The sequence below is a fragment of the Manacus vitellinus genome, unplaced genomic scaffold, assembly GCF_001715985.3.
Source record: "Manacus vitellinus isolate BGI_N305 unplaced genomic scaffold, ASM171598v3 scaffold_5_pilon, whole genome shotgun sequence".
NCBI lineage: Eukaryota > Metazoa > Chordata > Aves > Passeriformes > Pipridae > Manacus > Manacus vitellinus.
In genome coordinates, this window is record NW_021940682.1 from 8312907 (window position 1) to 8384995 (window position 72089).

The window sequence follows — 72089 nt, forward strand, 5'->3', positions numbered from 1 at the left end:
GTGACACTGCATGTGGCTGATGCAGCTCCAGAGAGCCAGGCTATGGCTGCAGGCAGCCCACAACGCAGCTCATCTAGGGGTGCTTGCTGGAGACTGGCCCTGAGAAAGCTTGACTCATTTTCTTAAAAAGTATAAACACCGAGCTAAACAGTGTTTAGCTAAACAGGTGAAATTTCAGAGTCTTCAGTGAGTTTTGGAATGTTACTAGACTTATTTATTCAGAAAGCTGTTTTTGAGGGTCCTTCATGACAAGCTGGGTGCCAGCCTGGTGTCTCAGGTTCATCACAGTTACCTGTCTCCAGCAACAAGCAGTGGTAGGTGCTGAAGAGTTTTCTCTCACAAGAACTGGCTGCAGCAGTGTGCTGCAGTGATGTGTGGCACAGCTGGTACAACTTAGTATTCAGGCACGAAGACAGGATGACCACTGTCAGACATGCTCGCTGTCTGATACTGAGTTTCCCAGTTTTGGATTACTGTGAGATCCCAATTTGCTTGCGGGTGCTTAGGGAGAAACTCTGTGAAGACATTTGGCATTGGCTCTTAGCCGGAAGGGTGTAGGTCTTGTATTCAAATAAGAAAGGAATTTGAGAGATTATCAGAATTTCAGCATTATTAGGAAGATAGTAATTTATGAAGAATTCAGCAAGCCAGCGTTTTACACCCAGTGTTGTTTCCAGAAGGAATAAATCACTACTGTTGATCTATAAAGCCTCCAGCTCTCAAAAAGCAGGCTTCATGCTGGTGCCATAAATCTGCAGTCTGCAGTTGGGACTGATAGAACCACGGTTAGCTAATTCAGAAGGAAAGAGCAGACCATGTCAGGCTGTCTGCTGTCATAACTTTAAGGTATTTCCAGGCTCTATTTCTTCCAGGATTCTATTGGTGTGATTGAAGAATTTTGGCATGGGGAGGGAGTTAGGAATGAAGGGAGTGGCAGGTGCTAGGGTATGATGGATTCTGAGCTCTGCTTGCATGAGTCCTTTCCCTGGACAGAATATAGCTATCCCCAGACATATTTTACCCTTCAGGTTGTGCAATTAAAAAATATGAGTTATGCTGGATTAAACTGGGTTGGCAATGAAAAAAGAAAACAACTTTGCTAAAGTTGAACACACAAGCACTATACAACTTCCTGTCTCTCTAGTGTTCAGCAACTGTTTATTTGAAATCATTTTGTGCCCAAGGTTAAGTTTCCATTTAATGACAACAAAATGTAGAAAATGTGATTCTGGCCACAGGAGATTTGATGACAAACTTCTCTGCAAGATTTAGATTTTTTTCCCCACTTCAGACTAGCTAACCAGCACTGTTTACTTTTCTTTCAATTCTTTATAAAATGATGGATCACATCAAATCTATTTAAGTAGGAACACAGCAAAAAAGTGATGCAATAATTATTAAAATTGCATGGACTACTATCCTATGACTGCTACTGGGTATATCTTAGCCAAGAGCACATAAAAGTATGAATATTATGGTTCATAAATATTTATCTGCAGGAAAAATCCTGACAATAGAAGTCTTTTTAATCTAGCAAACATGCATATCATATTCCTGCAAAAAATTAAAATTCTGTGGGTTTTTTTAATAGAAAGGGTAATTAATCATCAGAATAATTTGTCCAGGGGTTATTTTGGCTTCTTTGTCACTTGGAGTTTTAAAGTCAAGATTAAAATATCAACTTGAAAGATTTACTCTAATCCAGAGGTTATTGGACTTGATGCCACAATTAATAGACAAACATCTCTCACTGTAATGAACAGGGAGTTTGACTAAAAGACCTTATCTCTTTCTTTTGACCTGGCCACATCTGGCTTTATGGTATAACTCAGGGTGAGCTTCTGAGGACTCAAGAGATGCTTGAAAAGAGTAAAAGCTATGGACTAGAGTTCCTCTGAAATCAGGGCTGGACAGCATGCTGGACAACATACTTTAGCTGACACTCCTCTGAGTGGTGGGGTTGGACTAGACAATTTCTGGAGGTTCCTCAGTTGTTAAGTGATTCTGTAGTACATCACATTTTTTTCCAAGCTCAAGTAATCTTTAACCTTTGAGACCAGCAGACTTCTGTCCATCCTCAAAACAAGCAGAACTGGGGATGCTGTAAAGGTCTTTCTTTAAGAAAGACCCTCAGATCCTTCATATATGCTCACTGCTTCCAAACTGCAGTTTGACAGCCATGAGAATAGCCTATGATATCATTAGATCAGCAGGTAAAATACATCTTCAGTCTATCTAAGCATTGCCATCACTTATTCATTATTTAGCCTTTATTAGTTACTAAAGAATGTAATATCACTCCCTCAACAAGTGGACTGACACAGGAATAAACCTACTAATAAAATGGTGGAACAACTGAGACGATGAGGAAGAAGTAACAGAGGTCCCATCTGGCCCTTACAGAGGCACAATAAAGGTCTTATCTGTTCAACTAATACTGCTTCTACCAGTCTGTGGGTTTGGGTGCTGTCATCTTGGCACAGAGAGCTGTATGGGTCATGGGAGCAATGGGAGTTGGGGACAAACTGTCACCAAACATTCAGGCTGCTGTGGGATGCTGTGCTTCCCCTTGAGAGATGAGACTGGTATAGTACCTGGTGAGTGTTACAGCTGCAGACGGCAACTTATGGCCTAGCTGGTTAATGTTTAAATACATTGGAAGTCCCCCTGAGGGCAATATGTGGAGGACCTTACCCCTAAACTGCTCTCCATAGCAGGTGGCAACCTTGCTGGGGTTGGACTCTCAGCAAGCAGCTAGAAGCAGGTTATTTTCCCATGGCAGCTATCTAGAGAGTCACAGTGGAAGTTAATTTAATTCTGCAGTGGTTTACTGAAGGCAGTCTCCAATGATATATTGGTTTCAAAGCATTCCCTTTTCAGCTTCATCTCTCAGGTAGTAATTCTTCTAGATCTTCTAGGCTCCTTAAATAAAATATATCTTCTCTGTAATTCTTCTCTGCCCCCTAAAAAGAGGTAGGAACAGGCATATGCCTGATGCAATACCTTTTATGCCACAAGTATCGTTACCAAGCAACCATCCCATGTGGCTTTGGCAGAACATAAACTTCTTCAGTCACTAAGCCCTCAAACACCTGAACCAAGATGTGCCAGCAGAAAATATCAGAGATCTAGGTGAAGCAATGCTTTTTCCAAATCAACAAATGATTTTTCCAAATCAACAAATGATTAAGGATGATTACCATACATCAGCACTATGGCTATCATGCACATTTTCTAAAATGTTGCCACAAATGAATGTTTACTTGCATGTGAAGATTAATTATATCTGTTGGTGTGAGGAGGCAAACTCTCGTGTTGTCAGTATTCTAAATACTTTTATTATGCATTCTGAATGAAATTGGAAAAACATTCCCAGCTTCCACCCCCGATTAGAATAAAGGGAGAGATGAGAGACTTGCCAGTACCAACCAGATGCTCTCCCATCAAGTACTACAGGTAGCAATTTGTGTCATCACAAAGCTAGTGTAAAATTATCTTACCTTACAGTGACATTACTGACTGGTCTTCCATTTCACAGTCATTAGAATAAAATTTGTGTACTTTGCTCAGCTTCCAGATTTGTGGTTGTGAGGCTTTTTTGAGTTTGTGCAAGTGCATAGTCAAAGGTGAAGGATCAACAAAGGTGAAGATTTAACTCATTGCAACTCAGTTGGCTACAGTCAGTTGTCATCTTCTAGGGACTAGTTGTAGAGTATATTTTTATATGCCCAGTGGATTAAAGTAGCAGAAAACAAAGTAGTTGGAGACACATCTCAAAATCCGTGGGCATAGATACAGTGACATTCCAACTGGAGGACATGAGCTTCAGCCAAAATAGGCCAGTCAGGTAAGAATTTTCGAAATGTATTACCACTACCTGAAAAGAGGCAATTTTCAGTTAATCAGCCTTCCGTTTGCTTCTCTGCTCATTGAAGGAGTTGACATTCTACAGGAGCACAGCTTGGTTCCTCACACGGAAAGGTCTTATAGTCCATTAAATCCTCTTAGTCCATAAATAGAAACAGGAGTTAGAGACCTTTGGAAATGAGAACATAACTATATACAGTTACATTCATCTGTCTGAAAAAAAAAGAAGTGGTGGAAACCAGCAGGAAGATGATGAAATTACCGGTACTTAAGGTCATGTATTTGCTCTATACTGGTATCTGGTTTAAAAATGTGTTATGATGTACATATATAAATTATAGCACGCAGAATCTTGCAAATACAGAGGCCAAGTTTGTCCTTTCACATACAAATAAATATCCAAGAGCTAAGAACAACAGGACCATTCGACAGCTGTGTGATTGAATAGGTTTGACAGTTCCAGTCCCTCACATGCTATAGATGCAGCATTCAAAAGTGTTCTAAGACTTCATAGCACATAGAAAAACCCACAAAATTGATCCTGACCAAGTGACTGACTCAAAGGCACAAATTTCTCTTTCTCTTTTATTTCTTGAAGCTGATTTCTGGTAGAAAGTTCCTAAGACATAATCCCAGTTTCCAAAATGTACCACTTCTCAAAGAGGAAGACTTTTGAGATATAGCTATAAATGTTGCCCTTTGTGTTTAGTGAGGAAAAGGAATCATGAGGTATCTCATCCTATTTTGATCTTTCATGTAAAATTTCTTTGAATGGCCTTTCACTGAATGCAAAAGGGCAGGGAGAAAACTCTGTATGTTATTTCCTTCAGCATTTTATGGTTCTAGGGCTGTCTCCTGTCATCATGTATCATCTCTTAACGTGTGATTTGCCTTGGCTTGTGGACCCTGGCTTTTTGAGACTTCAGTGTACCACTTTTTATTTTTTGTTAATAAAAAAATCTACAATTAAATCAATGGAATTATACAAATAACCATGACTCAAATAAGTGTTCTGCTAATGCCTGCTAGTCTGGACACTGTGCTATTCCTTCTCATTATTGCAAAAAGGGACATAAAACTCAGCTAATAAAATGTTCTACTGCACAGATGAAATGTTGCCAAAGTCCGATCTTCATTTTCTTTTTTTTGGTGTGTCTGTCAGTCCTAGAACTAGACAGCATGCTTATCATTGCTGTTAATTTTTTCTTCTCGGGAATCATTTGTTTTCAGAGCAAATAACTAGTTTTTACTAATTTCTATTGATTTGATATTAAAATATTTTAATATGCAATTATTAGTTGCATTTTGTTGGTGTATGCAGAAATAAAATTTTGAGGCCCAGTAAAAATCCTTCTGAAAATACAGGGAACTGACTAGAATATCCTGCCCCTGTGTCCTGAACAAAATGCCCAGTGGTAAATTTTAATTTTTGAGTTTACTTGGTACCTCTGCAACTTTATCTTTGCACGTCGCAGGGTGAATATGCATGGAGATTAGATTTACTCTGCAATATCTGAATCACACTCTTTCCTGCCAATTAACATCAAAGCCAAAAAAAAAAGGCTTAATCTGCCCAGTAGGTGAAGAAATTTCACAGGTAGCTAAAAGTAATTTTTCCTGAGTTTAGTATACAGTGTTAATATATTTGTAATATTCAGAGATCCTGATCAAATCATGTCTTTTTTTGTACTGTTGCATAAACACATGCATATTGCTAATTAGAAGTTCTTTTAAAATTGAAATCATATTTCCATATTTTGGGAAAGGGATTTCAATTTTTTTTGCACTCAAAATTGTGTGCAGCTACATTGTATAGACGTGGATAAAGGCTTTTTTCAGATTAATAAGGATTCGCTTATTTTTGTTGAGTTCCTCTCCAGTTCAAGTTGGGTAAGCAAGTCCAACAACAGTGTGACAGCTTTTCCCACTTACGAGGACACCACTTACATCAGTCTCCAAGTTTTCCTGTGGAACTGTGTATTTAATATTCTTTCTCCTGGGAAGTAAATGGAAAAAACAAAAATTAGTCACCATGGAATGTCAGTGTCCACTCAGCACTGTTTTGCCATACAGCTCTTTTTGTGGATAATGGAAAGATAATTTGATATATCACTTTCTGTTTCATTTTAGGACACATACCTTACAGCTTTTCAAGTGTAATAAAGATATGACATGTGCAATAACCTTTTCTTTCATTGTGAATAAAAATGTGTTATAATAAAATAGGCTGGCAGAATTCCATCAACCAGAACACTTCGACAAGTAACTTGCTTCAATTAAAAAGTAAGTGGAGGAGGAAAAGAATGTCAGTTTGTCTTTGAAACCAGGAACATGCAGGGTCTCACAACACAATTTTTTTTTAATGTTTTGAGGCAACAATACAACAGCTAATAAATTCATTATTTATCTAATTTGCATTTTAGATGATTTCCTAATTAATTTTTGAGCTTTCTTTGACATGTATGACTCTATAAATTGCATTAAAATATGATTAATTCTGCTGGTATCAATCAGCTGTCAAGAAAAGAGAAATGAACTTCCTAGAGATTTCCATCTCCAGAGTCCATGTTCTGCAGAACTTTCAATTTCCAGCAAAGCTCGGATTTAGATAAAATGCATGCCTATCACTTTCAACAATGATATAAATATATTTTTCAAGCATGCATTTCCATACCGTCTTGTTTCACCGGAGGAGATTTTATAAACATCCAATGAATGTATTACCTGTTTTTGCCCAATTCTGGTTAAATTATAATGACAATATTACTAATGTTAATAATACCAATGTTTTAGGGGCTTCTTAACCTGTATATATGGTGGGGAAACAAACTACTCTGTCTTCCCACAAGTTAACCTGGAGATGGGAACTCTTGTAATGAAGATTATCCTCTCCAGAAGAACCAACCTGCAGGAATGCTCTGAGATTTGACTTTCTACATTATATCAAATCACTAATCATGGCAATTCTGTAGCTTGGGTCTTCTCCTTATTAATTCAACAGCTTCTTTCCCCCTCTGTCTCTTCCATTACTAGTCTTGGTCTCTTTCTTTTCTTCATGTTACTACTCTTAGTCTTTAGGTACTTGCACAAGAAAAATACCAAAGAGTAATAATAAACAGAGACAGAAGTGCCCTGCTTTTCTGCAAGTAATCTTTATCTTTGTAAAAGATTTCATTTTCCATCCTTACATAATTCATGACCGTTTTTAGGCTTGAAACTGGCAATTGTAAGTGCTTGTTAGCTTCTCAAAATATACCTTTAGAAATAATTATTGTTGGTGAGAACGGAAAATTACTTTGATACATAAGTATTAAAATGTGAAAAAAACCCTCAAGCTGTGTTGTATTCTCTAAAGAAAAACATATAACTTTATGGTTGCTTAAAATACCCATAATATTACATGAAGTTTCAATGTCACAAAGTTGCAAGAAACATCCAAATGGATTTCGCAACAGGCTCATCATCCTTTGTATAATTATCAAACAAAACATTTCATATGAAACCATGACTGTATAATTAAAGGAGCACCTTGAGCACTCTGATTCACCAGATGTCTCAAAGAAGCAGTGTGGTTCAATGGGTATGACATTAAATTGGTTATTATGAGAACCAGATAATTTTCTCATCTTTGATTGCAGTGAATTTTAGATACTTCATGTTTGAGGTTATTAATTTGTAAAATTGGTTTGGTAATGTCTGTCTCCACTTACATGTCTATGACAGAGCACTTTTAACCATGATACCTTCAAATATGCAGGAGGAAAAAGAAAGACTTTTAAGAAGGAGGACAATACTGAAAAAGATTGATCTTTTTAGTCTTCTGGCTCAACAACTGTGCAATACTTAACACAGAATTATTCTTCCAACTGTAAGTACTCCTAACTGTCATGGCCTCAGCTTTTTCGGCATTTTCTACTCCTTAAGATAAGGTGAATGTGGCAATTCTCCTATGTCTGTCCCATATTCTCCTTTATAGGGACATGACTAGACTCTAACAGTATCTGCAAGAATGGCCAACCATACACAACACACTAAAAAGTACAATGGCAAAGTGGTTTCAGGAAGGATATAAGCAAGCAAAACAAATTAAAGATGAGAAAGTGGGGAGTACTACCAGGAATATTCAGCAAGAGAGTGCAGGCATGGATGGTTTAAAGTACATGGAGGTCATGATGCCTTAATGTTTTATTACCTGGTTTGAAGGAGGAGGATGGTTTGATTGATGAAACTATAATTTTCTCTGGCCTGTTAAAGAATTAAATGTTGTTTTGCTGGAATTCATTTATATAACATACTCTAAATCAGAGGGCCATCAGTTACAATGAGCTACTCAAACAAATGGTAGTTGATTGTCAGCTGTACTACTAATAACATATTTACTTCTGCAGAATTGTATCTATAGGCCACACTTTAAGCCATTAAAATGCTTAGATCAATCTTCTGTTTGCTACCCTGTTTAGGAATGAATTGCATCATTTGTTTTTGTTCTGAGCCAGTGGACACAACTTGCCTATTGGGACTTCAACATGGGAGAAAACTGTCCTAAACACACAGAAAACTGTACACATTGACTAGGCAAGAAATTTTCCCCTAAAGTAATCTCAAGCTCACCAGGGCATGAAGAGAAGTCACTTGGTTAGCAAAAGTCTGTGCATTATTCCTTGAGATTCAAAATAACTTTATTTGGAAATCACAGTCAAAAATAAAACGTGTTCTACAGTCCCTCCTATGAAATGTATCATTGTCTTTTTAGAAACCAAAATTCAATTCCTTTAGAGGTAGAAACAACACACAGTCTCGCGTAGCCTTGGTTTAAGTGTTGTCTTTGACCTAAGGAGAAGGGATTCAAGGACAGCAGAAGGTTTTTTCCTGGCAATCCTGGTGAAGGTCTAAGGTGAAGGGAGCAACTCTTAAGGATATAGCAGCAGATACCCACACAACTACCGCGGTCATGACACCTCCGCAGAGGTGACTGATCAATACCAGTTACACGACATGCATCTCACACCCAAAGAATGAAAAACATCGGCTCATTTTCAGCAGGTCATCAAACATTCAAGAGCAAATATTAAACCTCACTCGTCTCTGAGGTAGAACAGATCCAGAATTAGAAAATCTGCTGGCAGAGGGTGCCTTTGCCGCCTTGTGAAAAGAAACACGTCAGCACTTCTGGGTGCGGGGGCCCTGGGGCACCACTGCCACCTGCCCTGAGCACGGTGGCACAGCCACGAGCAGCCACGAGGGAGCACAGCCTGCTCCCTGCTCCTGAGCCCTTCCTTTGCACACCACGGGTGGGGGACTGATACACTTATATTATGCTTCTCAGCTCCCCAAAAATAAATCTTCCCTGGGGTTCTGGGAAGGAAAAGGAGGCAGCTAAAGCAAACAGAATGATCACATGATAATGAAACATGCGGTGCCAGAGGTACCTTGGAAAGATATGAAATGCTTTGATTTTTTTTTTCCCCAAAGATGAAAGAAACAAAAGTTCAATATAACCAATAATTAATTTAGTGTAAATTATTTTCCAATTGTTTTACTTTCACTCAGTTCAACATGTTAGTTATTTTCCTCCCCTTCTTGTTGGATGTTTCAGCTATTTTCAGGAGATAAAAGATGTTTCACTCCAAAGAAATAGAAGAAGCCTTTTTACTGTTATTATTTGGAACTGCAGATAAGAGAAGTCTGTAAAAATAATTCCGGGGACAGACTACCTTGAAATTTGTTTGACAGAATTCATGAAACAACTTTATCAAAGTCTTAATAAATCACAGTCTCTATCCACTCCTAGACTGAGAATAAACAAAGATAGCAATTAATATTTTAAGAAGTTGCCTGTTTCTTCCTTACGATTTTAGGAGTTCTGGGGAACCAGACCATGAGACACAGGATTTTAGCTTAGTTTATAGTCTGGATTTTTGAAGTGCTTCATTTCAGTTAGAGATGGTGGAATTTGTTGCTTAGAACTCTGTACAAATACAAATTTGTTCTGTCAATCCTCCTTTAAGGATTGTTGCTATTTTTTTTGCTGTGTCTGATAAAACTTCAAAAAGATAAAACTTATCACAAGGAAGACACTTTAAAAGAAAAAAAGTCCTAAGTTAAATAGGCATAATTTTAAAAAGTGACCAATTTAACGAAAATCAGGATGATTTTCAGTTTATATTTAGACTGTAACAATACTTGTGCACATATTTTATGGGAGATATGGACACATAAAGAATGAATTTATGACTTTATAGTTTAAAATGTGCCATTTTCAATGACCTAAAGACTTCCCACATGAAGTAAAGCAGAAAGATATAATTAGCCACTAAGAAAAAAATTGTACCTATGAGTTTTGCTTTTCTCTTAAACAAATAGATTTCTACTAATATTTCATGCAAATAAAATGAAATCTATCAGAATGCAACCAGGAAATACTTCTGTCTGATGTTTTCATAGCCTTCAAAATATTCTGTTAGTTGTTTTTCTGAAAACTTTTCTGATGTTCAAGGTCACTATTTGAAGGTGTGATACAGCTGGGGAAAAGCTGTTAGACATTGCCTATGAGAAGGAATTGTTACTTTGCTAAGTCAAAGTGCCAGCCATGTCATTTGATTTCACAAAGAAAACGTGACAAGGCTTGGGAAGAAACTGGCCAGGTGTGGGAATAAGGTCCCAGGTGGAAAGGACAGTGACTGGGGCCTGAACAACACACAGATTCCAGTCAAGTGATCTGAGATGTCTTCAGGAGTCCAGCTATGTGAAGGTGGAGTGCACTGCAGTGGTAAGGGATGGAGCACCTGGAGAGGTGTCTGTGAGGGTCCAGTGGGAAGGATTTGCAAGGCTAAACAGGATTGTGTGTGACGGAAAAGGAAGGTATGGCATTATGCTGTTTGTAGGTTAATGTGAGGATATAGGGAAGTGTAGCCTGAAGAAAGAACCTCTAGAAGTAGAGAAAGGAAGGACTATGCAGACCCACTAAAGTTCAGACATTGGCCGAAGCAGTGACTGAAATGTCTCTCTGGAGATAACAAAACCATGTCTTATTCAGAAGACTTCCTAGGAAACATTCAAGGTAGATAGTTGGATGTGTTTTGTATAATAGACTGTTATGCTACCATTTTCTATACACACAAAGGGAAGGCAAGGAATATATATACTTTTAAGGGTTATAAAATGAGGAGCACGATGAAGAAGCTGAGAGGAGCAAATTTGAGCCCATGGACTCTACTCACACTTTTTTTTTTTATATAGCTGTAATAAACTCTTATATGGTAAATTCTGGTTGTGGGCATCTTCTGTAAGGATATCAAACACCAAATACTGAAAATGGAAATAAGCATGAGACCACCTACGTGTAGTTTTGAGGATGCAAGCAAAAAATAATATTTTATATTAAGACTAAAAGATGGCTTTTTTTTTCCCAAACATCAAACAAGATAGCATGCAGAGCAGTTTCCTTAACAACTACAACATGCAAACACCTCTTAGATGATAGTGGAAAACCAATTATCTCACCCCTCCACACTGTGGTGGCCATGAGCTGAGTCTATCACTTTAAACTGAAGATTGACCATGCCGAGTATTTCAGGGAGAAAACAAAGAACTGGACTTGGCACAGAAATGGTGAACATAAAGCTAAGTCCCTGTTATGTGTGCAGCAGAGCAGCAAGCAGCCAAGCCCCTGAATTGCAGCTGAATGAACTGCAAAATCAGGGAATGATTCAATGAAGTTCAATCCATTTGGGTGTATTCCCTAGAGCAACTGGAAGTGTTAGGACTCGAGAATAGCATTAAATCATTATAAAGTTCTAGTCAGAAGTGTACCCATATCTAGTTCTCAAATGAAAAATTACATCAGAAAAGAGGCAAGGACTGATCTTGTCCTACACCTGCCAGCAGGAAGCATGAAAGCTCCTGCCAACAGGAGCCAGAAAGGCTCCTGAAGAGAACATGCCTAACCTGCCTAACCAGCTCTGAACAGCAGAGAAACCATGGAACCTTTCTGAGTTTCAGAGGACAATGGAGGAAGAAAAAGGGGGAAAATGATGGTTGCTATTTGCAAAGACAGCAGTGGAATCTTTCCAGCATTTGTTTTTGTAAGACTGTGAAAAGCTGGGTGAAACAGAAGCTTTAAGCACTTCTTGGGAAGCCTGAAGGAAGAGGGTATAACTACATTTCATAAATATGCTTTCATTAATACTGGCAAGTACGGGTCATATATCCCAGTTAAAATGTTGGAACCACAAATGAAGATTTTGGCAGCAGACAAGTGTCACACTTTAACCCCAACTGGCAACTCAGCCCCACACAGGCACTCACTCACTCCCCTCCAGTGGGAAGGGGAAGAGCATAGGAGGACTAAAAGTAAGAAAACTAGTGGGTTGAGGTAAAGACATTTTAATAAATAAACAAAAGCAATACATACAAGTAAAGCATGGAATTAATTCAAGGAATTAATTCACAACTTCCCATTGGTGGCAGGTGTTCAACCATCCCCAGGAAAGCAGGGCTCCAGCTCAGGCAATGATGACTTGGGAAAACAAACACGGTCACTCCAAACATCCCCCACTTCTTCCCACTGGTTTAGATGCTGAGCCTGATGCCATGTGGTATGGAATATCTCCTTGGTCAGTGAGGGTCAGCTGTCTTGCCTGGGTCCCCTTCCAATTTCTTGTGCACCTCCAGCCTCCTCACTGGTTGGGTGGTGTGAGAGGCAGAAAAGAACTCGATTTTATTCAAACTCTGCTCAGCAGTAACCAAAACATCCCTGTGTTATCAACACCGTTTTCAGCACTATTCCTAAATGGAGTACATACTAACTACTGTGAGGAAAATTAACTCCATTTCAGCCCAAGTCTGCACACCAGATTTGAGACTATGGTCTTGATTTTAGCATTGGCAGTAGAATATTTGCTGTCAGTCATCAGAAGGAAAAACAACAGCCCAGTGAATTTGTACTGCTCTGCTTGTAGCTGCATAAAGAACTGCAAGGACAGTGCAATTCTGGACCTGCAGGATCTTTTCCTGATGGTGTTCCTATGACAGCTATTGAAGACTTAAGAAACAAGGAAAAGCTTTGTTATAGGTAAGATACTTTATACTCTTTGCAGGGAAAAAAACCCCAAAGACTAAATTGTGCTTTACTAGCACAGAAAACTCAAGTTAACTCTGAGAATGAGTTTTCTGCAGGAATTTAAGTAATAATAATAAAACATTTGTTAGGAAGGCAGCTAACAGGATTTTATGTGTAGCATCAAGGTGTAGTAATGAAAGCATAGAAAACTAAAAGTTATTTCCTTGTGCCAGCTGACCACAAAATGGAAGTGTTGGACATGACTTATGAAGGAATTATGCCAAAAGTAGCACCTGACATCCATACCAATGTGCTACAGAGCCCTGGAAGCAGCAGTAATTTGGCTATGCAGGGAAGAAGTTAAAAATAATAAAGAAAAACATCAAATATACTTAGTTGTGACTGAGACCTATCCCCCATGGTCAGAAGAGATGCATTTAATAACAACCTTTGTTATGAAAACATCTAAGGCCTGGTGAACCTTGCTTGCTATTTACATGCTGCACAACTAAGTATAACACTAGAGATCTGCTGTTTATCAACCAGTTTCATGAGAAAACAGTTTCCCAGTGTTTTGGGAAAACGTAGGAGCTCTGGTCAAAACTGAATCAAGACACTGTAATGAAAATATCCCATTTCTGTATAAATTTGCCCTGCAAACCACCAGTGCCAGTGGTATTGCTGTTAAAATGCCAGCTGTAGAGTAGATTTAATTACTAAGACCTGAGTTACCAAGAGTTCTGGACCACAAATAAGCAAGAAATAAAATCTCTAAATATTGAAAAAATCTTGATATGCATTTAATACAAGTCCTGCATAAGGCAGGCAGTGCTAATATGCCTTACAGAGGAAGAACAGAGTAGAGGAAACAACTGTTAAAACACAAAACCTTACTTGTAATCTAACCTATTTAGCAGAGATCAAAGGCAAAATGTTGAAGAGTTGTTGGTCAAATCGCAATCCGAGATTTGCAGAGGTTACGAGATGAGGTTCCTCTGACTGATAAGAGTGTTTACAACTTTTATTCACTTCAGGAGGAGGAACAAAAGATGGTATCAGAAAATGATCAACAAGAGCAAAAAGCCAAACCACTTCTTCTGGGGATTGTTTTCATAGTCACGTTAAAGAATCAGAAAAAAAACCCTAATCCTACAAATTTATCATGAGTAACATCAACCAAAGAGAGGTTTCCAGCTTATATTAAAGCTACACTTTTATTATAGTTTTTTATTTGTTCTTTTTCAATCTCATTTCCTATTCTTGGTGTCTGCAGACACACGTATCTGTTGTTTGCAATAAATTTGGAATTCTTTTGCCAGTTTAAATCAGATTTGCCAAGGGAATACAAGTTTCATATGTGCTGCATTCCTACGACAGAGTGAAAACAAACAACCACCTATGAATATATTAGTATGTCCTGTGGAAAGGACTGCAGTCTGTGTTCACTGTTTTTTAGTTAGCCCTGAATCTACATTAGTGTTTGTGCAAGAGTCGCAAAGTCAATTAAACTGGACTGCCTTGGTTGTTGCCCCCTGAACTACCTGAGGGAAGGTATTATATGAACTGGGGAATATGAATCAAAGGAACAAGCCTTGTTGCTATTTTTAAGGTGTATATATTTGATTACTCTTGATTGCAAGCTTGAGGGCTCTAGGGAAGTATGAGACTGAGGCTGAGATTTTCCTGTGTTTAGCTTTAGATTTAAGCTTCTTGTCCAAAGTAGGTTACATTCTGTTAGTCTATAAAGTTCTTATGATATAGTTTCTGCAGAGTTTAATAGGATCATTTACTGTTTAATGTTCTAGCCATATTTCATAATATATGGGATATTTCCTTTTTGTTATCAGTTTTCCATTTTGTAGAGTGACATATGCCACTGAAAGTAAGTAATATAAACCTTGTCTGTGGAGTCCCCTTCCAATATGCCATGCAGAGTATTCAGGCACATAAAACACCCTTTTTATTCCTTGTTCTTCACTTGTGGGTTCAAATGCAAATATTTAACCTTTTAAAATGTTATTGTAAGCTTGCACTGTATAAACACTGCGCTACGAGACATCCTTTCTTTCCAAATACTAAGACCTCATATCAGAAGTGTTTTACTTCTGGAATCTATGCAGAAAAGCAAATGCTGACATTATGTTCATCTCGTGTATTTAATGGCAGGATCTGGGTACTGTTATTTCGTTGACTGAGGTATCTTAGTTCTCAGTTAGACCATATCATTCCTACTTCCCCAGGGAAACAGAAGTACAAAAGTTCTCTCCACTTGTCTCAGATCTCACAAGGATTTCTTTACTTCTAAGTTTGATGTAAAGCCCTTTCCAAGTTTGTCCAGATTTCAGACAAATCTGTTGCTTTCTAGCTCGTGACATCATAACTTCCTCAAATTACTTTTTTTTCAGCTTTCTTGTTGTTTCCCAAACCTTTTGGACTTTTCCAGACATTTTGTTGAAAAGAAAACAATTGTAAGCCTTCTACCTACCAATTACAAATGGCAAATATCTTAGCTTTTTTTTAATAGGTCAGATATGTGAACATTATAGCGAAGAAATTATCCTACTTCTAATAATTTGGCCAAGGGATAACTCAATTCTTTACTGAGAAAGAAAATGCTTTTCATGGAGACATTCTTAAAAATGTTTTAATTTTCCACTTGCATTTACTTCCAGTAGCTTGCATCTCTCCAGGGCTCTCACTGCCCCTTTTCCTATCATGCACTGCTGGTCCCAATATTATTTCCAAGACTTATGTTTGTATTATAAAACCAGTGAAGGACACTAGCTTCCTCTGAAAGGGTCAATTTTTCATCTAATAAAGCCCTATCTATTACAAATGGCACTATACATTTTCTGTGATAAAATTGTAGCCATACAGGAAAAACTATAAATTCTTGACAGCATGAATTTATTGATATCCCTCAAAACATGTTGTTTTGGCTTTTTATTTTTAAACCCATATGATGTAAACTGCTTTGAGGAACCCATAAAATCTTTGGAGGTTTTGTTCAGATTAAATTGTCCAAAACAGTCTGTTCAACACTTCAGTTTTCAGCATTATCATCAGACTACAGTACATGAGAGTTTTCATGTGATGTGCAGTTCACCTTGGCTGCATCCAAATTAGAAACACCACAGCAAGAGATTCCTTGATCATTTACTACATTTTTCCCCATTGTACTTCAAAGATCATTCAGAGATACAAGGACATTTAAAAATTAAGTTAAATAAAAAACCTACTTAGCTAATGCTTCTACATCCCTCTAAGAGTCCAATCTTGTTTATGCAAGGGGGAAGATTTCTATTTTTGACTGAAAAGACACCTTCTTTCTTACCCATAAATGAATCAAGACAGAGTTGGTAGACAGACTTTCTATAGCCATGCAGTCGAGACCTAATTAAAGTATATTTTGATGGGTATAAGCACCAAGGATACTGAATTTAAAAATGAGAATATAAAAAGGGTTATATTTTGAGAGATCATGTTTCGATTAAATCCATCAAACTTATCATATCAAATACTTTTGTCCTCCCTGAAAAAGGGTTTCCCAAAGACATTTGTCACTGAGCACCCATTTGAGATTATCAAAATTTTAATTTTGTATCATCTTTCTGTTTAAAAAGATGGCATTTATTATTTTCCCATCAGGATTTCAAAGTTAAAATAAATTAGTAAAATCATATTCCAGTTACTAAGCATCCATTTCACCAGTAAAAGTAGCAATGCATAACCTTAACATTTCATGAGAAGCAATGTAAAATTATTGAGACACCATAAAGTTTTGGATTTAACACATTTCAATATTTTACAAAGGTATCTGTTAGAGGAGTCCTTTTCATTTAAAAGTTCTTCAAGGAAATCTCCTTTGAGATATATTTGACAGCCTGAAAAAATGGTTAAATAGAAAACTGTTTCATGATGAAAACTGCCATCTTCAGATTAGAGCACATATTAACACAATGTCAGCTAAGAGGAAGTTAAAAGCTGACCCCTGTTCATGACTGGTAATACTGACATGTGAAAAAAAAGGTAATCCACAAGCTGTATTAAAAAATTAACTGATTACCCCTGTATTCCCCCAAAATGTCCACTCCATGCTCTGCTTCTGGCCAGAGCCAGCAGGGAAGAGGCTGCTCTGCCTGAGGTATTGAGGTTGTATTAAGGGAACACAGCAGACAGAACATACTTTTCACTATCAACATTGCAGCTTCCTGTTGTGGGTTTGTTTTTTTTTTCACTAGTATTAAACAGACAAACAAAACCCAAGTAGAACAACAAAAATCAACCAAATGTTCTCAGAGGAGCAGCAGAAACAGAACTCTTTGAGCCATGTTTGAGCAATTTATCTACATTCTCAAGTAGCATCTTATAGGAGAAAAGGGACAACAACCCACAAATATTACACTAAAAGTATCTGCTGAATTATGAACTCATAAGAAAGTTTATGATACTTTGGTACTATCCACTGTTATTCCAATTTGAAAGAAAGGTTGAGAAGACATTATGAGTTGGGGGGTTTTTTTGTTGTTGTTTTTTGGGGGGGGTGTGTTAAGATTTTCTTTTTATTATTATTTTTTTCCTTCTCTTTTCTTCTTGTTGTTTTTGGTTGTGGGTTGTTTTTTTTTTTTTAGAGGGGTGGGAAGTATTGTTTCTTCGTTTTTTTGTACTTGAGAGCATTGCCTTTAATGCATCACTCACAGAAAACTCTTAATCTTTTGATTAACAAATAACATGCCTGCTTTTCCCTTATATCTGAGCAAATTTTATCTGCTCAGTGTAAAGTCTTAGAATAAATCATCCACGTCTGCTTTTTAAGGTTTGTATTCATAGATGAACTTCAAATTTTAGGGAGCAGACTGGCAATGACAACATAGATAAATAGTTATTGATGAAGGGTTATTACAATAAAATGTTATTATTTTAACATTATGCTAACTCCTTGATGAAAATTGCATTGTAGAAATTATTTTCTGTAAAAGAATGTAGAAGAAATATGGTCAGAGATCGTAAGTGTAACAAAAATAACTAAATGAGTCTGTTATTCACAAAAAGCAGTTGCTCAAGCTTATGTTAACTTCCATAATTAATTTTAAAAACCTTTATAAATGCAAATATTCACAAACTTTAGTTAGTTGTTGCAATTAATAATGCTTTGGCATTGTGGCAAACAGAATAAAACTCTGAATATCTCCTTTTTCTATCTGCAGTTTTCAGAGCATTTTTCCTCATGATTACTAAGTGCAAAATTTGCATACTTCTGGCAACAGGCTCTGATCTTTCATCAGCTACATATACATAGATTTAGATTTGTTGATTTTTACAGATAGCAGCTAACTGTGGTAGCAGAGAGCTTGGTATGGATTATACAGAAGCTCCACTTAGTTTTTCTTGACTACACTGAACTCCATTCTGCTATGAAAACACCACAGACAATACCCATGTCAGTGCAATGCTTGCTCATTTAAATCTATGCAGACATCAGTCAGAGCAGTGGCTGTTGTGTGGTCTTATCCTGAAAGGGTGGCTGTGTCAACCCTTATTTTCTCCTGAGGGATAATTGTTTTGCTCCTTTGTTTTACACTATGAGGAGAAAACTTTCTCCAGTATTTGAAACCTTACAATGCATTTTGAGGACAGGACATTATTTTGTTTGAAGATATATTTGTCACAAAAATGCTATATTAATCCACTGCAAATGTTAGGATTGTGGATGTATACCAGTATTCCCATTTTTCAGTGATTATGTGGTAACCATAGGGAATAAACAATTTTTCTGCTATAGTAAGGCAGTGAGTGTGAGATTTTTGGTGCCATGTTCCCTACTTCTATCCTACATCTCTACTTTTTATATAAAATCCATTTGTATTACACCCGACATTAAAAGAAATATTGCATTCATCTTTCACAATCCTAAAACATCTGTAAGAATTCAGGCTAATAGGAACAGCACTTTAAACCCATATCCACTCTTTATCTTTTATTTCTCTCTCCTTTATTGTTACTAGGTAGCTCAATAGGAAAGGAGACAGCCTGAGAGTCTGGAATGAGATTTCTGGTTTGGAGTTCACTTTTTAGAATAAATGGGGTACTGCACCTTTCAATCTTGTGCCTTGGCTGCAGGCAGGGCTGATGTTTTTCCTCTGTTGTGACTCTGTTACAGTGAGAACTGTTTCCTTTGAATAAAGTTCTTACTTCAAAAGAACAACAAACTTGTCACATGTCTATATCAACCCTAATCTTACATGACAAGTTATCATTAATCCTGTGTATAATATGCATTATCAATCTCAAATATTCAACGTTACTCAAATATACTGAAAATAGGACAATTGAAACACACTGATTTATTTTCCAAGGAAAAAAAAATTGAAACCTGAAGCAGTTCAATGTGTAATTTTTCCCAAATGACTGTTATTCTTAGATGAGAATAAGTTATTTCAAAGCAGGAATTCTGAGCTTAGTCTCTTAGACTCAATTTGAGTTTTGCAGATCTCAAAATATCTTGTAAATTTTAATCCCAGATGCAGAAGAGAAAGTGAAGATCAACTAACAAAACCATGAATGATGACACTGGTACAATAAAAAGAGGAAATAAAAAGAAATGCATTGTGCACCCTACTTCCAGCAGATGAAAAAAGAAAACTGATTTTTTAGAGAAAGAAGTAGAGAAAAGTATTTTTCAAGATTCTGAGAAGACAACCAATGATAAGTAAATATATAAAATAAATCAAATCTGCAACATCCTTCAGAGTGACTGAGATGGAAATGGAAACATTTAAGATAAAATGAACTGCTATAACAAAATCTATTACAAGTGGTTATCACAGTGTCCTCCTTTGTACTATAAGCCAGTCTGTAACTGGTCAGCACATGAATTACAATAACTTCAATATAAAGGTTACATTCACAAAAGAGGTTATATCCACATTATAAATTACCATGACTCAAAAGGAGCAGATCTTAGAGATGAAACCATCGGTGCTGAGGGTGCAGTGAACACACCACACATGATTTTGGTGAAGTGCCAAAAGGAGGGCTCCAGCCTGGTCCTGAGGCCTTGACTTATGGCACTCTCAACCTGTGGCCCACCAACATTTGGTGGCCGTCTTCCAGTTCAGTTTCATCTGAAAAGAATGAGATCATCTCATGAGATTGTGGCTTCACCTGAAAAGAAGCCAGGTCATGCACTCCAAAACTCTGTGATGGCAACTAAAGTTCAGAAAACAGGGATGACCGGGAGAAGAAATTCAAAAGCAGTCACAGTTGATCTGAACTAAAATTCTAGTGTAGACTCCCTCTGGCTTGACCTTACACCTGCCACATTCCAAAGAAAGATGAAACAGAATCCCAGTTTATAATGTTAAGGCTTACTCAGTAAATGTGCTTCATTTATGCCATAATCTATGAAAAAAGTCTGTGGGAGAACATTGAAGAGATTGAATGCCAAATAAAATATCATATAATATAATTTATAAAGGACAATTTATAGTGATGCAGAGTTTAAAATGCAGTTATTTCTGAAAAAGAAGCACTTTAGTGTAATGAAATTTCGTATATTTTGGGATCAAATGTCCAGGTTACAGAAGAACTCTGCCTGGCCAGAGATCTATCTGGGTATCAAATCTGAAAATGCACCTGCGGCTTGTCTTCCTCAGATATCATAATGACTAATAAAACCATTATAGTCTAAACTAGTCAGTCAATAGCATTCTGCACTTAGGTTTCCTTTGAACTGTATTCCCAGTGACAACCAGTGCAACCCATCAGAAGCAGAGAGATTGTCTAGAAGTTACAGATGAGAATTTAACAAGCAATTATTTGATGCTATGCATGAAGGATTCAAGGCTGCTCTTGAGGCTACCTTTCATTTTGTCACTGGAGCCAGTAAATCCACACCAAAACCCAGGTCTGAAATTACTTCCTGACCAGAACTACTTTATCTCTCATTTTTTGTCTTCTACTTTGCATTTTTATTCTGTCCTTACTAGCCATGTGTTTTACCTATTAGTATATAATTTTTCAGTCTCAACAGTTTCATGGAGGGAGAACAAATATACATGTTTTCTGAGTCTGAATTTTGATCTTAGTTGGTCCACAAAGTTTATTAACAAAATATTACCAAATGCATGTATACAATTTTAATCTGCCAAGACAAACATAAATTTCAATAATAAATTTTTTCCACAATGTACAAAATATACTCTACATTGTCTTAGGCCATTTGGCACAATTTTGGTTATTGTTTTTTCCTCAAGTATAAGTTTCAAATGTCTATTTTTTGGCATACAGTTAATGTGTCTAAGTGGTACTGTTTTAAAAATTACCTACTTAGTTTCTCTATAAATATCTTAAGCATACTAAAATATCATAGGAAAGAACATATTAATAAACCCCTGTTATTGAAAAGAAAATAAAATTAGTTAGAAAGTTAAATTTTCAGAACTTCAATTTTTTCCTCAAATAAAACACTTTAAAAAAAAAGTGATGTGTTCCTTTGATATTTTTCAGTATGAAAGTATTGCATAACATACAAAGTTATCTATAGTAGTTTTAAGGATGTTGGATGGGGAAGAATTAAATTATGAAATGAAAATTAAATTATGAGACATCTTCCATTAGTACAGAAATATTCCCAGCAATGCTATTTATATAAAATATATCCCTCCTGATAATCACATCATAAACAAGACAGCTACTTATTGCCTTTTTTATTAAGTTAATTTATTATTGCAGACTTACAGACAATAGGTTCTATAAATGTGCAAGTAAGACTGTGGAGGTACAGATATATACTATCTAAAACAAATTATTGAAGAATTTCAGAATATGATTGTCCATTACTGCTAATTGGTACATCCTGAAATGGTATAATGAAAGGCGAGTAGATATTTTTTAGCTTTAAATTAAGCCAGATCTTTTTATATTAAGTCCTTAAAAGCCCAGGATCAGTGCACCAAGAATTTTAAAGAAAATGTCAACCAGCTCTTCTGAGACTGACCACAGCATCCTGTAGTCTGTATCTTTAATGCACAGAGGCTGATTGTGCCCTCAGGAAAGGGTAATAGTGGAGTCACATACTCTCTCTGTGGAGCAGTGAGCCCCAAGGATATGTGATACAGTTCTTACCACTGATCTGTCAAAAAGACTTCTTAACTGCACTGATCTCGTCAAAGATGGGATTTCCAAAGCAGGTGGGTTAGACTCACTACCTAAGTCTCACTGTGATTCATTGGACCTTGCTTCTTTGATTCTTAGAATCATAGAATCATAGAATCATAGAATCAGCTGGGTTGGAAGGGACCTCAGAGATCATCAAGTCCAACCCTTGATGCACTACTGCTGTGGTTACCAGATCATGGCACTAAGTGCCACATCCAGTCTCTTTTTAAAAATCTCCAGGGCCGAAGAATCCACCACTTCCCTGGGCAGCCCATTCCAATGTCTGACCACCCTCTCTGTAAAGAAATTCTTTCTAATATCTAACCTAAACCTCCCCTGGCACAACTTGAGACCATGCCCTCTTGTCTTGCTGATAGTTGCCTGATAGTTGCCTTTCAAGGGTCCCATGCCACAATAAAATTATAGACCTTAAATGACCTTTGGATTTTACACAGCTTTTATTAAATCTTCTCATATGATTAATGATGAAGAATGAGAAGCAGTTAAGCAAAACACTTAAAAACAAAAGTTATGCAACGTATAATGATGTAGAATTAATGAGTCAGGAATTTTTATGACTATGTCACGCAAGTGGACATCAGGCAAAAAAAAAAAATGCATCTTGTTTTTGAGCATCCATAGGTGTGTTATTGCTTACATCATGAGTTCTTGCTCATTGCAGTATAAAGTAAGCTTTTCAGGCATTCTACAGCTACGTGTGTATTTAGTGTGGAATTTAGCTGACTCCAGAAACAGCATGTTCAAATCTGAGGGATAATGTGAATCTAATTCTTGTGTACAGTATTATAGTAATTTTCATTAAAAAAAACCCTCTGTAAAAGGAATTAAAAATTATTATTAAAAATTATTTTTATTAAAAATTAAAATTGTTATTTGGAGATGCCTTATCAAGAAAAGTTTCTGATGTCTCTTATCCCAAGAGGATGCTTACATTCCCTGTAACTGTGAATTAACCTTTCATTAACCCAGGGACTAAATCTTTCTTGGCACATTCTTTGCTAAGGCTTTGAAACCAGGGGTCAGAAATCAGCAGACAGCAAAGAAAAAACAAGAAAAGATATGGAAGCAAATGAGCTGAAAAGCAGCAATGCCACATAATTCCTGGCTAGTCTGATATCTCACTGTTTCAACAGTGTATATTTTCTAATCAAGAGAAATACAGCAGATCTTACCATTCAGCATACACCTAATAGAAGGTCACAGAAAATTGTTAGTGAAACTAGAGATCATGAGGATTACTGCATGAGTAGCAAAGCAAGCAAAAAACAGGCTGAAGGGAAGATATTTATATTGCATTGAAATGGGAACTACTGTGCTAGAAGGAAGATTTTTTACAATCCCGGAAATTTTTTCTTTAATTAGAGTAACTGTTAAAAAAAGAAGTATACTAATGGCATTTGCTAAAGATATGAAGCAGTCAGGGGGAATTACAGAATCACAGAATGGGTCAGGTTGGAAGGGACCACAGTGGGATTATCTGGTCCAACCTCCCTGCTCGAGCAGGGCCACCCCAGAGCACATTGCACAGAATTGCACAGCAAAGGCTGACAGATCAGATGGATTTCCCTTAGATCTTGATTTGCACACACCTATTAAAGCTCTCATGGACTTTAAAAGTCAGTATTTTTGCAGAGTCCATTCATTTTGTTGATTACATGCCTTAAAGACAGCAATTACAGAAACAGGATGAAATTTTGTACTGTAAAATGAAAAATCCTCCACTGAGAAATTAATAATTAAAACAGAAGAGTTACCAGATACAAAATACAAAGGTGTTCGAAAATTTGTAGGCATTGGTGGATCAGATGGTGATTCTGAATTTATTGTCTCTCTATAACTTCTACTGTGATGGGGGATGGAAAAAACAAGGTATTTCTGAGTCAATCTGACAGTAGATATCCTGTCAAGGGGTTAAGTCTTGACACTCATATGAGGCACTAACAAATTTTATTTTGGAGTTCAGATTCTCCAAACAAAATAAAGAAGGAACCAAAACAGATTAATTCATTGCTCAAAAAAAACTCAAAAAAAAAGACTGTTCAACAATTTGAAGGAACAGAAAACCTTTAAGTTTTAATTAGATTTAATTTAATTAACCTTTCATTTAGTCAGCTGAGTAAATTTCTAAAGCTGCATGGGCTAAACACGAGAGAGGGAGAAGACTAATTTATGTTAATTAATATTGGTCTGGAGAAAATAGAAGCTAAGTAACTACAAATACAGTTTTATTGGCAGATTCTAATACTCAGAGTACAGACTTTCTGAAATATCTTTCCTACAGTGGAATCTAACTGATTTTAAGTGAGAATTTGGTATGTATGTGAAAATACCATTGATATGTTTACCTGTATTGGCAAGGGACATCACAAGAGGACCCAATAGGTCTGCTTAAATCCATTGTTCATTGAAAAATCAGTCATTTCACTGATTGCTCTGAGGCAATTTGGAAGCAGCAAAGTGATATGTTATGTACACTCAGCAAAATGATTTAATTTCCCTGGTGCCCCAGTGTTTGTACAGCACATTCTCTCAGTTTCAGTAATATTTTTGAATAATTAAATTTCTCTAATAGCTACAAGAATTTATAAAATATCTTCATTTCATTAATTTAGCACCCAGTGTAGAATTTTAAGCAGCAAGTATTCCCAAACTTCAGTGGCTTTGCAGATGTTGTGATGAGAAGAACTACAGTGAATTGAAGCATATTTGTTAAAGTAACATGTAATTAGTCACACCCAATTACATTTGTTTGTTTTGCTAGAACTGGAAAAAAAAACCATTTCAACAGCATGAAAAGTACTTTAGATGACCTTTTATGCTGTCTTTTTAGAGGATGTTGTCTTCCATCCTCTTGGCTCTTACCTGTCCTTGAGAATTTGAATTCTTTTCCAACTTCTTTTTACCCTCCACTCTGGCTCCCTGTCTTCTGACACCACAAATAAATTTCTGTCAACTTCTTTCTGACCACAACTGAACCTGTTTTTTTTTTTCCAGCTACAGTGGTTTTTTTTGAACATATTGGTCACTCCTGAGGTCTCACCTTTTTTAACTTCTGTACCTGACTGTGAACCTTTGCCTATTGAAAGTGCCAGTGGGACTGAGACTGAAAACACAGAGATTTAACATTGTGTAAACAGAGAGAGCTTTCAGTACACTTCCTCTGAGCCAAGGTTTCCTAAATGCTGCACATCAGAAAAGGGAGTTTAATGTGCAGTAAATTGGCTTTTTTTTTTTTCACATGGTACATTTTTTACTTTATTCAAGAGGAGAGATGCTCGCTTTTACTGCAGTTCCCAGCCACTACTTTATGATACAAGAAAAATGAAAGTCACTTATTGCAGAATCACAGAATAATCAAGGTTGGAAGACACCTTCAAGATCATCTAGGCCAACTGTCAATCCAGCACCACCATAGTCACCTTTAATCCATATCCCTAAGTGCCACATCCAGTTCCACCTCTTAAACAGTTCCTTGTGGTACTATTTTTTTAGTGCAGACTTCTGCACAAAGCATACCACAATTATTAATTAGACCTCATCTGTCAAACTTAGCTGGTTTCAGGGACAGGAAACAATGGGTTATGACTGGAAAATCTCAAATAGTTGGACATAGAAACCTTACATGCACAACACCCTTAAGAAAAAAAGACTACAAAAATGCTAACCCAGTGAAAGTACATATTTGTGTGCTGTGTGCCTGTGTTTGTGTTTGAACATATGAATGCATTTAGGCTTATCTGTAGTTAAAACTTGCATTAGTATCTAAATAAAAGTATGTCCTCTTATTCATTAGCCTTGTATCTTGTTTTCAGAATTGTCCCTACTTTTCAATTAATTGAACATTTCTTATTTGATGTAGAAGGCCAAAGAATGGAGCCATGAAATAACTGAAACCAACACCATTTTTTAACAAATAACAATAGTCATTAACTAGAAGAAGGTCATTATACTGTGTAATTCCCTGCTGCTTTGTTATTTGAATGATCAGTTGTTCGATAATGAGATTTGAGAAATCCTACAAATTGTACGGTGTTTACTAAAGCAAGCATGAAGTGTTTAGTTTAACTGACATACAAAACTGTAATATTTCATCATAGTAATTAGAGTTATTTTGTAACATCTGCATATCAGGATCTTGATGTTTCATGTATGATCAACACATTTTAAAAAACAGGCAGAATATAAACTGGGAATACAAATATAATCCTGGAGAACTTTTCATTTTAAATGTCAGTCAAATACAAGCAAAGGTTAAAGGGACATAAATCCATTTTTGAGTTGACAACAGGCTGCTAAGTTTAAGCTGTATAAAATCACATTTATGCCTAATACAATGAACTTGCACTGTTCTTTGAGAAACAGTTTGTTTATCTCTGGGCCCTGCCCATGGTCCAAAAGTGGCCATTACCATCTGCTTTATTAAATCCTTCTCAAGCTGTTCCATGTGGAAAAAGTCATATCCAAGTGTACTGGGTCATTTGTTGGAGACGCATTTTCATCTAATAGGTCTGCTGAATGTGCCTCTGATAACAGGGTTTACAGGAGTCACTGCTCTATCATCTGAGGCTTGAGAATCACCACTGATAATTCCTCTGCATTATCCTTCCCTGATGCTTGTCATGTTCCTCCTGGCCCCAAGGAGGAAGGAATGGTTGTGGACCAAGGAGTCACCCTTGCTAAGTTCCCCTCTCCTCTCTTCAGTTCAGAGTGGATGTGTCCAGACTGTACACTATTTAGAGCAATATTTGCCTTTATGCCCATTCTACTGATCTTTATGTTTACTCACCAGAGGCCCTCACTGTCACATCCTGCGTGACATCTTCCCTTTTTATTTCCTGCATGCATGTGTGTGACTGCACACACAGTCCCTAAAAAAGGTTCCAAGTGCCCTATGTATGCACGCAGGATTTTAGTGGTAGGCATGACACTGTTCTGTCTACAGCTCTATGAAACTGATGGTCATATTCTGTTCATATTCTTCACAGCTCATAACCTTAAGATCTTCTCTAGCCCATGAATCAGTCTGTCAAGGATGGGGCAAGCAAGACACTGCCTGCCAGAATCACCACAACAGAGAAAGAAAAGCTGCTTCCTGAACTCCTGGGATACACACAAAGATTTGAAACATGACAGCTGCCCTAGGTTTTTTATTTATTTCAACTTTGAATTATTATTTGCCCCAGATAGTGTAGAAACTTCTCTGCAATCACTAAAAACAATTTTAATAGCATAATGTATTAAGAATGTATAGGATACTCTCAGGTATATTTTGAGGACAACAAGGTGAACACGAGAGCTCTAGAATGGCTAGAATAAATCAAAGTTCACGTGATCTTACCCATACAACTGATTCCTGGCAGGGCCCAGAAAGGCTATCTTCCCAAATGATTTCCAAGTTTCATTTTAGAGGAAGCTAATTTAATGACAACAAAAGAGAACTTGAGAATGCTTTCAAAATTACACAGTGTTGCTGACCATGCATTCAGGATTTGAGCTGGTTGCCTAGTACCAATTTATTAAGATGAATAGACATACTGGAAAACACCAAATATTTAAATTCCCTCTAGAGACCTCTAAGATTGCTCAAACTCCAGGCAGAGAGCATTATCTACTCTCTATGTCCTTTTTTATCCATTAAAACATGCCATGAAAGAAGTAGAAACCCTGTAGTAGGAAGATTTGTCAGTAAGAATAGCAGAAATCAAATTAAGGGGTCCCAACCCAATCCACCTCTCAGTATAAGTCTCGATTCCAAGCTATGGTTCTGCCTACTAATGCTGTATTCATTGATGATATCTTTACAAGAAATAATGAGATTAGTCTGTCTCTAAAAATGCAAAACAAAACACAACCAAAAATAAAGGGAAAATGTACTTCATTTAGCCCTTGCTCTGCCTTTCCTTTCCTTTCATCTTGCTGATTAATTGTTTCTATCTCTTCCTCCTTTGCTGACATTTTGATCTCCTGCAATCTGTCCACTGCAAATCTGAACAAGTCAGAGGTGCCCCTGGTTGTTTATAGTCAGGTTGCCAAATGGCTGCCCACTCTCATGGCCATGAGCTCTGTGGAGCCCGGGACCTCCTCCTCGGTACTTCTGAGTCAGGGGACACTTGGATGACGATTTACACCTGGATAACTACTGAGAGTACTCTTCAGTTTGCTTGCTTCCATTTGCTCACCATCCCTCTGAAATTACTGGAGTGCTAGGCAGGAACTGGAGTGTACTGTGCCTGACCAAAATCTTGTATAGGGATGATACTGAGTATAAAACATATAACACACAGAACAGAGTTTGGTTTGATTCAGATGAAGTATTCTTTTGTGATATAGCCTAAAACTTGAATCTGAGACACTAGCAGAAATTCAAATCTCTTCACCAAGACGTTTCAGAAGCTTCTCGTATTTTTTTCATTCCAAACAGTCAACAAATACACCAAACAGAATAAACTTTTTCTCTCAAGGTGAAATCCATAGGTCTAGATAAAAGCAAAGATCATTAAATACTGTTTTGAAGGTTAATGAACATAGATTAGCAGGATGTTGGATAGATGTGCGTAAATTTGTTCTTGATGTTTTCCTGCAATGAACTACTAAGGAATATTTTCTTTTGACAACTCTTTAATGCCTTAGTTCAACTGAATGCAAATCAAGTGCAGAAAGAACTTGTTGGATTTTTTTAAAATTGCTGATTTTCTTCAGCATCCCATTTCTTTACCTATCAACCTAGTTATTTTTTCTCATGGCGACAGAAGATTTTCTTTGATTACAGAATCACAAAACCACAGAATTGCTGAGGTGTGAATGTACTTCTAGTTTGGGAGTTTTCTAGTCCTTCTCCCTTACTACACGGTTGAGTTTTGAAAATTTCCAACAATGGAGACTTCACAAAATCTCTGGCAACCTGCCCCAGCATGCAACTACCTTCACAGTAAAAAAAGAGTAGCTGTAGTGTTTAAAACAATTTCCTCTGGTTTAGTTTGTGCCTGTTCTACCCTGTCCTTTCCCAGAGCACCAATGAGAAAAGTCCAGCCCTGCCTTCTTTAGTCCCCTTAGTCAGATATTTATATCCCCTGAAGTTTCTCTTCTCCAGGCTGAATGTTCCCATCTATCTCAATTTCTCCTTATACAAGAGGTGTCTCAGTCCCTTAATTACTTCTGTGGCCCTTGACAGGACTCACACCAGCATAATTATGTCCCTCTCGTGCTGATGAGCCCAGCACTGCTCTGAGCACTCCAGATGTGGTTGAACCAACCCTAAGTAGAGGAGAAAGATCACTCCCCTTGAACTGCTGGCAATGTTGTTGCCCACCATTTCTGTAAGGGCACATTATCTCCTTGTGGTCAATGAGTTGACCACAATGAAAAGTCCTCTTTTGCAAAGTTGTTGTACATCTGATCCTATACATATATATATATATCCTATTATATATAAATATTATAGGTATGTGTTTACTCAGAGCATATTTCAGGTTATTGGAGCATTTTAATGTTCCTTTACTTCAGAGAAGTATCTCTCCTTCCAGTAGCTCTCTGCGTCTCATCACACTTCCCTCAGTCACCCTTCTGCTTGTGGAGTTCTTCCACAGTTGTCTCAACTCTCTTAAGGAGGAGTACAAGGCTGCCTCCTTTTTGTGGAAGCCTTATTGTAGCATGAGGCTGGGCAACTGTGTATCACTCTCCTAGCCCCAGTCAAGTACTTCAGGACCTAAAAATAGGTGTCTTGGAATCCCATCTGAGTGGGAAATAATATTTTCTCTGCCCTTCCTACATTCATATTAGAGAGCTGACTTTGTTCCCAATTAAATACACAAATCACTAGTCAACAAATATAGATTATAATTAATAAACAAACCTTTACTCTGTCAAGTTGAGGTTTGTGTACACACCTTAACAAATTGAGCCTCACAATCCTAAAGAAGACAGTGTTCTAAGGGTCTTTATTTTGCAGTGAGGCTGGTTGTGGTACTAAAAAGTTCAGTGAGTTCCCCCACATCACAGAGCCCGTCAGTAACAGGGACAGAAGGAAAGTTGGCCCTTTCTGAGAAAAAAAAAATAATTCTTGACAAAGCTACAAGCTTCAGCCTTTTTACACTGTCTAAGAAAGACAGTTTTGAGATTCCTGGGTCTGGCAAAGTCTTGACCTCTATCCTTTTGTGCAAGCTGTAAAGTCCACTTCTCTTGCCTGGCATCTGTGGACTGGTGGTTTGAAGATTTTGAGGGGCTTTTTGTAACCTTTTAGTGACAAGAGCTTTTCAGTGACACAGTTGTTTTGGAAAAACATATCCATTTACTTCAGGGGTTTGTAAGAGGTACTACTTTGCTGCTTGGAACTCAGTCTGTTTTTCCTTAATTTAAATATTTTAAGGCACTGGGATTTGTCTTAATATTTAAGGTAAAAGACAAAAGAAATGTTATTTCTTTCTGTGGCACCCTTCACAGACACCTTATGTCACATGTACCATTTGTTATTGGTCAGGGGACACTCAGGCATGTCCCTTGCAATTACTAAATTTCCTTTTCCAAGTAGAAATAAATCACTCTTTATTTATTATGAGACACACTTAGAGAGTTTGAATTTGTAGAATTCTGACCTATGTGAATAGTCTTCTGATTTCCTTTAGGAAAAAGAAAATGGTTGTTAAATTAGCTGCGGGTCCGTCAGCAGTGATCACAATGCAGGGACACATTCTGCAGCAGTAGCACAATGAATGCTTGCAAAACCACCTGAGACCTGCTAAGCTTTCATTCCTGTTCATGCAGAGAAGTTAGACTTTTTTCTTTCATTTCTTCCATAATAATTTAGGAACAGTGAGAGCCTGTACAGGGTGTCAGTTCTCAATCAAATAAAGTTGAACTAAAGCACACACAGCTTGCATTTTCATTATGAATTTTCAGGCTCTCCTAAAGCCCAGAAATCTTAGTGTTTGATGGAACAAAACAACTATAATGACTATTATTAAGATTGTTAAGTCTTATTATGATGATGGTAGACAAGAGCCCCAGTCAGGATTGAAACATCTTCTTCCCCTCTCTGCATCCTGCTTGAGGAGACATAAAATAATGCAGAAATGATGTCTGACAGAAAGGACTTGCAATACCTGTCTCTTCTCCAACCCACTTCTTACCTTACTATTCAGCATGCTGTGCAAAACACTGACATACTCTTGTAACCCCTCACATGATGATTATTTCTCAGTGTGCTTGTTTTCTTCACCAGTTTACTTTCATCCATTTTTTGCATCCCTATTTTGGGGGACCTACATCCGTTTCATACTCACTTGTAGCACTGATTTTCCATTTTTTTCTTAACCCCTTTCTTTCCTCATCCTACTCTTGTAGGGTCTTCTGTGTTTCATATTTCTTTCTTTTATATTTTCTATGCCACGTCCATTGTGTCAGATTGCAGAGACAATCTTCAGACCAAACAGAAATTGGAACTGCCCCCATCAGGGCCAAATTGGAACATGACTTTTCTCATGCTGTGCCAGTATAAAAAGATTAGATTAAGAAGGGATGACACCGGGAAATCAAGAAGAGCAATGATCCAGTCTGATCCTGATGTCAATTCATTGCTCCACGTTCACTTAATTTTCCTCATCGGCACCATCCTGTCATCCCCTGTGAGTAATTTACAACACCCTGTTTAACTTTTCATCTAGGATCAGAGTGAATGAAAGCAGGGAGATTCATACTCCATAAAATCTGCATCCCAGCCATAATTAGCATGGCTAATATTTCACTATCTAACAGTCAAACGAAGAAGTACTATGCTCTGATACTAGAACAGAAGAGACAGATGCCCAAAACCCAACTCCTGGAAAAGTCTTGTTCCTTCCTGTCATCCACTGCCCCATTGCCCTACTACTCCTGGAAATCCTGCCCCTTCAACAGTCTGTTTACTTCACCTCAGCAGTTTTGCTAAACATCCTCCCTCCCATGTTTGCATGTTGTTCTGTGTCTCATCTGTTGCCCTATCCAATTTACCCAAAAGTACATCAAAAAAGAAAGTCCCTCCGCATTTCAGACAGAGGGTCACCATTTTGTTTCACCTCCCATGTTTCGATTAGATTACTGAATCACAGTGTGCTCGAGGTTGCAAGGGACTTCTACAGGTCATCTTGTCTAGATCTCCTGCTCAACCACTGTCTGCTCATCCCATCAGGGCCAAAGGGGTGTGCCATTTGCTAAGTGTTCCCTAACCTGATCCTCTTCCAGTGCTCTAGTGGCTATGATCCGTGGGAACTCTTTGAGAACTCTGGGTCAGGAGGGGATAAACCCAATGCTGATTTTCATCTTTTATAGACTCCTGAAATTAAGAGTGTCAAACTGTCCTGTAGAAAACAATGCTGCAAGACAACGCCAACAATGCAGCTCAACGCAACACCTTGAAGAAAGGAATGATGGATTTGGTTACAGCAAAAGATATTTCAGTCTCTCACACTGAGGCACCAGTACCTCCAGTGGCAGGATGTGTGTGAGCAGCCTGCAAGCCCTCAGGCACCAGGACACTGTACCCAGGCAACCCGGCCAGAGTTGCTCACAGTGACACGAAAGTTGAGTTTTTGAGCCTCTCCCCACACTACCTGGGGTCTTACTAAGGAGTAAGAAACCACTGAGGAGTGTGCTGGTTTGGGATGCACTTCATTATACCCTTCAGATATGATTCTCTGTCTTGTCCCACGTCTGTCAATCTGTGAGTCATCAGGATTTAGGCACTGCCTCTCTTTCAAGTCCAGTTGCCCTAAGGAATTGTGGGTAGATGGGTGCTAGGAAATCGACCTGCTACTGCAGGTGTCAGCAGAACAAGCCATTTTTATGCCCTGCTGGTATTTTAAGCCTGGATGTCCACATTTACTCTCCATTCATAGACTTTTTTTTTCTTTTTTTTCTTTTTTTTTTTTTCAGTTTTCCACAGCCCAGAAATTTTTTCTGGGTTTCTGTTGTCTAATACATCACAGACAGTTTGGTATATGACAAGAAAAAAGAAAAAAAAAAAAAAAGAAAAAGACAGCTAACATGTATGATTCACAGGTTTTTTGTTTTAAACCTTCCATGATTCCGGTGTTATCGCTCCGTACTTTGGTAACATAGCAGGAATGTAAACTCTCTACTCTCCTGGCTCAGAATTACACCTGAACTACAAATAGATGTCATAGTGCCCTTTCTTCTGTGCAGTCATTCCAACAATAAATTCTAAACAGATCCAAACTTCATGTTCTCTATCTCTATTTTATTGGATTTTGCTGAGTTTGTGCTGCACCTTTCCACTTTCTTATTCTCCATTATTCCCATTACATAACCCTTTTTTATCCAAGGCAAGGTGGAAAAAAGCTTGCAAGAAAGTAGAACAGAGAATTGCCATTAATAGGACAGACAGAAAGAAATCTGTTGAGCAATGAAAAATAAGCTTTTCTTTTGCATTTAAATAATATTCTAAATACTCTTTCTGTGAGTTGTCATAATGTTCTGTCATTGACTGTCCTGCTACATATTCATCAAGAGTTACCTCCTGGCTAATCAGAACTTTATTACATATAATAGAGATATCAGCTGCCATCAGATGAAGACCTTGATCCAGGTTTTCTGTGCAACATTTATAGCTGGGAACAGCAGTTGACTCTCTCCTGAGATTAGCAGCCCAGTGATCAATGTCAGATAGTTAATAAGTTCAGTTCCACAAATCACTGTTATGAGAAAGTCAGGACACTCAATGCAAAACTAAGCTGTGCAAGAGTCAGGCAGGCAAGGTACTTAAGGACACAAAATTCTAAGAAAGTTAAAGACAATTAAGGATAAACTGCATAGCAACCAAACTATCACATAGGAAGTTCAAACCATTTAATAGTCTAGAAGCTTATTCACATATGATGTTCTCAAGACAATAGTATGATGGTAGAGATTAGTCTGTACTCATTTGAGTGCCTCCTAACTAATTTCAGTAGGACTATAAAGTCATAATTAGGTACAGGTTTAATCATAAATATTCCAGAACAAAATCATTTTAAAGAAAGCTCATGATCCCACCTTTTGACAAGGAAAAAGGATTCAGAGATAATTTTCAACCTGGCAAAAGAAATAACATTTTAATATAACTGTTAGAATGTTAAAAAAAGGAAACAAAAGAATCATAGTATTTAAACAAATCATTCAAATGATTCTGACTACAGAAAAAATATCAATATTTACTGAGGAGAATAATTCAATCTTTTATTCAGCTGTAGTTCTTGTTTCTTTCATAGCTCTTTCTTGCTGCCTTCTGTGAGTTGTAAACATCTTGGTTTGCAAGTCAGGTTACAACTTGGCTTCTGTTCAGATCAGCAGTTGACCTTTTACTGGCTTCAGAAAAGGGATTTCTACTGCCAGAGCTTCCCACCAGGGGCACAGGAAGTGGATTTTAACTGAAGTTGTGGCATAGGCCTGTTTACTCACGGACTGCTGCCACACACGTAAGAAAGAAACTCTGGACTACCAACGTAACTTACGTGCTAAGGAACTTTATTAAGAGAGCATGGGATGTGTTTTTTGCTGATCAGCCTTTTCTCTTGTTTCTCCAAACAGTGCTACCCCTTGTGCACCTGTTCCTTCTTTCACTGCTGCAGGATAGTGCAGAAAAGGGAACAGAACAGAAACTTTTGGTAGGGTCATCAGCCTAAGGACAAGGAAACACAAGTGTGCACACTGTGATGGTCTCACTACTAGATGTAAAACTGCTGCGTGTTTCTGCCCCCCACCCCTTTGATGCACCATCTCAAGAATTCCCCCACCTCAAGAATATTTGGGTTTGTCCAGCAGCCTTGTGAAGTGAGGGGCTCCAAAACTGGTCCTTTTAATTTTGTTCAATTATTTCCTATTAAAATTTTAAATTTTATTGTTCATTAATATTAAAGAATGTTGTATACACTGCATTCTTGCACTTTATTGGATGCACTTATTTTATATCTTATTAATGTATATATTTCTATGACATAGCACACAAATATATATATTATGTGTATCTTTGTATGAATAAATAGTACATGCACACATATATTGTGTATATTTGTATATTTAAGCACTAAAGGAAATGAATAGCTAATCAGAGGTCGTTCTGAGATCAGGTGAGTAAGAAGGTTTCAAAAATCTCAGAACAATATAGAAAAAAATATGGACTTTAAGATTTCATTTTTATCTGTGAAAATTTACAGGAGACAAAGACGGGAGAAGAATCCTGTCCATTGTCTGTTTAATTCTTAATTTTGTGAACCTGCTGTGCCACTCTCGGTAAATGAGACATGGAAGCACAAACAAAGGATGTATAGGCAATAAGCCCTTCAAGGAGAGGAAGAATTTGCATAAAAAGGGCAAATTATAGAAGCAGCTATTGACTGTAATAGTTCCCAAGCTTAAAATCAGATGCACGTTCAGTGCTTTACAATTCTCATATAAAAGTGTTTACAGTCTTTCAGAGACATAACTGAAAGAAAAAAAAAAAAAGGAAAGAGAAAAGAAACCTTTAGTCATAGGAAAAACATTTTTAAAACACTGGAAAGGCAGGGATTGGCTGGTTGGAGAAAGAATAATAGAAAATGTGTGTCCTAGTCAGTGTTTATTTTTTCTAGGGTAACTTACTTGAAACTAATACTTGCTATGGAGTTACACTGAAACCAAACAAGAAATGATGTCCTATCTCTAAAAGTAACATCAGCAGCACAAAGCAGCTGGAAGTTGGAGAGAGTCCTCAGCATGAGGTCTGCAGTGATCCAGGTACAGAGAGCCTCTCCCTCAATGTCAATGGGTTTAAGTCAAACTATGGCCAGTACAGAAAGTTGTGACCATCTAATGATTGCCCTGGGGGACAGAGGTACAAGGAGATGGTCCTTATGTGAACTTTGACGACTGGATGTCTGAATGCAACTGGGTGTGTATAAATGACATAATGTAAATTTATTCTCTGACTGATCAAGGGATATCCCCCGCACATAAAGTCCTGCATCTATTTGACCTGTTAGACATGGCTCATGGCATTAAACAACTCTCATGAGAGCAGACGTGGTGAGGGATTTCTTCCCTGCATCATCATCAAGAAGATCAAAATCTTCTTTTCAAGGACAGCCCTCAACACCCAGTGCAGAAGCTGCTTTAGTAACACTGTAACTGGCCTTTGAAAATATGTTCCTGACTCAAGGACCAAAGCAGCTGCATTCCTGGAAAGTGTTAGATTTCTGTGTAACATATCACAATGACTTCTTATTTCTACTTTTACCATGCGGGCAAAGCAACAGGTGAACTTTAGTTAAAAGCCTGTAGCTAAGAGGAACACAGAGCACCATCCTCTCAGGGTTTTCATGGAAATGTTTTTGTTTTTTTTTCTCAGACTGTTACCACAGTTACGAAGTGTTACAACTTTCACGTGAACCAGCCTTTGAGCCCCCTCTAGCCCTAACACATGCTCCTTAGAGGTTAGTACAAAGAAAATTCAACTGTTAGAGATAGTTCTGCAACTCAGGTGAAAACCATGGGAAAACTCAGGTGTATTTTACCTCTTTTCAGAGGTTTCCTATACCTATATAGTTTTTTGTTCCTTTTTATTGAAGCAGATAACATCCTTGTGAGAAGTATCTAGATTGCTTTGCTTATTAATGTAAGAGGTTAAGAATAATTACACTTTAAGCATTAGAAATGACAGAGACAGAAGCTATTTTTCCCAAAGACAATATAATCACTATAAATGATGAGTTTTGTATCATTATTTCTCATAAATTCTTTTCAATAGAGGTAATCAAGCATTCTGTTGAGGTATTGCTGTTACAGTTTCTGTCTTTCTAAACCATTGCTAGACAAGAATATAGCAAAATCACCATAAAGCATAGATTGTTTGCATGGATTTTAAAAGACAGAGGTATCAAAGTCCTATAGACCCAATAAAAAAAAAACCTAAACATGTGCAAAAGTAACAGCAGCTGTGCATGCTTAAATTGAGATTTGCAGAACTCTAAATCTCCAGCCACTCTTCCCCCAGCCTGTAGTGCTGCATGCAGTTGTTGTGACCCAAGGACAGGACCTGGCACTTGGCCCTTCTGAATCTCACACAGTTGGCCTCAGTCCATCAGTCCAGCCTGTCCATATCTGTCTCCAGAGCCTTCCTGCCCTCCAGCAGATCAACAATCCTGCCCCACTTGCTGTCATCTACAAACTGACTGAGAGAGCACTCGACCTCCTCATCTATGTCATTAATAAAGATAATAAACAGGACTGGCCTCAACACTGATCTTCTGAACTGGGGAACTTCGCTAATGACCGGCCACCAGCTGGGTGTAGCTCCATTCACCACCACTCTCTGGGTCCAGCCATAGGCCAGTTTTTTACCCAACAAACAGGGCACCTGTCCAAGTGATGGGCTGCCAGTTTCTCCAGGAGAATGCTATGGGAAGTGATGTCAAAAACTCCACTTAAGACCAGGTAGACAATGTTCACAGCATTTCCTTCACCCACCAAGTGGGTCACCTTGTCATAGAAGGAGATCTAGTTGGTCAAGCAAGATCTGCCTTTCATAAGCCCACGCTGGCTGGTCCTGATCCCCTGGTTGTCCTGTATATGCCGTATGATAATCTGCCCCATTACCTTCCCCGGAACCATGGTCAGACTCACAGGCCTGTAGTTCCCTGGATCCTCATTCTGCCTCCTATTGCCACAGCCAAAGTAGGATTCAGTTCACAGATTAAAATAAGTAAATCAAAGTATTAACATTTGAGCATACACTGGAGCTCGATATTTGAGATCCCATTTTGATCAATGGAGAGCGAGCTGGAGTCTGGAAAGCTATTCAGTTTGAACTCAAGAGAGCAAATACATCTGAGTGGCCTAATTTTCTAGGTAAACATTGTATTCTTTTTCTGTCTGATTTTCTTTCTAGTAAAGGAGGAAGAACTGCAGCACAGGGGAAAACAATGTGTAGCCAACAAACCATCCCTCAAACCTGGGAGACATTATTGCTTGAGGCTTTATTTTAGTTACCAGTGTTGGAAGTCTCATGTATTTCCTAATTTCCTTCTGAACAATCAATGCTTCCAGAGCACTTCTAGAGGTCTTGTTTTCCACCAAGGCTCAGTAAGAGGGTTGTCTACTTTTCTCAGATAGACAGTATGTTTTTCACTATGACACCTCTTGTAAATGTGCAGTACATGGGTTGATATTCAGTATTTATCTTGAATTTGAAGCTGAGATATCTCTTGAAAGAAGTATTCTGTTATAAACACATCCTATACAAGCCCTGTCTATACATGATTTTGAAATGTCCCTGAAGCACTGAGATGATTCTGCTTCAGAAGGTGTAGCTTTATCCTGATGCACAGTCATGTACAGAAAACCTGTGGAAACTCCTTCACATAGAAGACTTAGAGACCCTTAACTTCAGAGTTCATCACCACTTACATGCTCAACAGGAAAATGTGGTATCCAACTTTGTAAAGAAAGGAGTGAGAGACATGCCTTCAGAAATCTTGTGTAGAAAAGTTTTTATTTTCTGGGCACTATGGGTTAACTGATTCAGCATTGGAGCAGAAAACATTGTTCTTCTGTAACAATTGTGCAATTTATTTTAAATGTAGTGCTTGGGAGCTGTTTGAACACAGACTAAGATTAAAAACTCATTGCCTCTAATTCCAGATACCATCCAAGACCAGATCATCATCTGGACTAAACAATTGAAGTTATTGGTATATCACTTTATAAAATCCCATGTAACATTATTCTATCAATTATACATGTATTACATTAGTATATGTGCTTTTATTTGCCATTTTAATTAAAAATAACTATGGAAATGAATACGTACTTATTGTAGATTATATAATTTATTGTGTGTGAAAGATTTCAGTAGTTTCTAATTAGAGGAGAGCTCACCTAGCCCCTTCTGGCACCCAGACAAGTTGAATTTTCCAAAATTCTGAGCTGATGTCCAAGAACATGCCAATGACAGTTAATTCAATTCAGCACAGAAGATATATCTGAATAACTTCATCTGATTCCTTTTACTCTGGCTTGCAATTATTTTGTTTTTAAGAAAACTACTAAACAAAAAGGGAGCTGAAGTGTATCCTTTTGTAGTATGAAGTACATGAAGCTTTGAAGATATCCAGGTGAAATATATTCACAGCTTTATCTTTGAACCACTTCATTTACATGAGTACTTTAAATATGTGTCAGGTACAATTTGTTTTTAATGAATCCTTAATGAGTCAAATTACATTCTGGAATTCAAGGTCTGTCTAATTTTCTCCCTAGTCAAAGCTGACCATTTGTTTTTCTTATCCATTGTAATCAGGACAGTATTTACTGCCCTAATTCCCAGAATTATGAGTCTCTTCTTTGAATCAAGTAGAGTTGGTGATTTCTGTCTTGAAAAGCAGCAGGACACAGATGTACCAACTCTTGAACAAAAGGATCAGCCAGAACATTACCTTTAAGAACTGATAATCAGACTCTTTTAGGTCTTTCAATAATAGTGAAAAACACTTTATTACAGAAATATATATTGTATTATTTGATTATAGTAGTTCTCTTCTCTTACTAGCTATAATTGCCCTTTTGTAGGGTAGCAACACAAATATATTTTTAAGCAATGGTGTAAAGTAGTAGCCAAACCAGACGAAACCTCCTCAGAATAGTGCCCTCTCTGTGTGAAACTGAGGGGTCTTCTTAGTGGGTTGTGAAGTAGCACTTTGCAACCTCCACAACAAATAGAATAGGCATATTGTCAGCAGGATTAGGGCAGGAGGCAGAGGATAATCTCAAACCTAGCTGAAATAAAGTTACAAATAAATTATTTCTTCTAGTTTTTGGCTTGCAAAGAAATTAAGAAAAGGAAAAAAATCAATGTAGTACACAAATGAAGAACCAAAGCATAATAAATTGTATACAGAAAAAGATTTTTATATAGAATACAAAATGTAAACTAAATAGGAAGAAGAAAGATAAAAGGGGTTTGTGTGCACTTTTGGTCACCACGAAATAAGAAAGATTTTAAGCTATTAGAGAATGTTCAAAGGAGGGTAACAAAGATGGTGAAGGGTCTTGAGGGGAAACTGTATGAGGAGGGGCTGAGGTTACTTGGACTGTTTAGCCTGGAGAAGAGGAGACTGAGAGGAGACCTCATTGCAGTTACAACTTCCTTGTGAGGGGAAGAGGAAGGACAGTCATTGATCTCTTCTCTGTGGTGACCCAAGGGAGGGTCAGGTTGTGTCAGGAGGTTTTGGTTAAATATTAGGAAAAGGTTCTTCCCCCAGAGGTTCTTGCCCCCAGGTTGGGCACTGGAACAGGTTCCCCGGGGAACTGGTCACAGCACCAAGCCCGACAGAGTTCAAGAAGCACTTGGATGATACTCTCAGGCCTGTGGGGTGACTCTTGAAAATGGTCCTGTACAGGGCTCAGGATTGGACTCGGTGATCCTTGTGGGTCCCTTCCAGCTCAACATATTCTGTGATTCTGTGAAAATAACAAAGAAAAAAAGACAGAGAAGCATCCATTTTACTGCAGAGAGGATACAAGTCTTCTGATATAAATGAAACCAGATTTTTATCTATAAAATTTTAGAATACGTCAGTAATGTTAACGCTGCTGTTATTCTGGTATAAATTACGATGAGAGTTAGTCCTAACTCCATGTATATTAAAGTTATTCTGAAACTTTACAGTGATTTTAAGACAGATCTGAATTAAAGGTTAACTTTTGAAAGAAAAGATAACAACTTATTCTCTTTTGGAAAGTATCTCAATACTTCACTTGCAAACTGTATGGAGGCAAAGGAAAAAGTCAAATAATATTATTTGCTTAAGAAGCTAGGGAATATCTCTGGGCTAAAAGAGGTAAAGAAATAAAAAGAAAATGATGTAATTTGTCTTTGGCAGGAAAGGAACAAGTGAAATGACACCAATTTATCTTGAAAGAAACAAAAATAGAAGTGGGAGAAGGTATAAAAAGGCAAGAACAAGAATTCAGAGTAAAATTTTTTCAGTTTTTCCCGAGGCTGAAAATAAATTGCTAAATAAACACATTAAAACCATTTTTTTACAAAAGAAAATAATCCTCATTTCACAGGTAAGTAAACTGAGGGGATGTGGGCTCAAGCAAGGGAGATGGGTAGTTAAGCTTTAGGATGTCTACCGTCAAAAATTAGATTCTCCAAATCCTGTGTATCTGCTACCTTAGCCTGGAGTATCAAAGCTGCCAATGCTGAAGTCCTGCTTGCAGTCTGACCAGAAGCATCCCAGGACTGAGCACAACTAAGCCTCACTGGAATTAAAGGAGGGGTGCTCTTTTAAAGTTTGCCTCATTGCAAAGACTTCATCCCTTAGAAGTTCCCAGGCATCCCTCTTACATTAGAGAGCCAAGCTCTGCCCAAGACACCAAAGGAACATATGCTGTTGGCTCCTCAATTTTTTGCCCTGTAGTTCAAAGACTAGCAGGCTGTGGGAAAAAATAGACCTGGATCTCATTCGAATCTACACCTGTCTCAGATTGGCAATGACCAAGCTGTCCTGAGAGAGGGCCTTTTGTTGGTCCACATCCAAACTGTTCTCCCTTGCTTGAAATTGTTAAATATTCATCGGACTGAAGAAGGGGAAGAGGGAGTACAGTGATGTGCTCTCTCTCTGGCCCAATAGCTTACGCTCCAAACTTTAGTAAGGGAAATTTGGATTCCTGTTTCTGCTCCAAACAACTATTTCAGTTTTTGTTTCCCGTATTTTCTGTTCACATTCTAGAAGTCATATTTTCACCTAGTTTTCTTTGCCCATCTCAACTGCTGAATATTGGCCTCAGAAATTAATATGAAAAAAATTCCTTCGTGAATGTTTTCCTCATGTATCTGATCTAAACTCACTAAAATCAGACCTGATGTGTCTATCTGCTTGTTAAACAAGTTTACCCAGCCTATGATGATGCAGTCAACCAGAGGAAGCCAGTACATCTGAGTTAACACAGTGTGCTTAACATATTTTTCCTGACTGCTGGTTTGCTGCCTACAAGTCAGGAAAAAGCATTCTTTAGAGTCTTAATACACTGTTTCTTTTGTTTTTATCCATCTGAGTTCATACTACAATAAGAACTGAACATAATATATAGATTACTGATGTGGACCTAAATCTATTTTTGGTTTGGTTGCTTGCCTATATAATTTAGTTTTGTTTCAGTTCCCTAATTGTACATATGGAAATATAGAAAATTTTCTTTGCAAATGGTCTAAGTTTAAGCTTATTATTAAAAAAAAAAAGAAGGAAACTGAAAACACAGCCACTGATTAACTCAGAAATGATTGTCAAAGCTTCCCTTTACTTCACAGGGTTAGGCTGTCATCCCTAGAAGTATGGCTGTAGTATTCTCAGTGTACAAAGCTATGTAGTCACCTACAGAGACAAATCTCAGTGGTTACTGTGTCTGATTTCGTAGGGAGCAATCTTGGTATGAGAAGGAATCAGACATTCTATACTGCAGGTCTTGTAGTTGCTGTTAAGAGCAACTTTTAAAGGAATATCATTAAAGTTAATAATGTACCTGAGGGTAAGTACATTCAAGATAACTCACCAGATGTTTGGACTTTAGGAAAAGTGACTCTAGGCAATTAGCCTTCCTTAAAATCTTTAATTAAAATATATATTTGGAAAACTACAGTGTTGTGTTTATTGACAGGAGAACCTTACTCATTGAGAGGTACTGCCTCAGGAATTCTCAGTGGTAATTACAAGATGTTTGTTTTGCACATCCTGGTCTAGTATGGAGGCTGTGACAGAAAGTGTAGGCAGTGATATTTTAAAAAGAGTAAGCTATCTCGCGCTCTTTTTTTTAATCATCCTTACACACATAGGCTTCAAAGAGCTTTAAGATTCAGTATTGGAGACTTGTTAGAACCAGACCTGTAACAGTTTTGTTCATTCTGTCAAAGCCCCACATATCAGAAATTTGCTGATTAGTATTCAACAAGCTTGAAAGATAGATGCAAAGAGTCATAAATACATGGCTGGAAGGGGCCTGGTAAAGATGTCTAACCCAATTGCTTGCCCCAAGGCAAGATCAAATGCAGCTAAAGTATTTCTGACAGATGTTTATCCAGTCCGTTCATAGGAATGTCAGTGATGGATGTTGTACAGCATCTCAAAACAAAATGTTCAAGACAAAGAACAAAATGTCAAAATTCAGCCTGATGTTCTAGGATTAGGAGCTAAACGATGGCTGTTACACTGGTACTTATCCTCATTTACATTCATTTACATAGGATGTTGAAATTATATCTCCTGCATGATGTACTGGGAGTTGGAACTGTGTGAGGTGACTGGAGATGTATGTGGTGAACCTATTTTCAGTTAACTGCTCTTGTGAAATATAAAGTCTTGCTACCCGGTGGTGTGGTTTAAGGATAACTATCTTAAGGATGTCATCTTTAGCAATATTAAGAATACATGCTCACATCTTCAGAAAAGGCCAAGTGTTTTAAGACCACAGACATCATTAAAAGCTAGGAGACTTTGCATTCAGAAAGTTACATGCACACTTGAGAAAGTTATGCACATCTCTCTTCCATTTCATAAAAGTAACATTATTGAAGGTATAAACCACAGTGTTGTTAGCTTAGGATTGATGAGAACTTCTTGAAAACGTGGTGTTACCTTCAAGTGAGTAAGCTCATGGAACTAAATAAAAAAACATATTGATGTATGTGTGGACTTCACTGCACTTTTTCCTTTGCCTGCTTTCACAGGTCTTCATGTGTATTTGAAAATAGACTAAGAAGATAAAGATTCAACTTATCTTTCATGGTACCAAAGGGAAACCAGTTTAAGAAACAATTTTTAAATACAATCAAGAGCTTCTGTAGGATTTTACCAACATATTTTAAATATTCTGACCTTCTGTTTTAATTACATATGAGGTTAAGCCCTCCATTTTTTTAAACTATTATGGGGCTCTGCAGTATTATGGACCTTTGTAACAAACAGCTAAACTTTAAAAAAAAACAATTAAAAGATTTATGTGCTTACAAATAAGGAAACCATACTAAATATCTAGATGGATATTTCTCAGCTTTTCATGTTGACAGTGTCCCCTACTCAAAGAAAATAAAATATTTTATGAGATATTAACATTTTCTATTACAACATGAATGGAGAGGAATCAATGACAGCAGAATTGTTATGCAATGTGCTTGTCCACATGCTTCAAGGAGCTGACAGAGTAACTTGATCCTGAGAAGTATTGAAAACATGAGTTATTAAGAATAGAATTTTTAAGGCTTTGCAACCTCTTTGACTACCTTTTGAGGTTTCTCAAGCGTATGTAACACCCTGTACTTTCAGAAGCAGCTCCTATCTGTCCTCCTGCACAATGGCCTAAAGAAATCTGGCCAAGTGAAGAGCAGTATAACAAAGGACTCTTCCAGGGAGATTGTGATACATATTATGTGCCTTTGTATAAGACCAGGGGATGTATATTCTTGTCCATTCCTTAGTTTCGTCTGTCTGTGATGTGTACCTCCATTGCATACAAACACACTAATAAGTGTAAAAAACATAGAATAGGCATGAAGGAGTAAAAAAACCCTTTTCTTACTCATTGAGAATTAATTTATGCTTCCTTCCTTCACCATTCCTTTTTCTGAAATTATAGGTACTGGTAGGGTGAATAGGAAAATGGTAGGGTGTGGGGGAGGAATTCCTCTGGTAAAATTTGCAAAAATAATAGAAATTTAGGTTGGGACAGATGTGAAAAAATATGCTACTGATTTCACAATATGTGTTTAACGATACAATCTGAACTTGGCAACTAAACAAACTTGGGAAAAACATGAGGTTTCTCAATTAAAAATACATGAAACAGAAACAGTCTTACTCAGAGTAGAAAGGATGTCTCAAAACAGAACTTAAAAGATGAAAACCACAGCCACATTACTACATCATTATTGTGCCCTTATCTTACTTCTACTGATTGTAAGAAATTTTGTCAGCAAACAAGAAAACAACGCATAGCACCACTTTTATGAAATTACTTTTAACGCACAAGACTCACCTTATTTTATTCACAGTCTTTTTGGAAAATGAGAGGTGTTCCAAAGTTTTAATGGAACTCTTTCAAAATCATAAAGCATGTATAAAAGAAATGCATGAATTTAAGTATTAGCTTGACTCTTTAAGTGAGTAGGATTTGACATAACAATACTCTACCCACTTTTGTTTTCTGTTTGATGAATTACAAAACATTCCTATTTTTTAATTTACTACAGGAGACTATTCCTCTCTAAACCTTCACTCTGTATTTTGCTGTACACATTATTCACTCCTGATAAAGCCACAGGATCTGTAGGAATCACAAGAGTATTCAGTGCACCATGGACAGTCAGAAGGATGAAACATTAGCTTCTCCTCTATATAAAAGCCTATACTGAGAAATGAGAGAGATGAAAGGCAGATACATTGAAAAGGTATTATTGATACCCACATTTCTGGAAAGTATTCAGCATTTGTCATTCACTGAAAAGAGACACTAAATCATTTTTTCTCACAGTCCTGACTTGCTTGGAAGATACTTTCCAAGGCTTAAGTTATGCACACTAACAAGGTAAATTGAATTGGAGGGTCTCTCCTACAATCCCCTAATAATTTAGGAAGTACAACAATCCAAAAAGTGGTGATTCATTTGACTGTCACTCTGACTCTCCAAAATTTCACAGGCATTGTATGTTCCTTAACAAATCATGTCCTTCCCTGAGAGAACATTTTATCATTTAAGTGGAAATATGTTTTCATGACATACATTCTTTTCATATAGTAGACCTGGGTGTTAGTTCTTTTTAGAATTAAAGATCTAGACTTTTGAAACTAAGTTGTCTAGGCACCTTAAAATAAGTTCTGCTTTCTCTGGTAGAAGTCTGTATAACTGCAAATTTGATCCAAGTTTTTTTAACCTTGCTGATAACCATTTTTAGGAGCACTCCTGTAATCATAAAACAAAATCAACAGCTATCACTGGAAGTTTGATCTGAATTGGCACAGCAGAATTTCTGTGTAATTTAAGAAGGTTAGTCCATTATTTTTTTATCAGAAGGGCAATATTTAAATCTGCTGAGTAAATAGCTTGGCAAGAGTTGTAGTTGATAAAATGTCACATTTTCTTCAGAATAAAATAAGCCTCTATCATGCTCTAGGTCTGCAGTATGTCCTTAGTTTTACACCAGTCACAGATTTTTTTTAATGCAACCTGAATTAATACTAACCAAAAGAAAAAAAAAAAAGACATGGCTAAAAAATCTGTGTTTGTTGAACAATCGCAAGAGTGAAAACTGAGCTCCAGTTCATGGATAGTAGGATTAAGATGCAGTTTGCAAGCAGGTGTCAGCTCTCTGCCTCCCAGTGTTGCCTCTTCCATGTCACGAATTAGAAGCACAAGTTTACTTAAATGAGACCAAAGCACTGAATTACAGAAAGGTAACTATCATGCTGAAGAAGAAACCCTGCGTTAGCATGGCATTATTCAGATTCTCTTCCTGTACCGTTTCACTAAACTTTAAATACTTTTGAACATATTTAAACTTTGATTTTTCAAAGGCACTTTGCCTTTGAAAGTCAGTTCTTTTTTATCTTTTTGATCTTGGGAACTTTTGCACTTACTCTGTGTTTTCATGCCTTCTTCATTACTTCTTCAGTGTGAAAATATTTTAGAGACATGCCACTCATAGCCACATATACTAAAAAATGCTACATTATCTTTCCTGTACATCTAACTCTCTTCCTAAGCAGTTGCAGTGTCATAACCAATCAGCGACATTTAATTGTTATAACAGTATGATAAACAATTGGGAAATATTGAACTTTTATTTGCAGTGTTTGTATTCTTCTGTGTTACACTTGCTAAAGGGACTTAACAATGTTGATAGCACTGATTTAGGAGGGCTGAGATTAATTTAAACATAATCTTATTCTAAAGAGGGATCCCAAGAGTGGTTTAAAATTGAGGGAAATTCAGGGTAAAGGAGACATTAGGAGAGAAGCCAGTTAAGAGTAATTTAAGATTTTCATTTTCCTCTTGGGTAAAATAGCAATATCAAGAAAAAAGCAAGAACTAATAGCTGGACTTGTTCTAGTAGGCACTGTATTACACCTGCTGTAATTCAGATATAAATTCCACCCTGTGGAGGACTCAGGTTACCTTTTAGGACCTTTTTTAGGTCACCTAAAGTGTCTCACATTGCATCATGGCTACTAAAAGAAGTCACCAGAGTAGTTTTTGAGAAATGCATGATAGATTATATACGGATATATTAGAGGCTGATCCACTGAAAGATTAGCAAATATCCTTCGGGTATCTGTTTTGACAACACTTTGCAGTGAACTCAAAACTCTTAGAAAATATATTTTTATTCATGGGTTATCATGCTTATGTGTTTTAAATATTTATGGAACTCATAGATCCACATGTTCCTTACTGTAGTGCACAATACCAGCGTTTAATGGGAAAGTGTGGACATATATATATAAAAATAATATCTGGTCTTTCCTTGCAATGAATCTGGATTTCTCTTTTGAGCAAACTGCAGTGATTACACAGATTTTTGTCTCTTTCATTCCTCTTTTTTTCCTTCATTTACTCTTTGAATAATTTTGAGATTTTCAACACCACACAATTATCAAAACAGCATTCTGGTTGAAAACAGGCTTTAATATTCTTATAAAATGCCATTCTTAGTGTCTATTAGTATTTCTCAGGGTACAGAATGGAACCAGGTTGGTCTTATTTTCTGAGTACAGGATTCCTTCAGGAACATCACATATTTTCATATATTCTGAAAAACAGTCCAAAATAGGCATCCAGGCTTTCCAGTTTGCAGACATACCCAAGCCAATATACCTAGTTAATTCCTCAATAACCTTTGTGCTGGAGAGGCAGATATCCAATGAATGGAGAAGAGAAAGGAAGGAGTTATATATATATATACATAAATTTAATTTTCTAACTATGTTTTGCAACTAGACTATTGAAATGGGCTTAGATGTGGACATAAATATGGATATTGCAATAGAGGCAGAAGATAGTGAGACTGACCCTTTCAGTCTGAAGGGGAAAAGACATGTTTGAAATTAAGATGATCTCAACTTCATCAAGAATCAAGAAGATTTCAGCTTGCAATGTAGACCAAATCAAGGTTAAGGAAACTCCCAAGCTGCTGGAATGATCATGGTTGGTATGATAGAATGATAAATAATGAGAAAGAAAACTAAAGTGATCAGTGTGATTATCTGAGGAGCTGTACCAAGAAAACCTTGAAATGTTGGACAAGGTGAACAGCAAAAAGGAGTCAGTTTCTTTCTGGGTGCCCATATCTGGTTTATGGGACCAAGAGATGGAGCAACAGTGACATCAGAGAACATAGTTGATGCCTGGAGAGATAGGGGCCTGATGCCTTTTTAAACTCCCACCTTCACACCTTCATTTATTCTGCCTTGAGAATGTGTCCAAAGTTTTGCAGACATTGAAACACAGACTGTAGGGGAAGGTGCAAGAGAGGAGAGGAAGGTCTTGAATATAATAATAAAGCAGACTGCTTCCCTTGAAAAGAAATACAGTGACCATATTTTTGTTTAATAGATATTTACATATTGATCAAACTCAAGACAAAAAAAATGGGGATGTGTGCCTGTGTTGCAGAAAAAATTCCCATCTGCCTGTCTTACTCATATCTCTTTCCCTTGCTTTCAATACACTGAACCTTATATGGCTTAAACTTTTGCACACAAACCAACCTCATCTTTTGAAGCTTTAAATTCTACCTAGTCAACAGGAATTAGACAGACAATTTCAAATTTTCTAAGCTCTTCTTGACATTGTTGATATGTGTATTGGGTTTTATAATTTCAGTAGAAAAATAGAATACTAAAATCCCAGAGAAAGAGAAAATTTTGACCTTTCCTTCACATATATATTTTGCTCTTTCTGGAAGATGTAACCTAAATATCAGTTAAAATAGCAGTTGAATATTTTTTTCAAAAATTTCTCCAGCTGTGAAGCTTTGCAGCCACATCATTAGGATTAACTTGTGATCTAAATGCTATCTTGCAGCTCAGCTATCTGCTACTGAATATTGGATGCTTCTCTGTGGAAACCTTTTTACTACTTGCCTAAATATTTCATTCACAACACTCATGTGAACAACTGGCTATGAGAGAACACAGAGGTAGCCTGGAAATGTCCAATGGAAAAAAACCAAACCAAAATGAAACAAAAATGAGGCTGCAGGTCAACATGCAGCCAAAACTTCATGACCCTTTTGATCTTCCAGTGTTTAGAACAAAGTAGATCAAATGAGGAAAAATTAGGGATGGAAGATACCTGAAAAGATAAACTGACAAGACAAGATTGCCCCATGTTGTATGTTGACTTTAACCTTGTGAGAGCGATGGACCTTATGGATAGCAACTTTGGCAATATGGACACTTCCCCTTGTAGTTTCTCATGAGCACTATATGTGGAAGAGTAGTCTGGAATCAATGTAATCAGTGCAGAATATTATTTAAACCAGTTATAAAACTTCTTGGAAGGCTCACTGGAGGATTCCACAAGTCACTATGCTGTCTCCAGCTGCAGAGTTGGAGCAATAGCATGGCATCACCCTGTGCAGTGAAGACAAACACCAGGCTTTAACCTCTTATGGGACAAAGTAAACATACACTATCTGGTTATTTTTACTCTAATCTGTTCAAGTTATTTAAATTGGTAGATAGCAGATGACTCTCTATCCATTCAGTTCTAACTCACTTAAGCAGCAGATAGAACTATTGATTGTCTAAGACATTGTTTTACAGAGAAAATGAATTATCCCTCTACAGAAGTAAATAAGGCTTCATTGACCAAGAAGGAAAGGAAGCCCTCATTCACAAATATTTTCAGAATAAAATCTCTTTTCTCATTTACCTTTATTAATGAAGTTTTCCTTACTAATATATTTTTGTTGCCTGGCCTGTAACCCTACATTTATTTATTAACTCTTCTCTTCCATAATTGTTTAGGGTCTTTGCTCTTTTTAGGGCTATTTGCACACACAGAATATAACAAAATATTAGGATACTTGGTCCTACTTAACTGCCATTGATTCCACTGCAATTTCTGTGTGCAAAGTTTTGCAGCCTGTAAGAACTTACTTCTCTGTTCTTGTATACAAAAGGAACAACAGGTATGGCTATCAGTAATAAAATAACCATTTGTACTTCTGCCATTTGAAAAAAATGGTGACTGATACAACACTCTGTAAGTTCAGATCCACACAGTTGAAATTCTGCTATGTATTGGCCTGAAAAATTGACCTATGAAACAGACACAGCAAATTTAATTTGCTTCAAAGATAACTGCAGTAAACAAGCACAATGACCTTACAAATTTCCTTGCATGCACCTATTATCTGTTTAATTTGGTTTCAGAAGTGTTGGATGCATGCAAGTGTAAACGAGACTGTTAAAACACTCAAAGGTTTTAAGTATTGTACTTGCACAGGCTACTTATTATCCACGTTTTGATTCTTTCTCTGAATCACCATCAACAACAATAATAATAGCAACAGTATTAATAATCTGATTGGGAATAATTCTTTGATGTTGTTCGTGTGGTTAATTGTGAGAACATAAAATAAATCCTATTTCTGGCATATCTGCCAGCAGTGTCTGTTTACTTCTGAAACTGTGAATACACTGGATCTGTCAAGTAGTTGCCTTGGAGAATATGTGTTACATAAACAGTAAAGGAAAATTGGTCTGAATGGCATGAGAAGAGACTTAACCTCTGTGTATTGAAAAACAGATGGGTCAATAACAGGGTATGGTTTGGATTGTGTCTTACTCATTATTTTTATTCAATTCAAAAAACTGAAAAAATCTGAGATGCTGTACCATTCTGTGTGCCTTTTTTAAAAAGTTAAAGCTTACTTAGTGCAGAAACTGGGAAAGCAGGTATTCTGAGGTAGAAATACACTTCTGAACCTCTCCCTCATTCTCCTGGGGGAGTGAGCAAGTGTTGGGTGTGGCTGAGCTGCCAGCTGGGGTTAACATGCAGCAGTTGGCAAACATGTTCAGCATATAGCCAGAAAACTGCTTGATAGCCCCTCCACCACCTGTCCCTTAGCTACACTTTGGAAGCTGATTTGATGAATTTTTCCTGTTGTGAACATGACAATAGGTATGCAGGTATGCAGGAGAGAAATGGTTTGAGTTAGAGCCACTAGGTGGGAAGGGAGATTTTCAGGACATTCAAAATAATAAAGTGAGGATCTGAAGCACAATGTTGAGTTAAGCTATACCTATTGGATGTTATCCATCTAAATTACATTTCATTACATTGATTCAATTTCAAGCCACCTCCAGTTTCCAGCTGGATACAAATATTTTCAGTGTTGTTTTTGTTTCACCATCTAAATTAAATTCCCTGTTTGAAACTTTTTTCCTCTATTGATTTTTTTTCTGTTATGACAAATCAATGACAGGCCACATTACATTTTCATCTACTAGAAAAACAGGTTTCTATCCAGGAGGTTCTTTATCCTTTGGCTTAGATCTCTTTCTGTTACAAATAACCCCTTCTAGCAAGTTGCAGTGCACAGTCTGTATTCATCGGACAAAGCACTTTCTCCTTTTAGCAAAACCTAATTCAGGTTTTACCTGGCTCACAAGATGGATAACACTCCCAGGGTTAAAACATCCCTGGTTTAAATAGTTGGGTGCAGACAGTCATATGTTAGCTCGGTCTCTGCTCTGAATTGGTGAGATGCAAGCCAGTTTGCATGTGAAGGTCCTTCAGTCACGTTAGTGCTTGGCTGTCCTCACACTACCAGCTCTTATCTCTCATAAGGCATCAGAGAGCATCCACACTGTCTTTATAGGGCTCCATACCAACACAAAACAGCAGCTACATCTGTTACCCTGCAGTGGTGAACGTGGTGGTGCCCTCTGGACCAACTCAGGGACACATTCTTTCTGTTCCTTTCTGTGCCATTTATACAGAATTCATTGTGCCCTCCTTGAGACCGGTGCAAATTACTTTCTGCAAGGCAATATATGCAAGTTGAAATTCTCAGAGACTGCTGATAACTACCCATCTGTTCACAGTTAATTCTTACTGGCACTTAAAGGGGAAAAAAGCAGCACACAGAAATATTACTTCTGTTTCTACTTTGTCTCAGTACTCAGAAGGCTTTACAAGGGTCTGTCTCTCTCTCTCTCTCTCTCTCTCTAGCTTATAACGTGCAAATGGACTGTACAAGGCTGAGTGTACCTAAACTACCTGTTACTCACAATAGGATGTGTCAGCATGAACAGGAAGGTCTTCTTGTGTTTGCTTGACCTATCACCTCTCTTATAGCAAAATGTCTGCTTATAAAAAAAAAAAAAAGAAGTTGAGATCTGTACAGCCTTCCAACCAGCATATGTTTTCTGGTAAAATGAGGGAGATCAAATTGGCACTCATATTTTACAGAGGCCTAATATTATGTTTGGAATTGTCAACTCTAATCAAGAGACTATTTAACAGTGACCTCCTGAGGATGATAATGAGGTGCCTTGATTTAGATTGATTACTGCTAATTCTATGTGACTGTATGTGGGGAGATTTTGAATAAAATGCATAATACACAAACTCCTTGACTCCTCAGTAGACAAAGAAAAGGAGAAAACATTACATAAATGGACCTTCTTGTAATTCAGCTCTTGTGGCTTTCTCATGTTTTATCAAGAACTAGTCAAGGAAAATAGGAAGAAAAAATGCTCATCCTACAGCAATAGCTGTTTTATCTGGAGAAAGTCACATTCTTTCTCCTTGAATAAATTCTCCTATCTTGTGCTTTAATCCAAACACTGATTAGCAGTGTTCTAGCTCTTTGTTTGTTTGTTGCTTTTTGGCAGACATTGTGGCTTTCATACTTTGTTCCTTAATTACTTGTCATTTCACCTCCTTGATTGTTTTCAAGACTCTCTCAGCACAGCTTCCACAAAAGATTCACTTTCACAGTGTCTTGTAAAGTATTATTTATATATTTGTTGCCAGGTAATGTGGCCCCTTTACAAAGCCTTTCTCTTGTATCAGAAATAAAGCTGGCTGCAGAAACATAGAAAATATTTCTTTTATTCCATGAATGTATTTTGAAAAGAGCTCTTCTACTGTTAGGCACTAGGTTCCCTAATTTTGGCCTGTTTTGAGACTCAGAATTCCAGTAATGTGAAAGGTATCCTTCTTCCTGAAGAAGAAAGAGGTCCTTGAGAAATAACCCAGCAGAATGATAGTTCTGTGTCACAATATCACACTGAAGTGTGAACTATATGAAAGATGGGTTCACTCCTTGTAAAGCTGGCTAAGGATCACAGAGGATGGGCTTTTATAGCACAATCATTATCCCCACCATCTCTGCAGTCTGTTGAGATATGTTGTTACGAAAGGAGATACTCAGGTGTAGCAGGAGATGCTGGCTAGTCTTGGAGGAGTGGAATCTTACCAAAACCAAAAGCTGTTGTCCTCTTTCTCACCCCATTTACAATAGCAGGAGCAGAAAGAGCACCATCCCTTTGGTGATGTCCTCCAGCATTGTGGCCAGGCTTGTGTCTCTCCTTGTCCTACAATAGCAGCATGATCTTACCCAGTTCCCTTCTTTCTCATCTTTCACAGAAAAAGAGTAAAGAGAGGGGTGGCTCACAAAGTGCATTCCTCTGATGATCAAAGGTGTCAGCAGGGTGTGAGAACAGCATGTTAAAGGCAGGAGTCCTGTACTGCAACAGAACAGAGAAGAGAAATCCAGTGGTAGAGGGAGAAAGATCCACTTCCCTACACATTGCCCTAAGGAAAGCCGTTGTGTTCTCTCATCTCTCTCTCCTTTCCCAAGCCACCAGCACTTACTTTGTTGTTGGGAAGAGCTGCAGACATAACCAACAGTGTTGCAATGGTGGCAGCTATAACTGGCCAGAAAACTCATTGGGATCACTGGAAAAATTAAGAGAGAAAAATTAATTTTCTGTGATATAGCTTTAAAATTACGATGTTGGACCAAGATATTTAATGATAACTAGAGACAGAGCATACCAATAATACAATCTGCAAGAAAATTTTCCCAATCAGGGAGGTACAGTTGGAGGATGATGCATACTCATCAAGCCTTTGCAGTGAATGGAAGTATCTGATTCAGTTGGAGCTGGAGCACAGGTAAGTGCATGAGGTATCATATCGCACATCTCTTAAGTGAAGTGTCTGGCCCCACTTGCCTAAAGAAGTCATTCCCTTCAAGCATCCCTGCTCTTTTCTTTATGAATGCTCTGTGCAGGAATAATGCACAGATCTGTATAATGTTGTAAGTGCTGTTGAAATGAGAAAAATTATTTTCACAGTAAAGGATTATTGTTAAAAATAACAAAGCAACCTTAGCATCATAAGTTAGGAAAGTGTTGAACCTGTTGACATAAAAATTTTAAATCAATCTGATAGTGTTACAATTAGCATATCCTTCCTGTGATTTTCTCAGAACAGTTTTCACTGAAAAAGAAGAGTTGGCTCCAGGTTAGGTTGTGTTCAAATGACTGACCTAAAGAGTGTGAAGATTTTGCTAATGTCTGAATAAATAATTCAGAACAGTGGGTATGAAAGTAACCGTGGTCTCTTCAGTCCTTTGCTACTCTTTATTCTATGAAGAAAAAGCAAAACAGTGTGGAAAAAAATGTTCTCTGATGATCTCTCTGGGTGAGAGAGCAAATCATGATACTAGAATCAATTTCATGCATTATCATTTCTAAAGCTCTACATTCAAATAAACATGTCCTTCAATTTAGGAATTGATTGATACTTTCCACTGACTACAAGACTGGAGGTGTTGATAAAAGAAGTACATATTTTTCTCCTTGTTCAAAATACTGTCGCGTGATACAGCGAAATTTAATTATACTCACTACTTAACTAAGACAAATTTCATGCATTGTATCAAGCTTTTGGCTTCAGGGGAGAGTGGCCTTTCTTGCATGGATGTGTATTGCAATGGCATCTCTGAACACAAGCAGGAAACAGAAAAAGACAGAGCTTTTGGCTCAGTTCTTGAGGAAACCATGTAACATTAGCCCCCCTGAGCTAAGTCCAGGAGACCAGTAGGCTAAAACTGATCCCCATTTATCACAGAGATTCTCACAGAACTTTTTCAACAATGCATCAAAGCTCATTAGTCACCTCAGAGATAATATTACTCCTCTCTTACCAACTAAGATTGAATTCTATCACAGCTAGAGCTGTCATGAGGTTATACCTACAAGTTTTACTATATTTATCCATTTTGTGCATTTCTTTTGCTGCTGAGTAAAAATATGTTCGTTTTTTATCAATTGCACAGATGCATTTCCTTGGGGTAAATGAAAAATAAAATTTCGTCCAGAAACAAAAGCAGAACATGCAGCAGAGACAAAAATGTAGTGCAAACTTGGAGGTGAGCAGATCATGAGGTTTGTTGCAAGAAAAGTTAATACTTTTTGTTACCTTCAAACAGTGCTTGAGTCCCTCTCATCAATAAAATGTCTAATACCTGACACTACGAGCCAGGAGCAGTCATGTCACTGGGCTAAAGGTGAGCCACCCTAATCTCTTGCTGATTTACCAACAGCCGAATTCATCATTTTCTTGTCATTCTGCTGTTTAACAGCACGCCAAGTTGTGTGAAGAAGCAGAATTGGCTGCATTTTAGGAGTCCATCTGGATGTATTGAGGGGAAATGTCACCTATTTTTCTTGTGTCCTTCTCTTGTCAGAACTATAGTAATGCTGTCTTTTAAGGGATTGAAGAATTATAGCAGACTCAGTGTCTAAGCTTAGCTTTCCATAATGACTGTCAAAGATATTTCCCAAACGAGCCCTATTTGCAACCACAGGGCTACCAGGTTATGCATGTTTGCCACAGTAAGTATTTAGAGGATTTAGCATTGCTGGTTCACTTTATAGGTGAGAGGGGCAGAACAACAAGGTTCAGTTTTGGTCCAGGAATTAACTTTCTCAATAAACCATCTCTATATGTCCCATACATTCCGTGGCTTTTCTCTCAGTTCAGTTATTGTTTTCAGCAGAGTGAATGGGTGAACACCTAACTGAACTGATGCTGGGAAGTGGTTCTGCTGTCAGACTGAAACGAAACAGGATGCCCAGCAACCCATTGTAAAGATCAGGAGCAGCAGCTGTAGTAGGCAACAGGCATGTAGGAACTATTTGGGAAGCACTGGGAAGTAGATTGCCTTGGCTACTGGCAAGCTGATATGTGTATTCAAACACAACATTGACCTAGAGACCATGGTAATATATTTTATTTATATAACTGTATTTTGGATATGGCCTGTAGCAGAGCATTTCAAATATAGACACAGGTCTCATTATTTTCTTTTCCCTGCATCCCTGAAGGATATTGTCAGGGATCGTACTGGACAAGGGAAGGAAGTTTTATATACTTGAATTTCTACAACTGTATGCCCAAAGTAGCATAAGTGGAGTCCTGCTGCTACTGAATTTGTCCCATTGATTTTCTTTAAGCAGGGATTTTATAGTTGATGAAACAAAATTGCTACAAAACATACATAGTAAGGACCTTTCCTGCCTTTATGTTTTTGTATAAAAAACCATAAAGGATAAAAAGGGTTGATTAACATTGTAGGAGACAAGTAGAATGATAAACTGATAAGCAAGAACACTTATAAGAAACTCTTATTTGAACTTGGTTAGCCACAGCCTTTTTGTCAAACATTTATGCATCCGATATTGAAATATTCCTTTCTTGTACAAAAAGGGGAATAGAAAAAGAAATGTCCTTAAAAATTAAAGTTATAAGCAGAGGGAATACTGATAAGAAAACATATTAATAGAATTAGTGTAAAAAAAGTACTGAAAGTGAAATGTCTTTTAAATTTTGGGTTATAGCTAAGTAACTAGAATTCCCTCAGGATTAATTATTTGCCATCATTAATATATATGATTAATTTGGATAAAAATCACTGATGAGACATGTAGCAAGCCATCCTCATTTTCAGAATGAATCATTTCCTGTTGACATTATTTTCCATTATCTCAGAGAAATGCAAGTACATATCTGAAAAACAGAATGACAGGTACATAAGCCCCCAGACTCTGACTTTTGCCATTTCTGGTTAATCAATCCTTTATGATTTTCCTCATCCTGACTTGGTTGATAAGAAATCCCTTATCATTTCTTATGTTAAAGTGCATTATTGTCCAAGATTTTTTGCCATCAGTATGTCTGATATAACTATTTTTTCTATCATCCCTTCTGTTAGCCAGGCTTCAACCTGTGTACACTCCCTTATCCTTCAGCTACAGCTAACAAAACTTTCTTCTTGCTTTCCTAATATATTCTGCCCATTTCTACAAAGAGCTGCACTCGTAGCTTTCTCTACCTTTTTCTATTTTTCTCTTTTGTTTGTTTTTTTCTCTAACACACCACAAATTTCTAGTCAGATGTGGTCTGAATTCTTATCTACAACATGGTTCCATCATAGCACCTTAGAGAAAATGAAAATCTGACCCTCTGAATACACTCCAATGAAAGACATAGCTATGCTGCATATCTTGTGTTTATAGAATAGGGAATCATATCAAGAAAAGAGACTCTTCTCTGTAGGTGCATATACTTGTCTAAGTCCTTCAGTACACACCAGCAAGATGATTGCTGCAAAATAGCATCATCCCATTGAGTTTTGAAAGGTCAATTCTTTTAAGATGCTTGATCCCCATGGGCAACTTTCCTGATGGTGAAATTTGCTGGTTTCATCAGGTTAAAGGTTTTGATTGCATTCATTTCAGTGGAAAGTGAATGGATGTCAGCATTTCTTGGAAAGAAATTTTACCTGTTGCGATGTGTAGAAGCAAAATAGTCACTCCATAAAAATCGGATATAAAGTTCTCTCTTGTTTCAAGAGGAAGTCACACCTCCTCTGTGGGCTCACTGATTGCTCATTATGAAATACTGGATTTTATGTTAACAGATAACAAGAGTTATTATATTACATAATTTTGTTCGGGCTCATTGGCTATCATCATAAGATTCTTGGAACAAAGAAAGTCCCCTACAACCTCAGCAAAAAGAAGTGTGATAATGTTTGAAGAACTATGAAGCACATTCCTGAGAGAAAAATGTATTTTTCAGCTAGGCTTCATAGAGAATATCAAAGAAATATGCAGTATCCCCTTCTATTGCTTTCAGGCAACACTGAAGAGGCATCATTACATTGTTATAAGCTAAAAAGAAGCTTGAAAATTTGCTAGTTGTGCCTAGTCAACTTGGAAAGGAATATTTTGATGTGACTTCCATAATGGAAGGCGAAGTAAGATATTAATTCACCCAGGGATTTTCACAAGGGAAATGTGTTTCTGTGGATTAGGACAGCAGTGCTCAAGGCACAGCATGTGAGGAAAGACAATTCATCTGATCTCAGTGAGGAACCAGCTAGGAAAGGTGCTTGTAGGAACTTCCTACATCATTAACACCTCCCTGTGGTATGTCTTCAGTGTGCTGGCACATCAAGTCACTTAGAGGGAACTGAGTATTCTTGTTTCCTGTGACTACATCACAGGACTTGCCAGCCCTGTTTAGAGGGTGATGAATAATTTTTGAAAAAGCACCTAGAAACCCAGTGTAAGCCTTAGGAAAGTATGTGATTTAATTGTTAGCAAGTGAGATGGTGTTCTCCCTCCTTGGGACACTTTGCCTATTATTGTGGTAGTCAGTCACAGAAAAGGAGGGGGGGGACTTATTTTGAAAGAAGGCCACTAGAGGCTGCTTAAGATAGGTCTTCATATGTGAAATGTCAAATTGTCACAGTGAAGAAAACAAATCATTATTTTTAGGGGCTAATAAAGTAAATCCCACCATGAATCAGGACAGGGCTGGGTGCTCTCTAAACGCTAAGAAAAAACACTTTGCTTATTGCAATCACCATATTAAAATTCAATGAATTCTGTCAATATCTACAACTGTGGAAAGATTCCATTTCCCTGGTTTTGTATGACAGCTTCCACAGGTGTATTCATAAACTTCAGCTATGGGATGTCACAGTGTCTCAAACAGTCTGTGCATTAATGTCTGCTAGTACAGCAATTGCCTGAGCAGGCTGGAATAGAGGAACAGAAGAGACTCTGAACTGATAATTTGTTGCAGATAGGGGCTATGAAATGTTAATTACAGGACAGGAAAAACATTCTCCTTTATGTTATCACTCTTGCCTTGGTGGCCCAGTGAGATAAAATATTGTTCTAAATTCAAATTAGTCAAAGTAAAGCTGGACTTACATAGCATATCAGTGACTTAATGGGAGAGAAATGAGCCGATCCAGATAAAAAGCATGACACTCCTAATCTGTTTATGCACTGGAACAGATGGCAAAGGCACATTTGGCTTTACCTACAAAATCTCCAGCCACATTCTTCCCCTATCCCCTAGGTACTCTTTGCTGCTCTGTGTCTGCCTTAACACCGCAAGAAATACACAATAGGACCGTGTTTAACTTGTCAGTCAGGGCATTCGGGGGAACTATTGAAATTCAGCCAGGTACCAGTTCCCCTGTTCTAGTAGAAGTCATTATAACCTGTTACATTTGAAGGACATTTCTGCTTTTGGCTGTGATAGGTGGACTAATGTCAGCTTATTTCATGTCAAGAGAAATGTCAATGCACTGAGCAAAGCATTAGATTGAGCCATTCAGTTAAAGTAACCATGAGGTTCTTCTGCTACACATCTTGCAGCAAGACATTTCTGGAGAGTATATATATGAGAAATATGATGTATAAGGAGTTAAAAATTTACTTTTCCAACACTACTATTATCAAATCAAGTTTCAACCTCTTTTCTGACTGATGACACATAAATTCACCTCTGACTGTTAGTGTGACCTGACCGAAAGCTCAGTTTGTGTTTATCACAGGAGAATTTGGACTGGGCTTTGAGCAACCTGGTCTAGTGGGAGGTGACCCTGTTCATAGAAGAGGCGTGGAACTAGAAGATCTTTAAGGTCCCTTCCAACTCCAGCCATTCTATGATTTTAGGAATCAAAGCATTTAGTGCCCTCATTATTACCAGCTATATGATGGCATTTCTTATGAATTATGCTTCATAAGTCATTAATATTCCAACATAGTAATATTTTCTTCTATTAAAAAGAAGGGCCAAATGGGAATGGTGACCCAGCTACTACTGATGAAAGTGGTTCTTTATTTGGCTATAAAAATAAATCTGAGCTCATATTTTTGCCATTTAATATGACTTTGGCTATCTGTGCCATCCAGTATCAACATTGTGCATGCCAGCATCAAACTGAATGAATAAGACCTTATGTTATATATTTCAAGTCCCAAAAATTATGTTCAGCTCAAGCTATCCAGTACATGTTGCAGTTAATCCACTCACCAATCAGCATCATCAGTGAACAGCACTGAAGGCTGGATGCAATATTCCCAAAGTGCTGTAGAAATAAGACAGCAAGTGCTTGGCATATGTGAGAAGTCCTTAAACCATGAGAAGGCAAAGTAGTCATAGATATGGTGTTATTAGAGGAACTCTGAGACAGAGCACAGTTAGAATGTCTAGAAGTAAATGCCTCCTAAGTTAGTCTTTTGATTTTAAGCCCTCTGTTCATGGATTCTGTCAAATTGTGATAAACTATGTACCTTGAAAATTTAAGCTTGATTTGTTTTGTTTTGGATCAGTGGATTCCCTGCCTATTCTGGCTAAAATGGTATATTTTCATTTCTGTGTGCCCTTTGCATGCCCTTCACACCAAGGTGGTTTCTCCTGTCCCTATTACCTGTAAAGATTGTCTTCCAAATGCTGCATATTCCTTTTAGCATTCCAGTCAGTCTGTGAACCTGCATCTGTAGCTCATTTCATTCAAATTACTCTAGAATTACCTCATGATATGCTCACTTAAAGTGTCATAGCTTTGTGTGTATCTTCCTCTAATTAGGTTGCTTCACTGTCAATTAGGGACAACAGAACATGTGTTCAGAATGTTCTAGGACATTAAAGTGATTAATGGCAGAAAACAAAGTGTACCAGTCCTAAACAAAAATATTCCTTTCAATAATCCATTTCAAAAGTGAATGACAGATGTTTTTCTTCATGCTATATGTTTAATCTATTCAAGCAATAGATTTTAAAATTTCAATGATAAAACATTAGTTCTTTAGGAGTTTTCTCTTTCTGATCAGTTATCTGAGGAGATTTATTAAAAACTCTCCACAATAAGTATATTTCAGATTCATTAGTCAGAAAATGACAGTGAAAATAATGAATGATTAAGGTTGTTTTTTTACAAAAAGGTAAATTAGGCCCTGATTCATTCCCAGTTGAGTCAACAGACTCTTAGAATAACAAATCCTCAGCTCCCATTTCCTGAGGACAGAGGTAAAGACCTGCAATGCAGCTGGGATTTGGAAAGCTAAAGTCGTGTCTCTGATACCTCAGTGTTCACAGGTAACCTACAGAGATGCCTAATCCTAAAGGTGTTCTAGCAGTTTCCACTTCACAGATTCCTCTTGTGGAAATATAACTCTCTTGTAGTATGTGCAAAACTTCTCCAGACCTTCACAGATCCTGCTCTGTTATCCAGTCACCTCGCTGTAAGAGAATACAGTGCTGTGTCTCAACATCCAAGTGTTTGTGTGTTTTGCAGCTGACTGAGAAGTCAGCTGTCATGAATCCTCAGGCAGGAGTATAAATAATAAAGGTGGAAAAAGAGAACACTACCGCTGTGATTGACAGTGGGTATGAAATCTTCTTCCAAACAGTGAGAGAGTTGTCTGGAATTTGAAGACTTGACTTTGCTCACTGTACTGCAGAAGGTAGGTGTTTTAGCTTTGGAAGTGTGTATGGATTGTATTACCTGGGAAAATGAAATCTCTCAGAACTCCTCATCTTGAGAGGTAAAGAACAGGCAATAAAGCAGTGAAAGAGAGAATAGTGGGAACTGCAATTCAAAGAAAAAAAGAGACCCAAGATATATTCTACAGTGGTTTAAATATCAAAATATTAAGAAATGTTTAATAAATCAACTGCAGAAAATTTTTTCTCTCAGGATCAGAGCAAAAGAGCATCGAGGAACATGCAATGGCAAAAAGAAGAAAACCTTAGTAGAGATATTTTCATTCCCTGGCTGAAAGTGCTTGTTAGAGAAAATGGAAGACTTGGCAGAGCTGTGAAGCAATTTGAAAGCCTTCCATGTGTGTTGACAGACATTGAGACCCATGGCAGCATTTGGAGCAACACAGATAGTCAAAACTTCAAGGATTTTGTAAGCTAAGGGAAACATGAATCCAAAATGAAAGAGGCAAAAACCAGCAGAGATGACCTACAGAAATTATGTGAAGTTGGAGACATAAGTTTTAAGGAAAATCTGGGAGAGAATCTGGCAGAAAGTGGGGAGAGAATAATAATTTTGTCAGATGAAAGCTAGCAATTAGCTGGAGCAGACAGGAGTTTTATTGTTAGGATAAAGAGTCAAATGTGAGGAACTGAATTCAGAATTGGAACAATGCAAGGAAAAAATAAGGAAAACCCATGAGAGGAGCGCAAGACATTTTCAGGTTCATAAGTTCTCTTTGGGATGCAGTAAAATTGGCATTACTAAAATTTAACATGAAGATTCATTTGAGTTGGATATGAAAAAACTCCATTTAAATCTGATTTTGTTATTATTATTGTAAGCATCACCATCATCATTATGTTTGTCACTATTATGTTTGTTTCTTAAAAACCTACCAGAGCAAGCAAAATTCTGTATAATTTTATACTCTGTCAAAATGAGAAGGAATAGGATGTGTCTCAGATAAGTAGCAATCTATCACTACACTGTTGCATTTTGGCAACATAAAATGGTAATTATTTCTTTTTCCTAAGAATTTACCTCTTAAACAGACAGCAGGTACACGGAAAAATCCAGCAGACAAACAAGGTGAAAAATGTGTTACCATGGTACATTAGTTTCACTCGTTTTCCCCAAGAAAGGTGAAGGCAAAATGGAAGGAAAGGGTATAGGACACAGTAGTTGGAGTGGGTAGACCTTATTTCATCAGTTTCAGAGGGGAAGAGCACAAGACAATTTTTTTCCAGAATAGGTACTTCCTTCGAATTAATTAATTTTGCAGAGTCACAGAAATTAGGTAGCAAAACTGATAAGGAGGAAATCAGGGAAAGTAAAAAGCTCAGCTCAGGTGTCTGATACTTCAAGTAAATACTCTCAGCATGGCATCATTTATGTTTCAACAAATTAGCAAGTCCAAAGAAATTATTTCTTAGTTACAAATTTCTATCCAGCTCTACTTTTGCCACATAAGCAAGTAGAAATGTTTTATCACTCTTTAGTAACTTAGATGTATACTATCAACCAGAAAAAAACCCAACCAAACAAAAATAATAAAAAAACCCCAACATATGACATTCCATAAAAATTGTCTGAGAGACCTCTGATTTGTTAAATTTCATCTAAAAAAATCTTAGAAATCCAGATACACTTCAGAGGTCTGGAAGAACATCATGGCAGTGGCTAAAAATGGCATAGTTCTTAACCTTATTTGATAAATAAGTCGTAAGCTTGAAATCTGTTACAGATTGAATCAGGACTAATCTGACATATGGTTGAACCTTTAAGGAATTAAATCATAACAGTGCATTAGAACTGGTGTGGTTTATATTGATGACTAGAAAATAAATACAACATCAAAGCTGCTGCAGTGTGTGGATGACACAAAGTGTCCCTGGGAGGAGTGAGCCAGCTGCCCATTGTCCCCCTGCTCGGGAATGCAGCTGAGATTCTTGGTGGACTGATGCAATAGGTAGGGCCAAAGAGTGATTAAAGCAGACTTTCTGCACAAATAAAAGAAATCTGTGCTGGAGCCTTCTTTGCAGTGCTCCTTGTTTCCAAGATGCCTTTGAGTTGTACCTACTCCCTTCATGATGCTGAGCACGAAGGCACAGCCTTCACTGACAGAACTAGTAGCATAGCTGTGAAAATAGATCACCCCATGTATTTCCTGTTACATAAGATGGACACAGAAACAATCTTTACTCTCTTTTTTCCTTGTTTACTCTTGTAAAAAAAAATCCTCCAGGAGCTTCCCATGCCATCTCAGTTCCTCTGTCCGTACTGTTAATAGTGCAAAGTAGAGAAATGAACCAGAAAAGTGATACTTTACCCAGAAAATTGCAATGGAGATGAAAAACAATTCAGTCTATTGAGTTTATCAAATAAGTACTGCAAGGTTACTTGCCTATAGTGTGTATGTATCTTCAACACTCTCAACATTGGGAATTAAAGGGTTTTCTGCAGAAAAACACAGTCAGAATATGTTACTAGAACCTGAAGTCAGACACATAAAAGTTATAAACTAAGGACATATTTTTAACAAAAAAAGTTATTAATTGTTGAAACAGACCATCCAGAAAAGTTATAGATGACTCATGTTTACACTTCTTGAGACCAGGATATGATTCCTCTGTGGAAGGCACAATTTTACTGTATACAGTCTGAATATAGGGATGGCTAATGAAGTTTAACAACCTGAAACATGTTGAGGATTAAAGTAAATGTTCCTTAAGACATTTATGAGTCTAAGAACCAGCACACAAGTTACTCTGATATATATAACAGCAGGATAGCTACACAATAAATTTCGTGCTCAACATTCTATTTTGCATTAATAGACGATTATTTTTATTTTTTAAATTTGCTTTTAAATTGGACTTGAAAAAACCAAACCAAACCAAAACTAAACACCCTAGTGAATGTTCAGTGAACAGTGTAATTTTTCAGTTTTCCCTTGAATTAACATTTCCCATGTAAGACTTGACTCATATCAGCTGAGAGTCACAGGCTCTGAGAACACACGCACAGTCCTGTAGCCCCAGTTCTGCCGATATAGGGACTAGGAATATTGAGAACAGTGGTTCCAACTGACCTTCCTAAAGCTTCCTGGGCTCCCAAAACTTTCAGGATGTGCCTCTACAAGGTCTGTAGCATCCAGTGAGCAATCCACACATGATCTCATAGCATGGCTTGTGTGTAGCAAAGATTCCCTTGAATGAAGACACCTTGGGGTCAAAGACTTGACATTTCCTTGATAAACTGTTTCCATAGAAATTTTATGTGCATCTTTAATGCTAAGAGATTTAGAATAAAAATCCAGTGTCCAAGTCCCTATGATTTTATTTTTCTCGAGAACAACCATATCTCAAATTATAAAGAAAGCAGCTAATGCAGCATGTTTGTTCCCAGCTCAGAATGTGTTCCGTAGCTCAAAAATACCATTTAATGAAAGGAACACTTGATGTAGCTGTTGCCATAGTAACAAGACATGTTTACACAGAAGCAAAGATAGAGAGTAGTAAGTACGAGTGGAGCTGCAGGAGCTGGATGAAGTACTGGAACTGCACAATCTCTGCACACCTCTTTGTTCTGGATTTCCTTCTGGATTTATTCTCCGCAGGGATGATTTGTGTACAAATGTTATAGTTGGTCGCGTGGAGCTATAGAAGAATATAAAATAGCCCACAACAAAATCTAGAGAAAAGTTATAATTACAGGACTTCAAGATTTCTCCTTTTTGTCGTGTTTGATAGTGTCAGCAGTCAATAGGTCTCCTACTTTGCACCAGTAGCACCATCTCCAAGAGCACTCAAACTCACTGCCAGAAATCCTGATGTCTCTTTGGGTGCCAAAGGGAGAGATCAGCTTCTTAAAAGCTCTGCATGTCAGACCATGACATACTTTGAAAAGGTGTCCATAACTGACTGAGTGAAAGTTACAGAACAGGGCTTATGTAAAAGTTAGCCAACTTTTCATTTTTTACCAAATTATTTTTGCAAAACTATTTCTATCTGTGTGGAAAAAGCAGCATACCCGTACCCTGACTTTTTCTGGAGGCAGGATTAAGTAGTCCCCTTCTAACAGACTTTTTCCCACTGAAATATCCTTAAAAATCTCCACTGCTGCAGACTCCATCACTGCCTAAGACAGCTGAGTGTTTTGTTATTAGAAAATGTTCCTTAAAAATGGAGCCTAATCTTTCTGACTTTTCCCTCCTTGTCCTCTATTCAGTACCTTCATCAACCTGGTGTCCTTTAGCATATTGCCATAGAGCTATCCCATGTTTAAAATAAAGACTCATACTATTTTCTGAGGTCTTCAAGTAGTTCTTGATTCTCCTGTTTTCTTTCCTCTGGTCTTTTCCTGCTCAGCTCAATCAGTATCACAGACCAGGCATTTTGCTATAGCTGAGCATGAGTAGAAAGGACAGTGTGATTGCTTCTGCATGTTTACATTCATGTTTCCACTTCTCCATACAGACATCAATTCTTTATCAGTAGCATGAATAAGTCATGCTCAGCGTGTAATTTACTGGACACAATAAGCCACCTCCTTTTATCAGCCAGTGATTTCCAGTCCTCAGATGAGATGGCTGATTATTCCCACCAAACTGAAGGTCTTGGCCCTTGTACACATCAAAGAACATTCTGTTTGCTTCTTCCTGTTGTCAGGTGAACCTCACCAGGTCTGATTTCTCAGAATATTTCATACCTTGATCCATACCCCTTCCACCTAAAACTTTTGTACATTTCTTGCTAAAAGCAAATGTATCAGGCCACTCTTTGCATGAAGAATCTGCTAAATACCACTAAGGACTACAACCTCCCCAGTATGACCAGCTATTGTTTCTCCATCTGGCTGAATAACAGAGCAGGCATTTCCTTCATTCTGCTCTTATTACTCCTATTAAAGAATTTATTGGTACTCTTCATTTCCTCTTTTGATATTGGTTCCTTTGGTAACTATTAAGATACCATTATCACAACAGTCAAAAAACACTACTCTTTTTAAAGTAAAACATTGAGATGCATTCAACTGCTACTATTATTAATCATCTAACTGCACCTTTAGTACTTGTTGATCTCCTTTATAAGGTCTTGGTGCAGGGTATGTTGTTTTTTCTCAAGGGCAACACTCTGTCTCTGCCAATGATACACAGCCCTGGGCTGCAATGACCCAGCACTAATTGAGATTGTCTCAGCAGGTCTAAGTGCTGTTTTGCACTTCTGTCCTTTCCAGAAGCAGTAACAACTGACCAGACAGCCTTCTTAGAGCCAAGTATTATTTATTTTGATCCAATGCTTTTCAGAGAAAATCACTCTATGCAATAAGCTGTCTACTAATATGTTTAGCTCAGTGATTGTCTGAACATGGTGATATTGATAGGTCTAGGTTTCCAACAGATCCTCTCAAAGATCTGGGCACCATAATGTGCTCCTTTAGCTCAAGGATCAACTCCTTTAACTTGAGGATAGAGACAAGTATGTTTTACAGAAAAACATATCTTGATATCATCCTCTAGTCCAGAGATAAGGATACTTTACAAATATTTTTTATGACTTTTGATTCACCTGTTCCCACCATTAGCAAAATGGTTTTCTAATTTTGGGAGATGCAGCGCAGAAAGAAGCTGTTGCCATGGATCCCCTCCTTCTTCTTCCATTCCCATTGTGTTCACTTGGAAGCAATTTATCCACATCCAGCTGTTGCTTTCCTGCTTGATTTTTTCCAGTGGTATTCTATTAAGTAAAATCAACACATTATTTACAGGATATGTATCTTATTGTCAAGATTGCATATTAGGATCCTTACATCACTGCATCGTACTTATTCAGCTTACTGTCTTACATTATTACTAGTATTGTACAGTATGAGATTAATTGCAATGACAGTAGGTTTCCTTCTCCAGGGAATGCATTGCAGCTATTCCAGAAAAATCTTCCCTATCTTGCCTAAAATGTATTTATGTGGGCTAGTGAGAAACCAAATTTTTCTTCCTTCCCATTCTGCATATACACTTTCCCAACTGCCATTTCAGGTAGCTCTGGCATCTCAACAGAAAGGGAAAAGGTCACATAGGAATATTATCAGACAGTGCTTTGAAAAGGAAGAAGGCTTCTTCAAAGATTTAATATCACTTATGTGACTCTTAAAAGAAAATCATTAGAATTTATTGTTCAAAGAGGAACTGTAGAGTGCATGGTGAAAAGGTAATTCAAATGTTTATGATTGTAATAACCACAAATAAAGAAAAAAAATCAACACATCTAAGTAGATACATGATATCAACATTTATCCAGACATACAGTATCCCAGACCAGGCATTTTGCTATAGCTAAGCATGAAAGAACACTGGAATTGTAGTTACTGCAGGAATTCTGTATACAAATGCTGGTTGTACACTGAGACACAAAGTGTGAGGCCCTGTGTGATTTCACTTGCTGAGGATCCCAGAGTTGTTGGTACATCTGTGCAAGAATCATTAGCAGGTGTGGCTCTAGGTGCAAGACCAGAATAGGGAGTAGATGATTATTGGATTACTGCTTAAAAGACATTTTTTGGTTTGGGGATAAATCATCTTATTTTCAGTACAGGTGAATGAGAGGATTGATGGCTGGACTACAAAATTCTTTTTTAACAAAAAATGATCTTGGAAGCATCTTTGTGTCCTGATCAAGCCAGTTGGAAGCCTTCCTTCTAATTTGTATCTAAGCTGATTTTTTCCACCACACAGTTGAGGCAGGTGCTGGAAAAGGGACGTTTGGAAATTTCAAAATGTGATGAGATCAGTCATTCAAGTTGTAAGATAGTGGTTCTGTCTGCCATTAGGGGAAAATGCCAACTGCCAGCAAAATTATTAAGGTGTGTTTAGTTCTACCATCTAGAAAAGCCAAGGAAGCCTACCCTGGGAACGATGCAGTGCTGACTGGATTCAGTGTAGTGCTTATTATATCCTTGTGATACAAGCCATGAGACAGGAAATAACGTTTATTCATCTCATAGCTCATACACAGACCAAACAAGTATAAAACTAGAACTGTTTGCTGGGTGTCATCAAAAAGCTCACACACCTCAGGCACTGGTGGTAGCTGTTTGTATACAAGCTGCACTTTATGTCCTTGGGTGGAATAAGATAAGATGGTGCTAAAGCTTAAAAAAGGTGTTTGGCTTTGTTTTATTTTTCTTGAAGTTATTACTGTGATCACTACAGAGCCAGCTTTAAAAGATCAGTGTGAGAAAGCCATATTCACTCATGTAAAATGTTTGTCTAAACCTCTGGGTGACTTTTCTCACTAATAATCCTGTTACTATGAAGTCACATTGAATACTGTGCCCATTGTGATGGCTGAGGAAATAACTATGATATTTGCTGTTGTTGAACAGAGAGAAAAAGACAAACAAAACACTTTAGGCAGGAGCAAATTTTGAAAAAGTCACAAGCTGAAGTTGGTATTCAAATAGTACAGAAAGGTAAGACAGGCAACACACAACATATTAAGAGAAATGCAGACATCTAAGAAAGGATGTTTGGGTATTGAGATTTAGGTATTGAAAAGCATTGATGCAGTAAATTTTAAGTTCACCAAATTCAAGCCAGTTGTAAGATCAACTCATGTCCTGAGCTGTTTGCTCTAGTTCTTGCTGCACTCTCAAGGAAGAATCTTGCAGTGGTGCAGTCACTGCCAGTACCAAGGGGAACCAACAAGAAATATGGTGCCTTTAAGCCTAGTTTCATTTTCTCCACATATGACTATGTATGTAAGAAGATGCTTTGATTTTTTTGGCTTCTTATTGTTATATCAGTGTAGTCATACAAATAAAAATGTAATTCCACCAACAAAGAGGCTCTCCCATGTTGTTTATGCATTGGGGCGGTTACACTGGGGCCCACAACCTGACACGCCCTCAAAATTGCATGAAGTGGATTGCTGTGTAGGAACAAAGGAACAAAGGAATAGTGTTTATTTCAACAGGTTGTTGCAAGAAGTGTGTTTTTATTTTATAGCATGATCTGTGGAGGATTATATGAAGAAAAGAAAACAAACAGATAAACTTACATTCAATTTGCTTCACCATCAGAGGATTTATGAGCCCATGTTCCTCACGGATATTTGGCCCTAAGAGAGCTAAAGTGGAGTTAAAGTTTCAAAATAAAACTTTAAATAGCACTTCCATATTTAAAATTCAGTCACAGAGAGTGACTGACACTTTCTTTCAAACCCTGTCCAGAAGTAGAATAAGTTCTGAATCAGAGTGATAATTTCATCTGGTTATATAATTCTTCTTAATTTCACTTCTTTTAATCCACTGCTGTGCTTTGTGCTTAACAACCACTTATCCAATCCTGAAACAAGAAGAAGTGAACTAAGCTTATGTATAGCTCAGAAGCAAGCATGTGATCCTTGTGGAATGACAGGTAAATGTAAACAGAAGAGGTGCCTACTCACTGCCAGCATTCAAATTGCTCAATTTTAATTCAGAAATATTGGGCCAACTGCTACAATGAACATGTCTCCTACAGTGTGAAGGAACACTTCACAGTAATGACCTTATCAACACACCAGAAAGGTTTATAGAACACTCTTTTGTCAGTTCCCTGACAAAACTTTCTATCATACAATGCTCTTTTTTTGAGACACACATCTATAAAACTGATAGGAAAGAAAACAAATTAACTCTATTCTCCCCCGTATGTGTATATGGATTTCTGTGTTTCTGACAATTCTCCAATGCCATCTCCTCCTCTTATTGGTAGGTCTATCTTAGAGAAAAATACTGCCTGGTGCTGAGTTGGGTGTTGTTATTTTTATTAAAAATATAAAAAATATTTTATGAAAGTAAACTCTGGGTTTTTTTTCCCTCCCTTGATCCGAACAGAGGTATACAGAGGCAGAGCCAGGGCTGGACTTCTCTCAACAAGCTTTGATGAGATAATATATCAGGTATGTTGCCAAATGGATCTAGTGTCAGCCTTACAAGACTCCTACAGTATAAATCATAACTCAGGATAGATTACCCCTAGTCTACCTGCTGAAGTCTGCAAAGTCTTTGCAATCCTCTTTCTGATGTGCCCCATGACAGAAATGAATTGTACAAATATAATTAAGCCTCCCTTTCTCTCAAAGGCACAAGAATCACTAAGAAAATCTCAAGTCTTTTTTTTCCCCCTGAAAACTGGTTCTTAAGCTTTTTAATCCTCAATGGACAATGGCCATAAGCTGTGATAAACAGAACTTGCCTTTCAACTACCTAGTATTGGCATCCCTAATTCTTCTGTTCTTTGATCTAACTAGACTATAAAGAAGATGAAAAAATAACTTTCCAGGGCAACTGGTTTTTTAGATCCCAAATGAAAAAGCGTTCTTTTTAAGTCATAGAAAGGGCAGTGGGTCAGACAGATTTTGGAAGACATGGGCTAAAAATTCCCAAGAATGTTTGAATCATTTATATTTATATTTAGTGAGAACTGATGGAAGGGACACAAATTTTGGTAATGTGAGAGCCTTTGCCCAGGTAGACTTTATGCAACAACTTCTCCTTGTAATGTCTCTCACCTAGGAGACTGAGTTAATGATGATCCCATGAGAATGATGGGTACTCTGAAGTGCTGCACTGCAGAATTTATCAAGCTGAGTTACTCAGAATATTTTAATAATTACATGGCATTATGTTTGACAATGTGTTAGGAACTTGTGGAGATTCATCAGTTCTGGTAGTGTCTGAGACTCTGGGGTCTCTGGTCATTTCTGCTGAGAAAAAGAAAGAACAGGAAAGCTTAAAACTAGCCTTTTAAATCTGGAAATAGGGTTTTTGATGTAGTTTCATTTTGTCTGAGAACAGTGGTTTTGCCTAACCAACAAACTATTTTTCCTGAAACCTCAAAAGCTGTCAAAATTTGAGTTAGCATTCTTGTATCATCTTAGTTTTTTAAATAATTAAAAAAGCTTCAATTGAAGCTAATGGACTCTGAAACAAATCGTAAGCAGAACAGGGCTGAAGTGCTATATGAAATGTACTTCTCTCCCATATTAACAAGCAGTTTTCTGAATTACACCACAAAATGAGTCAGTAACATAATATTATCCAGTATCAGTGAGCTGTATTTCT

General features: G+C 37.4%; 1 long non-coding RNA gene across 2 annotated transcripts; it reads right to left on the bottom strand.

Annotated features, from left to right (window-relative positions):
* Nucleotides 1-3500: 3500 nt before the first annotated feature.
* Nucleotides 3501-34384, bottom strand: LOC108641001. 2 transcript variants are annotated; one of them, XR_003916204.1, is made up of 5 exons: nt 34295-34384; nt 34133-34171; nt 19867-20052; nt 5815-5863; nt 3501-4036 (listed from the first exon to the last, which is right to left on the bottom strand). It is a non-coding gene; the product is annotated as an uncharacterized LOC108641001 (long non-coding RNA). The 2 variants fall into 2 exon arrangements; XR_003916203.1 differs by having other exon boundaries at nt 3501-4080.
* Between the last annotated feature and the right edge of the window lie 37705 nt (nt 34385-72089).